The sequence below is a fragment of the Oncorhynchus clarkii genome, chromosome 20 (genome assembly GCF_045791955.1).
Source record: "Oncorhynchus clarkii lewisi isolate Uvic-CL-2024 chromosome 20, UVic_Ocla_1.0, whole genome shotgun sequence".
NCBI lineage: Eukaryota > Metazoa > Chordata > Actinopteri > Salmoniformes > Salmonidae > Oncorhynchus > Oncorhynchus clarkii.
Window position 1 is genome coordinate 70,022,293 of NC_092166.1, and position 58,442 is coordinate 70,080,734.

The window sequence follows — 58,442 nt, forward strand, 5'->3', positions numbered from 1 at the left end:
TTGAGTGTTGTTGGTTAGGATGACTGAGCTTCTTTAAGATTCATTGATATGTTCCAGGAATGTGTTTAAATGACATCAGTGTCTGTTAGGAGGAACTATGCCCTGGCTTATAGACTGAGGAAAGTACAAAATGCAAATCGACTCTTTTCAATACCATCAGCATAGCTCAACTGGAACTTAGGGAAATGTGAGTCTGTATAGCTTCTGTGAAACCGCTTATCTAGCAGTTCTAGGAAGATAAGTGACCATGCTATTCAGCACCAATAAAACATTTATATAAAAAAGCCAAAAGCAAATCAATCCAATTCATAGCACGGACCTGGTACCAGACGCATCATCTACTGTGGGGATCATCCAGGTACAGTAATTGACGTTCACCCATCAACAGCAAGGTAAAACACACTGAGGAGGAACTCACAACGCTCTTTCCATGCGGTTCTCTCCAAAGCTACTTCAGGTAAGGCCATGGATTATCTCTGTCTATTTTTGGCAAGGGAAGGCAGTACCAAATTATCTAAATGCTATGGGGATGAATGGAATTCAGGAAACATTTTAAATATAAAATTTCCATGAACACGGGACGGAAGTATGAGAGTAGCCTTTAAGCAATAGTAGCTAGTTAGAGCATGGTCTTATTAACGAGGCCAGTAGAGTGACATAGAAGTGATTTTGGGAGAATGCCTATGTGCTGTTTGTAGCCTAGAATGTACTATAGGCTGTCACTGACAGACTAAACAAATGTGATATTTAAAATGTTGTACACATACTCCTTCTAAAAGGTATTTAATACATTATTCCTGTTGCTGTCATTCTAGTGTGTGAAAGATGAGAGGACACTGTCACAAAATGACTATACCGGTAAATGCCACTAAACACCACAAAAATATATCATAAACCAGCTCAAATGACCAGAACGCCATGGATAAAGATATGAATATAGGGTCTGTTAACAACAACACAAACAACACTGACACTACTTTTGACCGTGTTGCTGAGGTCATTGGCTGGATAACCTTTGCCGTTGGGCTACCTGCCATTGGATTGGCCCTTTACACAATGAAGAACCTGGTCAAGGGTCCCAACCCTGTTCCTGTCCATGTCATCAGCCTTCTTGTTTCAGACATTTTCAGTTTCATTGGAAGACCACAGGCTGCTACTGGGAGTATCCTATCGGCTGACACTGCTACCCTGATCTTTTATTTTGGCATCATATCCAACATTACTTTTATGGTTTGCATTGCACAAGAGCGACACCTGCTGGTGACGTACCCCCAGTGCTACAGCTGCTGCAGCAAGCTTAAACAGTCCTTCATCATCTCCCTGGCTATGTGGGGAGCGCCCTCCGCTGTTCTGGCCCTCGCAGTGTTTAAATACTTGTTCTGGTTTGCAGTGGCCCTTCTCACTCCCTTCCCTTTTCTGTTGTTTTTCTTCCTCGACTCATGGAGAGCGTTGCTATGTTTCAGGTCAACTTCTACAGCGGAGAAGAAAAGGTCTGTGGGTGTATTGGCGGCAATCCTAACCAATTATACTGTGCTGTTTCTTCCCTTCATTCTGAACATTCTGCTCGAGTCGTTGAAGGAGGAAGTATGCTACTTAGGGCTGATTGCCAATCTGTTGCTGTATCTGAATCCTCTAGTGGACCCGTTCCTCTACATCTTCATGACTAAGGGCCCCAGAGAGGTAGTGGAGTCCTTACTTTGCTGTAAAAAGCTGAGCCGGCAGCCAGAGGAGACACAGACTGTGGTCACTCTGTCAGAGACGGTCACTGAGACACGCCTTTAGCACGGACTATAAATCAATTCAAATTCAGAATTCCTCAATTCTGTCAATAAGTCCTCTCCTGTTACAATGGTGCTGAGGAATAATTGTTAAATGGTTGTTTGACTTTGATAGATCAATTCCAATAAATTCATCCTCATCATTCAATAAACTGATGCTACAGAGAGCACTGTTCATGGACATATTTTTCATTTAAACTCCACAGAGCAATGTGTTCACTACGCCACTAGGGGTCATCACACCTCAGAGGTGTAACAGAAACAGGACTTCCAGAGGAAAAGGCCATCACGACAGCTATATCTGCAGTGTGACACTCACGTCACCACCGCAGAGTAGATCTCGGGGACTTGGTCCTTTGGTGCCTTGGCTGGTGAAAACATGTCAACACAGAGATCTGAATGAGAACAGTTGACACTGCCAGCAACCGCTCAAGGACCTGGTGGTCTGACAATCTAAGTTCTCATTCCAAATGGAAATTCTGGCTAACAGGATTGCGTATCTAGCGACAAAAAGGCACAGTGAGTAAATATTAAGGATTACATTCAGTAGTTAGCTCTATGGCTTTTGAGTTATGAAGGACAGCTCACTTTTCCAGAACTTCTACATCTGACAAAGTTCCATGAAAATCCCCATTGAGGTAGCACATCCTGAGCAGGTAGGTCAGTTTCACAGAACATTTATCATCTTGAGAGAAAATACAGTAAGCTTGAATCTAGTTTTTTTTTGGAGTCATGATTCTCTTTGCTAACATTAATCAGTCTGGAGCCTTCATATACTGTGGGAAAATATCCTGTTTGGGCAACAACTGCTACTTCAACAGGAAAACTCATGTTAATACAAGTTGAGTGTTGTTCAATAGCCATTGGTACGTGCCAAGTACAATCCCAAACAATGGAGGCCAATCAGATTTCCGTCACAGAGATGTTATTGCAGTCAAGTGCAACAGCAGCAGCCCAGATAGAGGAGGAGGGAGTCAGCCTACAAATAGGCTGACTCCCTCCTGGCTATTAGAAATGGAATTAAGCTATACTGACATCAGCACCACACTCAGTAGGGAGAACAGCTTTAGTTTATAACATATTAAAACAATCTACGTCATATATTTTTCTTTAATAACTTTAAAATGGGATACAAATCTTTTCAGTTACACAGAAGACTCTAAAAACAGTGGAAAACATCTAAAGTTAGATAGATATTCTAGGTTAAGAAGGAGTCCGCTGCTTTACAAAGAGAGAAACAGGTCAACTATAGAGAAACAGTGCAGAGCTCAACGAGCAGGTACAGTAAAAAACTTCAGGCACAGCTGCCACGGGGGTAGACATCAGCTGTGTGTGTTGTAAGAAAAGTGTGGAGGAGTTTGGCCCAGGTGGTAGCTTCTCGGTAATCGTAAAACACACTCAAAACATACACACAAAAAGGTTGTAAACAAAAGAGGATTAAAAATGCTATATAGAGTGATGACGAAAGTGTCAGAAAAGCAAAACATATAAAATATTTTTCAGAGTCCTGAGTATATAAAATAAAGGCCAAGAAAATGAAGAAATGACAAAACATGATCTGAATGTTGTTTTTCTGTGTAAAACAACAGTACTCTGAGCCTGTAGCCATTACCTCAAGTCTGCCAGTTAAGTCAGTGTAGGCGGGGCTTCAATGCAGCTGGTGGATGGCAAGTCTCATCAGGAGCACAGTAGGCAGGGGTGGTGGGTAGGGGTAGTGTCTATTGGCAGAGTGGTGTACAGTACAGTAAGCCTGTCCATGTGGGGGGGCCCTGCCGGAGCCTGTCACTGAAGGCGATGGTGAACCCTGAGACTAGTCCTATCGGCGTGGCTGATGTCGGGGAACTCTGGGCAGCCTGGAGGGAGAAGGAGAGGAGAGGGAGGGGGAAGGCATGGAGCTCATGGAGGCCAGAGAGGCGGAGGCGTCCTCTGCTTCCTCCAGCTCCCCCTGGAGCTCCTGGCTGACACTGGACTGCAGGGCGGCCGGGGTCAGCCACTCCTTGGGAAGGCAGCTCTGCAGGAAGGGCACACAGGAGCTGAAGTAGGCCAGCCGGTTCACCCAGCGCGGAATCTCCCTGCCACACAGGATCTGATGGACAGACAGGAAGAGTGCAGAGTGGAACAGTGAGACATGCAGCACTGATACTAGAGTGCTAGGCCTTACTGGAAATGGATCTGATGACACTGTAGCGGTAAGGCATTTGGCCCTGCTAAGCAGGATAGAGCTAATGGTCCTTGAGGTATTAGAATGAACTGCACTAGACTGTATTCAATTGGACCCTTATTCATCTGATGGACTGGGTGCTATTTCAATGTGAAAATAGTGTGTCTGTATCGTCTTGCTAAGTACGGACATCATTACAATGTAATGCCTTCATTAATGGACACTAGTCAGGACCATTCCTTTTATCACCCGAGTGAATGGAAGAGTTTACTTCTGTTCGAGACTCTGACAAAGACATCTGTGTTGAATTGTTATCTGTCCCCTATCACTTCTCTAACACCTATGACATACTTAGAATTTCTCACATCAGAATAAAAATATATTTCCTGTGAAAATAGTGCAACCATAAAACCAATCTTTTCAAACCACGTGGTCCAAAGCGAACACCAAACAACTGACCCAGTAAATGCAGAGAAACACAAATGGCCCTTTCTTTCAAAGCGGTATTAGCTGTAGATTTTATCTTTAGTCCTCCTGACGTCAAATTGAATTATTCCATTTTGGAAAAACCCAGTCTTGGATGGGAAAAGCCTCTGGCTGTGAAAAACTAGCCACGTGTGATAATAGCAGCAGCACTGAGGCAGAGAAGAGAAGGAGGAGAATCATTTCCACTGCCTCATTCTGGAGGCCTGATGGGATGGAGCTATAAAATAGCCTTAATGCCACAAACAAGCCTGCTATGATGGGCTTCAATTGTGCATGGGTTAACATCCTTGTGAGCAGTGACATTCATGTTCTCAACTGCACAATGTGATTGTGAGGTTGTTAGTCTTTGCCTACATTTCACATGAAAAGGCAAGACATTGCTCATGAGGCTTGATGTAGGCTACCAATGACAGACATACATATGTCTATATAGGCTTCCCATGAGAACTAGGCCACCAATCAGTGGACTGGTTCTCCACGGTTGAGTAATCCGTTTCAGTAGGAATGCTGTGTTCTCCCATTCAGTATCTTCATTTTTGCAAAATATCACCTAAAATAGACCACATAGAGAAAAGACAATTACAGGCTGCCGTTCTGGATGTAGGATTTCAGTACAGAAACCACACAGGTCTGAAATAAATAACTGTCACACCTAGAGATGGGGATCTGTGGTGGACTTTGCAGAGCTAATCCCATTCCAAGTTCTCTCTCACAGATTCCTTCACTGCGGAGCAAACGTGCACAATCCCAGGAGCAAATCAGGCTGGCAGAAAATGAAACTGTCAAACAGATACTTCCCACACAACAAGGAAGGGAGAGAAGCGCTGTATGCCTGAGGCAGACCGAGGAGGACATACCCATTCTATTCCTGAACAATTATATCATCCAATAGGGAGAGGACTCTACAACAAGAGTACATATCTAGGCTATGCATAGATATGTAAATTACTAGAAACAACGCTCTGACTCTACACAAAACTGAGTCTACACAATATAGCCATACATTGTCATACTAGACGTGTGTGGTTGTAGAAGTGTTAACAAGACAATGAGGTAAATGAGTGTTTCAACACTTCAGGAGGAGGGAGAAGAGGAGCTGGTTTCACTGTAAATATGTTCTTATCCAGAGTGTCATCAGGCCCACTTCATTTGCCTTTCAAATGCAGAGACATAATCAGTGTCAGAGACACCAAAGACTATCTGGAGTATTAGTCACCTCCCTCTTCACCGTCCCCAGGAAACACACTCACACATACTTCACAGCTCAAGATGGCCCCTAATAGACAGGAACCACCACAGAAGTGAATATCCACTGTATTAGTGCAGTGTTTCATTATAAAGATGAGAATCAACGAGACCAAGGGGTGTAAATGATGGGAGAAGGCAGAATGCTTGGTAAGAATGGACAATAAGCCTAACTTCCTCTCTCAGAACAATTTGGGTTGATTACACTGGGTTCTCAGAGGAAATCTTTTTCTTTCCCCCCCCCCACCTTTATTTAACCAGGTAGGCTAGTTGAGAACAAGTTCTCATTTGCAACTGCGACCTGGCCAAGATAAAGCATAGCAATTCGACATATACAACAGAGTTACACATGGAATAAACAAAACATAGTCAATAATACAGTAGAGAAAAAAGAAAAACATTTAACTATGCAAGGAATTCTATTCAAACAGTCACATTGTAAAATACCGCAGAGCAAATGTTATGGTCATCTTAATTTCTCTTCCAAGGAGGATGTTAATTTAGTAAGCATGAGACCAAAGCCCAGAGGGAAGAGCCCCCGTCTCCAGGGGTAACCTGAACCTATGCATTGTGTGAGCATGCATGTGTGTGAGAATGAGTGTGTCTGTAGGTGTTTGCTAGTAGGTGTGTGTTGTATTTGCATATGTAGGTGTATGAGTCAGGAGGAGTTTCTGTCAATGGTGTATGACAGGCCTGGCAGCTGGGGCAGTGTGTCTGGGCTTGTAGCAGAGCTCTCTAATCCCTGTCTGCAACACAGATGCTGGGTGTAATCATACTCATTATTCACCCGCTCCACCAATCTGCTCTAACACTGTACTTTTAAACTCATATTGCTTGGCTTCTACTCAATGCACTGAACTAACACAGGTTGAGATATTTGTCGTCTGTCCTGTGGGAGGTGGGGGATTCTCCTTCTCTTCTCTTTGTGAGACTGTGCTAGGCTGGACCTGGCACCTGGCAGGTTCAACGTCAGGGCAAAGTGGCACTACACCCAGGCACCCTGACCTAGAATGTTCTAGCTCAGCCTTGTGACGCACCCTGGACAACACAGGGATATAGGCCTTTGTCTTTCCTTATTAAGGAGAGCTTGGGCATAAATAATATATGTACGTGAGTGGGTGAGAAAGAGGGAGCGAGAGAGAGTGGGTGTGTTCAGAGCGTCCCTTACCTCCGACAGGGCTGAGGAGAAGTGGTTACAGTTCTTGTGCATGAGGTGGTAGGCGTTTCCCTTGTACTCTTTCCCCAGCTCCTCCATGATGCGCTCCACATCCTCCTCTGTGAAGTCTGTGCTGCCCAGAACAATGGCCTCTCTGATTCCAGGAACAGGATCAACACAGAGAGATAAGGTCACTTCTAAGCACATTTTTTCATCATAGAAGAAAATGTTTTACATTTTACCATGAGAAATTATAATTCCTACTTCCTACTTATTGTGAGTATTCAAGATTTTTTGCCGAGCTCAAGGGCAGTTTTGCGGATGTAAAACGTTGCCTAAGACTTCATAATCTACCCTTTGTCATCTTTTAGATTAAAAATGCTACTGTATGCATGGAATCTACACAACCATCTGCACAATGACTACACAGGCAGAGTTCACTTCAATTATAGATGAAGCTCTTCATCTTCACAGGAGTGACTCAGCCTAACCAAAATGAGCCGTGGGGGAGAAGTGGACCACAGTGTTAGCCACTATAGTATCTTTGGAGCATTCTGTACTAAGACAGGAGCAGCCTCATCACTCAACAACCACCATCATCTGAAGATCAGAATCAACTTCATTCACCAAGGACATTTACACACTCTGAATTGTACTTGGTGATATGGTGCTGCTCTTGAAGGACAACATTTAGAGACAGAATACAGACAGGAGTTCACATACATTATATACAAATAAGTAGTGCACATAGAGCTATATAGATAAAGGTAAGTTAAGGAAAAGAGACCTAGAAATCCATGCTGGAGGCATTATGTGAGAGGGCGTGACAATAGTAAGGCAACCCCTGGCAATTATTCTATAATAGATACTGCATTTGTTTAAACATTTTTTTTTTAAGAAGAACGCCAAAACAATTGCGTCATTCAACCAACATGACTGTGGTGTTTATAGCCTCTCCCAGTAGTATCCTCCTATTGCAGATACACAAACACACAAAGTTTACTTAGAACATGTTCTACTCATTGGTATCAGTAGCAGAGTGCCATGGGGTGCCATGGGGCTGCTTAACTGTCACATGTGCAACCAGAAAATTAAAAAATAATAATAAATAAAACTCTAGACCTTCACTCTACACACAGTGATGCATACAAAGCTCTCCAGCCCGCCGGGTTTCAATTACCCGGGTTTCAATTCCCCAACAGAGAGGAAGGAGTAGGCTGTCCTTGTCAATAGGAATGTGTTCTTAACTGATTCCATAGGTGTTATTTCATAGTTTTGATGTCTTCACTATTATTTTACAATGTAGAAAATAGTAAAAATTAAGAAAAATCCTGGAATGAGTAGGTGTGTCCAAATATGGCGCTGTACAATGTGACGGTCGGGAGTAGGCTTGGCTCTCGACCTTGGTCTCTCCCAAGCCCGTACGGGAGTTGTAGGGCTACAACTCCCGTATGTGCTCGAGAGAGACGAAGGACAAAGGTTGAGAGCCATGCGTCCTCCGAAACACAACCCAACCAAGCCGCACTGCTTCTTAACATAGCGAGCATCCAACCCGGAAGCCAGCCGCACCAATGTGTCGGAGGAAACACCGTGCACCTAACGACCTGGACAGCGTGCACTGCACCCGGCCTGCCACAGGAGTCGCTAGTGCGCGATGAGACAAGGATAACCTACCGGCCAAACCCTCCCTAACCCGGACGACGCTAGGCCAATTGTGCGTCGCCCCATGGACCTCCCGGTCGCAGCCGGCTGCGACAGAGCCTGGGCTTGAACCCAGAGTCTTTGGTGGCACAGAGACCATTGCGCCACCCGGGAGGCCCCCATATACTGACAAGTTTGATGTATAATTACTAAAGTTAGGTAGCTAGCTAACATACCGGTACATACTGCTTTAATGATATGCTATGTGGTTCGTAACGACAGCGTAGCTAACAAATTGTCAGTGAACATAACGTGTAAGGTAACTTATTTGAAAAGTCATTACTTTATTACATTGAGTAGCAAGCTATCCCTTGGTCGTTAGGGCAAATCTGGTCTGTGATAGGTGGGTTTCACACCTAGCTATTCTGTAGTAAAAGGTTGAATAGTCCATTGTTCAGCTATTAGCTCCCCTCCCCAACTTGCAACAAACTGCTGTTACTCCCATCTCGTGCCTAGCCCTCTTCCACGTCATTCTGTGGGCGTGCTGTGGGCGCTTGTGGGCGTGCTGGCAGGATATGGCAGCACCTTCGGTTGTGCATCAAGAATTCTGCAGAGCAAGTTTGTATGACGGTCTGGTTATTCACAGGCAAATTGTTATGTGCTACATTTGTGTATTTTTGTCGAGAGCAAAATCTTTGACAATAACTGTTCTGAAAGCAACTTTTTTCCAATTCAAAGGAAGTCATAGCGGACCTCTACAAAGGACTGTGAGATGATGGCATCTCAGGTAACCAACACTGGGAAGTCCGCCATCCAACTTTTACATATCTCCTACGATTCAGTGTCGGTACGTAACGTAACGTACATACAGTAGAATGATAAATTATGCAATTACTATTCAAGCTAACCAAAAGCATTTAGCTATGAACGCCTGTTCTCGCCGTTTTCAGATGAATTAATCTAACTTTCTTTCATTGCAACTCATAAGCAGGCCATGTCCTATTTGTTTCATAGTCGATATATAATCATATTTCATGACAGTGTAACGGGTAGCTTTTTTTACAGAAGGATGAAAGAACACAATATGTCTGTCAGGGAATGCTATTCTGACATGTCAGATGAAGAGTTCGATCAGAAAGTCAGGGCCATGAAGGCGAGGATGCCCCATGCGGGCTTTAAAATTGTCAAATTTGGGTCAAACATTTCAGGTAGCCTTCCACAAGCTTCCCACAATAAGTTAGGTGAATTTTGGCCCATTCATCCTGACAGAGCTGGTGTAACAGAGTCAGGTTTGTAGGCCTCCTTGCTCACACACGCTTTTTCAGTTCTGCCCACAAATTTGCTATGGGATTGATGTCAGGGCTTTGTGATGGCCACTCCAAAACCTTGACTTTGTTGTCCTAAAGCCATTTTGCCACAGATTTGGAAGTATACTTAGGGTCATTGTCCATTTGGAAGACCAATTTGCGACCAAGCTTTAACTTCCTGACTGATGTCTTGAGATGTTGCTTCAATATATCCAAATAATTTTCCGTCCTCATGATGCCATCTATTTTGTGAAGTGCACCAGTACCTCCTGCAGCAAAGCACCCCCACAACATTATTATGCCACCCCCGTGTTTCACAGTTGGGATGGTGTTCTTCGGCTTGCAAGCCTCCCCTTTTTCCTCCAAACATAACGATTGTCATTATGGCCAAAAAGTTTTATTTTTGTTTCATCAGATCAGAGAACATTTCTCCAAAAAGTACAATATTTGTCCCCATGTGCAGTTACAAACCGTAGTCTGGCTTTTTATGGTGGTTTTGGAGCAGTGGCTTCTGCCTTGCTGACGGCCTTTCAGGTTATGTTGATATAGGATATAGATGCTTTTGTATCCGTTTCCTCCAGCATCTTCACAAGGTCCTTTGCTGTTGTTCTGGGATTGATTTGCACTATTCGCACTAAAATACGTTCATCTCTAGGAGACAGAACACATCTCCTTCCTGAGCGGTATGACGGCTGCATGGTCCCATGGTGTTTATACTTGCGTACTATTGGTTGTACAGATGAACGTCGTACCTTCAGGCGTTTGGAAATTGCACCCAAGGATGAACCAGACTTGGAGGTCTACAACTTGGCTGATTTCTTTTGATTTTCCCATGGTGTCAAGCAAAGAGGCACTGAGTTTGAAGGTAGGCCTTGTAATAAGTCCACAGGTACACCTCCAAATGACTCAAATGATGTCAATTAGACTATTAGAAGCTTCTAAAGACATTACCTAATTTTCTGGAATTTAAAGGCATAGTCAACTTAGTGTATGTAAACTTCTGACCCACTGGAATTGTGACACAGTGAATTATAAGTGAAATTCTCTGTCTAATGAATGGTTGGAAAAATTACTTGTGTCATGCACAAAGTAGATGTCCTAACCAACTTGCCAAAACTATAGTTTGTTAACTGGAAATTTGTGGAGTGTTTGAAAAACGAGTTTTAATGACTCCAACCTAAGTGTATATGTAAACTTCCAACTTCAACTGTAAATAATGAAGCAGGTTAAGCACATCACTTTTTATTCCAATGCTCTTTTTCAAGATACATTGTCATCTTTGGCGGTATAGATTAATTTTCAAAGTAGTATATCATTTTGTATACATACTGCATATTTCCCATCACCTAGTAAACAACCACAATACCAGTCTGGTGTTAAGCTTTCTGTGCTGTATTGACGTATTCTGAAAATGACATCTGCTGCTTTAGATTGAATGGTCATATCTCAGTTATTGTGTTCATATCTACAAAAAAAAATAACCTATTTTCTTTACTTTCAGAGTGCGAGCTGATCAAGGGGTCGAAAATGTAGATATTGCCAGATGTTCACTGTCCGAGGAACAGGCCGTGGAAGCTTTATTGCTGCCAAAAGTGTCCGTAACCAGAGGTAGTTAAACTGTTTTGTGTTCTTTTTCTCTTCCTCTCTGCCTGTCTTGTTGTACATGGAAAATGTCTCACATGCATTCATAATTTTTTTTTTTTTTTTTAAAAGATGTCAGCTGCTAAATTACAGATTTACACCACATAAACACTCAGACATTTTTCATTGGACTATCTGTTGCTGCCAAGTCATGATTTCCCTGGGGGTTAGCCTTGCAATAACCAAGTGGTGAGACATAGCCCTCTATATTTAAACGTTTCAGGTTTACTCCGATAGAGGTTATGGAATGCATGTGATGCAGACACCTCAGAGCCACACACAACTTGCATTTCTATAACCTCGGACCCACCTCAGCGTTCACTATTCATGGAGGAAGACCACAGGGCCACAGAGATTTGAGTGGAACACTAATGGAGAGATGTTTGGAGTGCTGTGACATGTCAGTACTACAACTTACTGCAGTTTGGAGGAAGGATACCTTGACCTGTCGAATTCTATCCACCTGTTCTGTGTGGGATATGTGTTCCTACCTTTTCAGAGAGTTGGAATAATCACCCTTTAAGGTGAACCTGACACCTCAACAGCTGTGGCATATCGAAATGCTCCAAACACCTGTGCACATTTGTTTTTGCCTTAGCACTACACAGCTGATTCAAATGATCAAGTCATCATCAAACTTTAAGTGGTATTTATGTCTAATAATGACATCTCCTGTTTGTCCTCATGTGTCTGTTTTTCAGCATAACGTACTCTGTAACCACTTAGTGTGGACACCAGGTTAGACCACACACAATAACAGTCTCTCTCTCCCCTCCCCTTCACTTCATCCCCTTCTTCCTAAATCCTCTAGGTTATATCAGCTGTGTTGGTAAACCCCTCCCGCATCTGAACTGACTGACACAGAGGGCACAACACGATCATAGGTGGGAGGTCACTTGGTCAGGTCAACAAGGGAGTATTATTAAAGAGATGCTTTACATTGAAATACAGAGATGTAGTAGTCCCGGAGTTAATGATCCAAGGTCAGTTTTGCATTTCACCTCCTGATGATTATGATGAATGACCGTGTTAGAATAAAAAAAAAACAAGGCTTAATCATGCTCTCTCTCTCTACCCATTTGTCTCTCGTCTGCAGGCATGTTTGATATGAGAGAGGAAGCCAGTCGCGTCATTGCCACCTCACCCACTCAACTTGTTATGGCTGCAATCCCCCTATCGGGATAAGTGTCATCAACAACCGCTGAATAGCATAGCGCTACATAGAATAAATATTACTATAAATATTTATATTCATGAAATCACAAGTGCAATATAGAAAAACACAGCTTAGCCTTTTGTTAATCCACCTGTCGTGCCAGATTTTGAAATTATGCTTTTCAGCGAAAGCAATCCAAGCGTGTGTAATTTTATCGATAGCATAACATAACATTATGCATACTTAGCATCAGGAAGCTTGGTCACGAAAATCAGAAAAGCAATAAAAAAAAATTGTTTACCTTTGATGATCTTCGGATGTTTTCACTCACGAGACTCCCAGTTACACAACAAATGTTCCGTTTGTTCCATAAAGATGATTTTTATATCAAAAATACCTCCGTTTGTTTGTCGCGTTATGTTCAGAAATCCACAGGAAAGAGCGGTCACGACAACGCAGATGAAAATTCCAAATAGTTTCCATAATGTCCACAGAAACATGTCAAACGTTTTTTATAATCAATCCTCGGGTTGTTTTAAAAATATATAATCGATAATATATCAACCGCAAACTTCTTTCACAGTAGGAGGGAAAAGCAATACCTATCCAAATTCTGTTGCGCGAGCAAAACTCATGTGACCACTTGACGCGATGTTATCGTTCTGGCTCATTTTTCAAAATAAAAGCCTGAAACTATGTCTGAAGACTGTTCAGAAGACTGACACCTTGAGGAAGCGATAGGAAAAAGATTCTGGTTCATATCCCTTTAAATCCAGCAAAGGGAGGCTATGGAACATGGAGTTTTCAAAATAGAAGCCACTTCCTGTTTTCATTTTCCTCAGGGTTTCGCCTGCAATATCAGTTCTGTTATACTCAGACAATATTTTGACAGTTTTGGAAACTTGAGTGTTTTCTATCCAATACTAATAATAATATGCATATTTTATCAACTGAGACGGAGGAGCTGGCCGTTTACAATGGGCACCTTTTCATTCAAGCTACTCAATACTGCCCCTGCAGCCAAAATAAGTTAAGATAACCGGCCTTGGGCCCGAAGGTTAGGAGACACCACTAGAGACACTAATCTGAAAACAAAGCTCCCTAAATTTTTATCAGCACCTTGAATGCGCGACCCGGGATGGGAAAATTCTGGATCATTGCTACTCTAACTTCGGCGACGCATACAAAGCCAACCCTCGCCCTCCATAAAGGCAAATATGACCACGGCTCCATTTTGTTGCTCCCAGCCTATAGACAGAAACTAAAACAGGAAACGCTCGTGCTCAGGTCTGTTCAACGCTGGTCCAACCAATCTGATTCCACGCTTCGATCACGTGGACTGGGATATGTTCCGGATAGAGTCGAACAACAACATTGAAGTATACGCTGATTCGGTGAGCAAGTTAATTAGCAAGTGCATCGGTGATGTTGTACCAACAGCGACTATTAAAACCTTCCCCAACCGAAACCGTCGATAGAAACCGTGGATTGATGTCAGCAGTCGCGCAAAACTGAAAGCGCGAACCACTGCTTTTAATCAGGGCAAGGCGACCGGAAACATCACCGAATACAAACAGTGTAGTTATTCCCTCTGCAAGGTAATCAAACAAGCTAAGCATCAGTATAGACAAAGTAGAGTCGCAATTCAACGGCTCAGACACAAGAGAAAGTGGCAGGGTCTACAGTCAATAATGGATTACAAAAAGAAATCCAGCCCCGTCGCAGACCCCGATGTCTTGCTCCCAGACAAACTAAACAACTTCTTCGCTCGCTTTGAGGACAATACAGTGCCACCGACACAGCCCGCTACCAAAACCTGAGAGCTCTCCTTCACCGCAGCCAACGTGAGTAAAACATTTAAACGTGTTAACCCTCGCAAGGCCCGCCGGCCCAGACGGCATCCCTAGCCGCGTCCTCAGAGCATGCGCAGACCAGCTGGCTGGTGTGTTTACGGACATAATCAATCCCTATCCCAGTCTGCTGTTCCCACATGCTTCAAGAGGGCCACCATTGTTCCTGTTCCCAAGAAAGCTAAGGTAACTGAGCTAAATGACTATCGCCCCGTAGCACTCACTTCCGTCATCAAGAAGTGCTTTGAGAGACTAGTCAAGGATCATATCACCTCCACTCTACCTGACACCCTAGACTCACTCCAATTTGCTTACCGCCCCAATAGGTCCACAGACAACACTACAGTGGTAGGCTTGATTACCAACAACGACAAGACGGCCTACAGGGAGGAGGTGAGGGCCCTCGGAGTGTGGTGTCAGGAAAGCAACCTCACACTCAACATCAACAAAACAAAGGAGATGATCGTGGCCTTCAGGAAACAGCAGAGGGAGCACCCCCCTATCCACATCGATGGGACAGTAGTGGAGAATGTGGAAAAGTTTTAAGTTCCACGGCGAACAAATCACGGACAAACTGAAATGGTCCACCCACACAGACATAGTGGTGAAGAAGGCGCAACACCGCCTCTCCAACCTCAGGAGGCTGAAGAAATTTGGCTTGGCACCAAAAACACAAACTTTTACAGATGCACAATCGAGAGCATCCTGTCGGGCTGTATCACCGCCTGGTACGGCAACTGCTCCGCCCACAACCGCAAGGCTCTCCAGAGGGTAGTGAGGTCTGCACAACGCATCACCGGGGGCAAACTACCTGCCCTCCAAGACACCTACACCACCCGATGTCACAGGAAGGCCAAAAAGATAAAGGACAACAACCACCCGAGCCACTGCCCGTTCACCCCGCTATCATCCAGGAGGCGAGGTCAGTACAGGTGCATCAAAGCTGGGACCGAGAGACTGAAAAACAGCTTCTCAAGGCCATCAGACTGTTAAACAGTCATCACTAACATTGAGTGGCTGCTGCCAACATACTGACTCAAATCTCTAGCCACTTTAATAATTAGAAATTGGATGCAATAAATGTATCACCAGTCACTTTAAACTATGTCACTTTATATAATGTTTACATACCCTACACTACTAATCTTATTTGCATATACTGTACTCTATACCATCTACTGCATCTTGCCTATGCCGTTTGGCCATTGCTCATCCATATATTTATATGTACATATTCTTATTCATTCCTTTACACTTGTGTGTATCAGTTAGTTGTTGTGAAATTGTTAGATACTACAGCATGGTCGGAACTAGAAGCACAAGCATTTCGCTACACTCGCATTAACATCTGCTAACCATGTGTATGTGAACATTTGATTAATTGTGATGAACAGAGAATTAGGGTAGCACTGTAATTCATTAATCATATGCTGTCTGCCTCTGTTCTTACCTCTTTCCCTTTCTGTCTTCTACACCTCTCCCCACCTCATCTTTCTTTCTCGTTTTATAATGCACACCATAAGTGCATTGATGTACAGATTGAACTCGTATTTATAATATAATATTACAATTATAATGCATGTATTATGCATGTATAACACCTGGATAATGAACTTTCAATAAAGCGTTTCACATTCTCCACTGGTTGAAATTAAGTATCTCATTAAAATACTATCCTGTGTCCTCAGATTAATGCAGATGAAGGGAGTTAGATGCAGTTTTTTTCCAGAATGTATATATGAATTATTTATCAGCCTTTACTTAAATCATGTTTCTAGTCTATTGCATAATTACAATGTGTAATCATTGATGTCCCAGGAGCGGTAAACACTGTTGAAGGGTATAATTGTAATACATACATGCAGACACAGCATCATTCAAAGAATGGAGTTTGATACACCTGGTATTGGATATGACTGAAAAAGAATGTCTTTCAGAGATTCATAACTGAACTGCACCTTTATTTGCCAAGGAAAAGTACATGATCAGTGAATATATTCAATGTTCAGGCTACAATGTGGGGATCTCATGTGTGGTAATAACTACAGTACATGTATATGGTACTTGCATCCTTGACACAATAGAGTTCTTACATTATACTCTATCCATAGGCTTCATTAATGCATTTCAGACTTGAATTGATACAACAACTATGATAGCTGAGGTTCATAGGTTCTGTACCCCTGCACATTGGCTCAGTACCGGTACACCCTGTATATAGCCTCGTTATTGTTATTGTGTTACTTTAATTATTTTTTACTTTAGTTTATTTGGTAAATATTTTCTTAACACTTCTTGAACTGCACTGTTGATTAAGGGCTTGTAAGTAAGCATTTCATGGTAAGGTCTACACTTGTATCCGGCTCATGTGACAAATAAAGTTTGATTTGATCTAGAGCATAACTTATGCAAACAAGCTATAGAGCCCCACACACAGACTTAACCAGGCTCTCACACATACAGTACACACAGACTTAACCAGGCTCTCACACATACAGTACACACAGACTTAACCAGGCATGCACACACAATCAAAAGTAGCCAGACACCAACTTGGGGCTTGCATGAATGCATGCACATCTGCAATGACACGCTGTAGAAACACCCCAACTCCCCCACACACACACGTTCTTCTGTACTCTTATACAGTCAAGTGTATTCATAACATTCTATGTCAGTCCAGCTGGGATTTTCCTCTTCTTCCACCTCCATCACTGTCATTGTAACAGTGTGCTTCATTGAACATAGCTGTAAAGGCTCGACACTTCAACACGGCAGAGTGTCCTTTACAAGAAGGCAGTATATAATGATGACCATTTTAGGGAGCATTATCGTCACAAAATGATTGCAAGATAAAGACAAGAAATTGGCCATGCAGGTTGTCTCCACAACAATTGAAGAAAGAAAAACTGTCAGTAACCATTAGCTATTCATGTGACCTTCAGTGTCGCTTGAAGCAGAAATCCTATATGACTTCACGGTATTCTCGTGATCCCATGTTCCGCTTTATAAACAGAAAAAATTAACTTTACCAATATGAATAGAAATGACCAGTTCAGAATCCATCACAAGCAGTGAAGAAAGAACATATACGTCAGCAACAGTACTGGTTCCACTTCAAACAGGTTTAAGGATGTTCTCATGTTTTAGCTCAAGTATTTGGCAACTAACCATACCTTGTTTTTCGAAATACAGTGAGAAAACCCTAAGTGCCCTCCATTTAAGCCATGATACTCACTTGAATTTGAATGTCTCCCCGAGTTCTGTGGCATCCCCTGGCGTTATCTCGAATATCCCTGAAAATGGATATGGGTGTCCTCCATAGGCAAACTCTGAAAGGTCAAAGGTCAGGCCATTGATCAGATCACACAGAGGAAGTCAAACACTATACAAAGATTCATAGCACATAACAGTAGTACTAGTAGAGGTTGGTGGGAAATTAACAGGGCTGTGGGGTGGTGTTACTGTGTTGAGGTAAGTGTGGGGCTGTGTTGCTCTGTTTGAGATGAGTTGGAGCGGGTGGCGGTGACTGTGGGGCGGGTGGCGGTGGTGTTGCTGTGTTTGAGGTGAGTGTGGACCAGTGATCAAATCAAATCTAACTATTGGTCGCATACAAATATTTAGCAAATGTTATTGCGGTGTAGTGAAATGCTTGTGTTCCTAGCTCCATCAGTGCAGTAATATCTAACAATTCACAACAACATACACAGATCTAAAAGTAAAATAATGGAATTGCTGTGTTTGAGGTGAGTGTAGGGCGGGCGGGGTAGTATTGTAGTCTGTTTTGATTGTCTGAGGCAGTCTGAGGAAGCCAAGTCGCAGACGCGGTAGGTATTTATAGCTCTATCAGTCCGTCTAGCTCCCAGCTCCATGATGAATGCAGCGGATGGGGATCTCCAAAGACCCTGTTCCCACCCCTCTGATGTACTCATCCAGCCTGCTACTAACTCCTGATCTGAACGCTTGTGCTGAATTACAATAACTCATGCACTTTCTCCATAAATGACAGATACACACAGCACATCCATTTCACAGAATGTATAAACAGTGTCCGTTTTGGCAAACTCACACTCTCATAAAGACAGACACACAGTAAATAATTGCCAGCTTGCGCTGCTCATAAAGTAATGTAAAAGGCAATAATTATGTGCCTAATCCACACCATCTGTTGCTGGGATTGTCAGTCTCCCTGAATCAGCTCAATTAAGGGTAAACAAGCCAGGCATTAGAAATACCCAGGTCCATCCTACCATGCAACTGAAGGGGTTGCCATGAGGATATATTTCAACTCAGAGCTTTCTTTTAAAATGTATAGATGAAAGCAGCTTTTAATAGGCTGAGCTGTGAGGTTGAAACCACAGGCGAGACGCTGATTTAACAGATTGAACCACCAGTGTTTTCAACTAAAACAACAATTCCAGTTCTCCTTCTTGATCAATAAAGCAGTGGCTGCTGAACACATCCTGGCTGAAGGCCAATCCTCCAAGACACACAGGCTAGACAGAGCAACTTGGAGGCTGATTCTAGAATAAAGCGGTTTTAAAAAGATAGACTCAGAGATATGACAGACGCAGACAGTAAACCAGGTGGTCAATTTCCGCAAGAATTAAGAGTGAAACGTGAAGGGTGAGGCTCAACTTCTCTGTGATTTTGGTGTCCTGGCTACCACGCTGTAACACCGTGAAACGAACGTGGGCAAATGCGCAGATTCTGTGTGTGACAGCAGTCTTGAATCTTGCTAATCGCAATATCTGCAGTGCAGCTCATAGCAATGTAATTTAGCTGGGTCTATTTTTTTAATTAGAGGAAGAACCCATTTGATCCTGAATAACAAATAGCCAGAAACAATAAAATAGCAAAAGTGTGTGTCTGGTTTGTAGTGAAGCTGGTAATTAGCTAACAAAGATTCCTCTGGTTGGGTTGATGTGGCTTGTATTTTGGGGGGGGGGGATCTGAGACGTGTAGGCATTATGAGTAAAGACGAGTTAGCAGCTACAACAATTTGAAACTCTTCTTACAAGTTTATACTTCTATTCTTTTTTATTTCTACCACCATCTGTTACAGTCCTGATGTCAGGTACTAATAGTACCATAGTATCGGACTCAATGCCTTCTCTACTTGACGAGGCCTTGCAGACAGAGGAGTTCTACCCAGCAGCACCTGACAGCCCAGCAGTTCACTGGAGTGCCTGGTTGTGTGGTTGAGCTTTGGTCAGTCAGCCCCACCCAGGGCTGTTAAATAGCAGCGGGGAGGTTTCCTTACCTCTGCCGTAGATCTCGATCCCTGAGTGAAAGACGCCAATTCCCAGATTGGTGGTGAACTCGTTGATCCAGTACTGAAAGAAAAAACGAAAACACCTGTGATCATTACGACTGCCTCCAGACGAAAAGTATGAGTAATACACAGATACACAGGGGGACTCTTTCAAATGTTTACTACAGGTTAACAGATGGTGTGAATAAAACATGTAAAAGTCACACAAGCTTGACAGTCTGAACAGTGAGCAAAATACTAATCATCTGTTGCAAGATGATGTGCATTCTCACTCTATTCAGTAATGATACATGTATGCATTTGATAATGATCGGTTGCTAGACCCTGTATGATGTGGATGACATATTCATCATACCAATTCTATATTACATTCTCTAACATTGCTTGTTCAGATACTTCTTAATTTCTTTATTTTTCTGGATTATGTGTTTTTTTATTTTATTGCTAGGTATTACTGCACAGTTGGAGCTAGAAACAAGCATTTCACTGCACCTGCGATAACATCTGCATATTGTGTACGTGACCAATAAATTGATTTTATTTTGATTTTTTAATTGGCATCTGGCGCCACCGTTTTCTCATCAGCCAGGTCCCCAGTCCTACTACTGCTCCGAGTTGATGGAGAGAGCCATCAGTAAGAGAGCTAGTGTCATTATCTAAGGAGGTTGAAGGCTCTGTTCTACTGAATGAAACACCATTTTATTAGGCCTCACGGGGCTCTGATGTGCTAGCAAACAGGGGAGTCTAAGATGGAGCATGTTAATGATCATTAACTCTTACGGAGTTCCACATGCCCTCAGTGTGCTGAGAGACAACTGGAGGAGAAGCAGAAGATAGATGTTACCTCCCTCATAATTGGTTTTGAATAGGACATTTCTGGGCTATTTTAGTGTAATGTAAGGTTATACAGTACGCGTTAGGCTATAGCCCTAACTTTATGTTCTCAATCCACTTATTCTAAATGAAAGACAAGACAACAATAAATCACTGCCCAACAGCACACAATCGGAGAGCATAGTTTTCTATGAACTAAAATCCTCCTTCTCTGGTCGATGCCCCAGAGTCCCATGCAGTCAGTCTACATAGCTCAAACTGAGATGTGCCTGGGAAATGTCAAATATGAAAGGTTACATCTGGACCATCAGTCCTTCCACTGAACAAAGCAGTCTCTCAGATCTGACATACAGACAGGAGCGCTTCATAGACGACTGCCAAAATTGGAAAACCAAAGTGCTAGTGACCTAATAAAGCTTGTGCATACTAGGTTTGGTTTGCTCCTAGCAGACCTCTACTGGGCGAAGTGAACATCTGTTCCACGGATACTCCCTTAAAAAGAAAAAAAAAGAAGAAAAAAAAGAGAAAAAAGTTGCAATAGTACCGTTTGACCCTCTTAAGACGCTGTAACCAGGATCAAAAGTCTGAATTAATCCAAGATAAAATTTTAAAAAAAATTGAGTTATAGGACTATGCCGAGGTCTTAGTCGAGCAATTTTACATCTAACTAAGATGTTTGGTATAGTATTTCTCAAGTGAAAACATTTGTATGAAACCAGGTCTCTCGTTGAATGACAACAAACACTTCAATGAAGAATCCCTACTGTTGACCTGACGAAGGGGAGTTGACTTCAGCTACCGAACATCAGCTTGCATCAGGGGAAAAATGTGCGCATGAACAGGAGAAAGAAAACCTTTCCGAAGACCAAAACAACACAAAATGTTATCATAATATACATTATATTTTGAGTATACAAAACATGAAGAACCTGCTCTTTCAATGACGGACTGACCAGATGAAAGCTATGATCCCTTATTGATGTCACTTGTTACATCCACTTCAAATCAGTGAAGATGAAGGTGAGGATACAGGTTAAAGAAGGATTTCTAAGCCTTTAGACAATTGAGACATGGATTGTGTGCCATGGGCAAGACAAAATATTGAAGTGCCTTTGAACAGGGTATGGTAGTATGTGCCAGGTCAACAGTATCCTGTGTGTTTCAAGAATGGTCCACCACCCAAAGGACACCCAGCCAACTTAAACAACTGTGGGAGGCATTGGAGTCAACATGGGCCAGCATCCCTGCGGAACACTTTCGACACCTTGTAAAAGACATGTCCAGACAAATTGAGGCTGTTCTGAGGGCAAAGGGATGCAACTCAATATTAGGAAGGTGTTCCTAATGTTCTGTATACTCAGTGTATGCATGAACTGTTTCGGCTCGGAAGCATGCAGACGCCTTTATCCCCAGGTAACCATGGCAACCAATTGGGCTCACACACAGGCGTGCATAAATGCATAACACCCCCTTCCCAGAAGTCCAAAAGCCTGCTCAGTGCTCATGTCTGCATATGCGGAAGGACATAGATTAAGTAACAAAAGATCCCTGATTAAAACCTCCTGTGAGCGATGTGGACAGTAATTTGATCTACTTGTACAATCTGGTCTTGCCCGCCCCTGTAGATTAAATACGGACGGATCGTTAGAACTGCCACATCATTATATTGTTGGCAGGCCCGTCTGTGTCATTGCAGTGGATTCAGTCTGTCACTTTCAGGTCCAAGCCATTACTCACCTTCAAGTTATTCAAGGTGATGTTTGTTTGTCTATTTGACAGAAAACCCGTAGACTACTGTAATAAGTCTGTATTTTCCCCATTCTTACTCTTGCACACACTCCTGCTAACACACATTGTCATGTCCTTAACAGCATGCGTCATAACTCAGAGAGAAGAGAGAGCTTGACAGCTGCTAATTAAATGGCGGCCTCCTGCCTCCCACTTTCACTGCAGTCTCCCAGAAAAAAATATTCATACTGATAGGAAAAGTTTTTTATAGCATAATCACACCTCAAAAGAATAACAGGAGCCTCTTTCCTAACAAAGAGGGTCTTCAGACGACTAAGAATTTTCGTAAAAACACCCTCGGCTACACAAATTATTGCAATGTAAACTTGCAAACTTGTCATGCTAGACCACTCCCTCCAGAGGAAGCACACGACACTCGCCCGACAGTTGCCAAACTAAGCAGGGCAGTGTAAACAACATTTTCTCCTTGAGCCAACACTTTTCTAGTATGTTTTATTTTTACAGCAAAGCAATGTTTTGGAAACAGCTGAAATGTACAGACATTTTCCTTTATTGAAATTGTAGTAGCAGCCTTTTACATTCTGAAAATAAAGGTTTACCACACAAATGTAAAAAAAAATCTGGACACTGGATGCAGTCAGTCTAAATATTTTGTTTCAACTTGTTAAGACACTGCGGAACCGGAATTTTCCAGAGCAGATTATGGATAAATACTTTTTTCATCTTTCTATCTGTAAAACACTCAAGACGTGTATGTAAAATGCATTTTTGCCGCATTTTTACAAATAAAATGTTATCTGGAATTAAACGAATGTAAAACATATCAACAATTCCCTCTGGGCAAGTCTGGAAAATATATGTAATGATAACCACACAAAATTTGGTGAATAAAGATTATTCTGAATCGGAGAAAAACAAATGTTTACGCTTTGGAAGTGACTTTCGGGAAATAGCGGTTAAAGACAAGTACACGGAATTAAGACTACCAAACGTCTAATTAGTTGGAAGAGATGGTCATTGGGTCTAAGTTAAGTAGTCAAGTTTAACATTCTCTATGAAATGGGCTTTGAAATTATGTACAATGTAGTGAGCTTTGAAATTATTGATGCATGTCCATTTTATAGTGGCTAAAATCCATACAAAATGTTGATAACAGTAGTATGATAAACTAAAGAAAACATACATTTCCATCAAGTTTGACATGGTTTACTTTTTGAAAATACTCAACTCAAAAATGGACCAAAATACCAACAAATCTGAAAATGTACAGTACAGTTGAAGTCGGAAGATTACATACACCTTAGCCAAATACATTTAAACTCAGTTTCACAATTCTTGACATTTGTAAAAATTCCATCTTAGGTCAGTTAGGATCACCACGTTATTTTAAGAATGTGAAATGTCAGAACAATAGTATAGAGAATTATTTATTTCAGCTTTTATTTCTTTCATCACATTCCCAGAGGGTCAGAAGTTGACATGCACTCAATTAGTATTTGGTAGCATTGCCTTAATTGTTTAACATGGGTCAAACATTTCAGGTAGCCTTCCACAAGTTTCCCACAATAAGTTGGGTGAATTTTGGCCAATTCCTCCTGACAGAGCTGGTGTAACTGAGTCAGATTTGTAGGCCTCCTTGCTCACACACGCTTTTTCAGTTCTGCCCACAAATGTTCTATGGGATTGAGGTCAGGGCTTTGATGGCCACTCCAATACCTTGACTTTGTTGTCCTTAAGCCATTTTGCCACAACTTTGGAAGTATGCTTGGGGTCATTGTACATTTTTAAGACCCATTTGCGACCAAGTTCTAACTTCCTGACCGATGTCTTGAGATGTTGCTTTAATATATCCACATAATTTTCCTCCCTCATGAAGCCATCTATTTTGTGAAGTGCACCAGTACCCCCTGCAGCAAAGCACCCCCACAACATCATGCTGCCACCCCCATACTTCACGGTTGGGATGGTGTGCTTCTGCTTGCAAGCCTCCCCCTTTTTCCTCCAAACGATGGTCATTATGGCCAAATAGTTCTATTTTTGTTTCATCAGACCAGATGAAGGATGAACCAGACTTGGTGTTCGAAAACATTTTGGCTGATTTTTTTTGGCTGATTTCTTTTGATTTTCCCATGATGTCAAGCAAAGAGGCACTGAGTCTGAAGGTAGGCCTTGAAATACATCCACAGGTACACTCAAATGATGTAAATTAACGTATCAGAAGCTTCTAAAGCCATGACATAATTTTCTGTTTAAAGGCACAGTCAACTATGTAAACCTCGGACCCATTGAAATTGTGATACAGTTAATTATAAGTGAAATAATCTGTCTGTTTACAATTGTTGGAAAAATTACTTGTCATGCACACAGTAGATGTCCTAACCGACTTGCCAAAACTTTTGTTTGTTAACAAGAAATGTGTGAAGTGGTTGAAAAACTAGTTTTAATGACTCCAACCTAAGTGTATGTAAACTTCTGACTTCAAGTATAGGTGCAAAAACATAATTTCAGCCGTAACCACTAAAAAATCTGCTCGACCAGGTCTGTCCGAAAGGCAGTGTTAAGCTAGGCTAGCCAGGTGATTAAAACGATCACCCATCAGCACCATTACAACCTTGGCAGCAGCAAAGAGCCCAATTAGCTCAGGGAGATGTCTTAAACACAGCTAGGCTGAGTGAGCTGATCCAGCACAGATCAGCGACACCCAAGAGATTCCCTGCTACTGATAGAGAAGACACAGCTCATACTGTAGGCCTACATCTGGTAGTGAAGCAAAAGAGAAAACTCATCACTATTTGATTGTGAAATAGCAAGGAACCAGAGATATAAGAAATAGTTATAAATCGCCTAGCTAACAGACTGTAGTGGCAAGCCTATTTCTTGCATGTAGCTTTAAGACTGGACACATTGTAACATACATGTGAAAAGGGACTGTTAAAACATACTTAACATCAAGTACTTAAGAACAGTGCATGCAGAGGCTAGCAGTGAACAGTGGTCTATTAAAGGTTAGCTCTCTTCCCAACCAACCCTTGGGTTGCGTTCATTAGGGCACACCACAGCAAACATTTTGTTGGACAAGGTAGTACATTAACGTCATTTAGCAGACGCGCTCATCCAGAGTGAGTGCATACATTTTCATACTGGTCCCCCATGGGAATCAAACCCTACCAACTGAGCTACACATAGTAGCTCCCCATTTCAAAAAGTTATCTCCCTAAGGAACACAACCCTGGTCTCTGTGTGGCTGGCTCCTCTGCTGTGTCAGTGCGGAGTGACTCAAGGCCTCTGGCAGTCTACTTTGCTCCCACCACATCCAGACACATGCTCTGCTGCTCGTGTAGCCCGCCAAAGGCCCCTGGATCGGCTGGAGGCCTCCACAGACCTAATTTCCCTCTGTCTGCTATGAGCAGCAAGCACATAGTGTGTAGAAAGAGAGAGAGATCCCAATAAACAGGAGATATGTCTGGAAAATTACATAAAATTGTTTTTCTGAAGCCAGCTCACTGTTAACTTATCAGGCCTAACGAAGCTAAATAGTACCAAAAAATACAATTTCCAAAAGCACCAGATGGGGCTAATGATTTACACACACACACACACACACACACACACACACACACACACTGACCGATAAGCGGTGCTGTGTTAAAGCCACCGTGTCCCCATCTTGGCACTCCCCACCAGTGTGAAAAAATATTTAGGAAGTTATAGAAATGCAGTTGTCCTCCTGCTCAGTTGTGCACTGGGGCCTCCCACTCTTTCTATTCTGGTTTGAGCCAGGTTGCACTGTTCTATGAAGGGAGTAGTACACAGAGTTGTACGAGATCTTCAGTGTCTTGGCAATTTCTCGCATGGAATAGCCTTAATTCGTCAAAACAAGAATAGACTGACGAGTTTCAGAAGAAAAGTCTTTGTTTCTGGCCATTTTGAGCCTGTAATCGAACCCACAAATGTTGATGCTCCAGAAACTCAACTAGTCTAAAGGAGGACAGTTTTATTGCTTCTTTAATCAGCACACGTTTTCAGCTGTGCTAAGATAAATGCAAAAGGGTTTTCTAATGATCAATTAGCCTTTTAAAATTATATACTTGGATTAGCTAACAACGTGCCATTGGAACACAGGAGTGATGGTTGCTGATAATGGGCCTATGTAGATATTCCATTTTTTTTTAAATCAGCCGTTTCCAGCTACAATAGTCATTCACAACATTAACAATGTCTACACTGTATTTCTGATCAATTTGATGTTATTTTAAAAATGGACAAAAAAAAGTAATTTTATTTCAAGGAAATTTCTACGTGATCCCAAACTTTGAACGGTAGTGTATACTTAAAATATAAAATGCAACACGTGAAGTGTTGGTTGCAATTTTTATGAGCTGAAATAAAAGATCCCAGAAATTTGATACCCACAGTAATCTTATTTCTCTCAAATTCTTTGCACAAATTTGTTCATCCATCCACCGGACAGATGTGGCATATCAAGGAAGCTGATCCTCAGTTTCATCAGCTGTCCGGGTGGCTGGTTTCAAACAATCCCACAGGTGAAGAAGACAGATCTGGAGGTCCTGGGCTGGAGTGGTTACACATGGTTTGCGGTTGTAGGGCCAAATTGGAAATAATTCCAAATTCTCTAAAACGACGTTGGAGGCAGATTATGGTCGAGAAATGAACATTCAATTATCTGGCAACAGCTCTGGTGGACATTCCTGCAGTCAATATGCCAATTGCACACTCCCTCAGAATTTGAGACATCTGTGGCATTGTGTTGAGTTACAAAACTGTACATTTTAGAGAAGCCTTTTGTCCCTAGCACAAGGTGCACCTGTTTAATGATCATGCTGGTTATGGTTAATCAGCTTCTTGATATTCCACACCTGTCACGTGGATGGATTATCTTGGCGATGGAGACATGCTCACTAACAGGAATGTAAACTCATTTGAGCACAACATTTTAGAGAAATAAGCTTTTTGTGCATATGGAACATTTCTGGGATCTATTTCAGCTCATGAAAAATGGGACACTTTCCATGTTGCGTTTATATTTCTGTTCAGTATAATTGCATTCTAAACTGAAGATCATGATTAGCTGATTATTGGAGTCGGGTGAGTTAACTGGTGCTAGGGAAAAAGTTTGACACCAATCAGGCCCCTGAGGACTGGAGTAGCCCATCTCTGAGATTGGGCCAGTGTCTCTTGAATTATTGATGCAGCTGCCTGATCTGTGTCATTGAAGATAGGGAATCCTCAATTTACATCCCCAATCCTCCAAAACATCCGTTTGGGAAAACAGGCCGACAATATTGTCACCAGGGCCCATACATTTATGTTTCCCAATGATACATTCCTGTTTGTAGCACAGGATATTAAAATCTATTAGACTACCCACTGTCTCCTGTTGTTAATATACCATTTTCACGGCAGTGACGACTACAGACTGATGCTTCTGCTCTGAAGAGGGAAAAGTAGGCTACTTGAAAGAAAAGCTACCATTTTAGAGGGTGTTCTTTCCTACTTACACATATTCTCTCCATTCCCTCATAAGCACATGAAAAGCAATGATGCATAAACAGAAGCACTCTTGAAACTAACTGGCAGAGCTGTTTTTCCATGCATAAGTGTGCATTTGCATTGCAAAACCAATCAAGATTTGTTTCAAATTGAGAACAGTTAGATAATCTTTTCCATCCCGCTTGACATCTTTAGTCATGCAAATTGAGTACAGGCTCATTCGGAGTGCTAGTATTATTGCAGAACTTCCATCTGCATTGAAAAAATATCTGTATTTTCCCTGTGACATTAGCACCAAGGTTAACATACTATTATTGCATCTCCCAATTTCCACAGTTGCTAAAGTAGACAGAAATGAGTAGTGATGCAGATGCAGGTTGACTCAGTCACTTGTCTAATGTATGCTTGAAATGCTAGGGATAAGCTCTCTTTAGAATCAAAAGGAGAACTTGAATCTGCTCTTTCAGAAAATCTGCCACTAGGCATTTGGTTTGAATAAAGTGAATGACTAGAGACATCTCAGTGAGTCATACTAGAGCCCTGGACAGGAATGAACTTTAAGCCCGAGCCCTAACCATGACTGCGGTGTTCAGGCCCTACCCTAGTACCCAGGTCCGATTGAGACTTCAAAATTTAAGGTCTGGGCCTGTCCGAAATCATACATAATTTCCTCAGTAAATCCATTTGCTGCTCCTCTGTCACTCGCTCCCTGTGCACGGCAGGCTTTGCATGCGCTCTGCTCATGGGTCTGGGTCTGCGAGTATCCGTAGCAACGGCTCAGCTTGAAGTTAGAAGTTCACTTCTTTTCGTCACTGTAAACTCCGACAAAACTCAAGGAAGATGATTTTTTTCTGTGAAATAATCTCTCCCGTTTTATATTTAACAGGATTAACGCACTTCTGACTCGGTTATGATCTTAGTCAGATATGACTGTACTACGTAGAGCACAAGCAAATTGCTCAGCTTCAAAACGTTAGTGATCAATTTAGAGTAGTCGTTCCATGTCATTTCTGCAAGCCATGACACCCACCAGCTCAGATTGTTCTGAAACAATTTCTGTAGTTAGAAACAGATTAGATTAGCATTCCTGCAACATTATATCTTGAAATATAATTTGACCTGAAAAATTAAGCTAATTGACTGCACCCAAATTGGCTATTTTTATTTATAGGATTCATATAATATCCAATAAATACAGTACCCAACATCCAATTTGGACCGAACTTTTTCTAACAATGAGTAAGGCATGAGGAATCCAAGTAGTATGGAGCATTGTTTCTTCATCCTATGTATGGAATGTATTCTCAGTGAATTGTGTCCTGCCCCTATAGAAAAATGTGTCATTGATGTTCTATCCTATATCCTGATATTACCAGGTTCTGACCACTAGATAGTGCTGCTCCTGCAAGGCCATTTTTATTTTAAGAACTTGTGAATGATGTCCGATGTAAGGCAAGAAACAATGGCATGTTTTATAAAAAATAAAAAAATGTATCATAGTCGCCTCCTCATGTAGCCTAGCCCATATTTTTTGATAAGGTTTGGATCACAACTAAAGTGGCCAAATAGGGTCTTAAAATTAAGCACATTATTCCGCTTTACAAGGGGTGTAGAGCCTAACTGGTGTACATAAGCAGTGGGTGAGTTTTAAGTTTGGGAAAGAATTTACCATAAAAATGCACCACTATAATAAAAGCATTACATGCATAATCGCATTTGCGGTATCTTTTGACAAGTGTTTATCCGCTAATGGAACATTCACGCTTATAGCCTACTGCCGTGTGCGATTTGCTGGGTTTATAATGTTAAGAAATAGCCTAATAGTTTATCAGCATATTAAGCTAAACATTATAATATGTTGCATCAGCCTCATTGCGTAAAACATTTTTTTTTTATACTAGTGGTTGTATTAATTTGGGATCTATCGCATCCCACAACTGTCCCAGACTAGGTTTGGAATATTTATTTCTCGCATAGGTTGACTTTGTTTTACTATGGGTGATAGTAAATTACCATAGGCTAGTGCTTTTGCTGTTTGTTAGGCTTACTCATCTTGTTGGCAGACAAAGATGTGTGGACAGTTATTCCAATATCTTCAATATACACAGAGGATTTAGATAAGGACGCACGCTGTTGTGTCCCGTATGAGTCTGTATTCACTTATAGCCTATGAGAAAGACCCAATCACATGATGGAGAGCCATGTGAGTGAGGCGCTTCGGAGCACACATCACTCAGGAAGAAGGTAATGATAATTATTATATTCAGCCCAAAGGCACAACGGCCACTGGCCGCATAAGGCATGGATTTTTTTACGGGGCATTATGGTCACACAAAGGGGACGCCGGGAAATTCGAGGCATTATCAAGTGCTTGTCAAATGGTGAATGAGAGACTGATTTAGTGTGTACAGCCTGTGTAAAAAAAAAAAAAAAGAGCTCATGCAACTTTTTTCAAAACATCATTAGAGTCGAATCATGCAGCCTTGCAATGTATTAAAAATCAAAACAAAGCCTGTTTGTAGAACAAAAGTTACATTAATAACTCTACATTAATTAATATTTTTTTGTTAACCAACTCAACACAGAACAGCTGCATGTGCACTCAAATGGTTTGGAAAGAAATATCCTTTATTTTATTCAGCTTTGTTCAATTGTATTCTTCATACAAAAAAAATATAAAATATTGCCACGGAATTCGAAACAAATCTCTGCTAAATGAACAAGTGTAATGTAGCCCCAAGAGCGACGTATGTTTGTTGAATGCTGAATGCTGAAAGCTGAAAGCGAGACCTCGGTTTATTGTTTTTGTAAAGCTGACAGTGTTCCCTTGAAAATCTTTATTTAACTAGGCAAGTCAGTTAAGAACAAATTCTTAGTTACAATGACGGCCTACCCCGGCCAAAACCAGGACGACTCTAGGCCAAATGTGCGCCCCCCTATGGGACTCGCAATCATGGCCGAATGTGATGCAACCTGGACTCGAACAAGGTACTGCAGTGACGCCTCTTGCAATGAGATGCAGTGTCTTAGACCACTGCGCCACTTGGGAGCCCTCTATAAATATTGTTTTTATATACTTTTATTTTGGATCCTGCGGCTTTGTTTGGCTTAGTTGCTGTGAGTTCTGCCGTCTGCCCCGGGATCCTGACAGATTGCTCATAGGGGGACAGACACAGAAGGCCAGCTAGCCTAGCTGGCTCGGCGGTCTCAAAAGGAGGTCGCTATATGAACATTCCCAGGGCTGCAGGAGCCGTTTACTTTGCTTTGTTCCGGGACAATGTGGACCGCGCTGACTTTCAATTGCTTGTGGAGGACTACATGGGTGAAGTGGCTACTCTTAGCAAGCAGGTAGCAAACCTACACAAGCTACTGGGGAATCCATGACCGCCTACTTTTTATTTCACCCCAGTAGCCGGACGCCGCTCTTGTGGAAGTGACGCGGCCATGTCGGCTCTCCACAGCGAACTGGCCAGTGCTCAGCAGGGATCCTTCCCGAAGGGTTCTCCCCTTTCCCTGGAGAACGGAGCTGTTCTCGACCCAACCAGCCATGGAGATACGTCACTCACCGTGGAAGTCAAAGAAAGCGTCCTCTGGCAACTGGGGTCTCCTTGGAGATGTTAAGCCCGGACCTGACACAGACCAGAAACGGGTTTGCAGCCCTGGATACAGAGGTTCCGGTACTTTCTTCATTAGCGGCTTCCCATTCGAGATCAGATCCGGAGGTACCCGCGTATTCGTCTTCAGTTCTGCCTCCCTCTCCGATGGCTTCTACCTCAGATTCAGATCCCCAGAGCTCCCACCCTCATCAGACCATGAGGCTGCCTGAGAGACCAGCCCATTCAACATCACCAACTGTCATCGTCGTCAGCTCTATGGTGAGAAACATCTTGGTTCCCAATGCAAAAACCCTGTGCTACCCAGGTGCACGAGTACAGGACATCACAAGGCTGATTTTGACTGTTCTACGAAAGATGCTGGGAGCTGACGCTGTTGTAGTCCATGTGGGGTCAAAACGACATCAGGAGGGCTAGCTCGGAACCTCTGAAAACGGAATTTAAAGAACTGATTTTAACATTAAAAGATTCCAAAAAACAGCCAATCATTTCAGGTCCAGTACCATCGTTGGGTGTGAAAGATTCAACAGGCTACTGGGATTACACATCTGCCTAAAAGATTACTGTAGCTCTGTGGAATCACTTTTATAGGTAACTTTGACAACTCTCGAAAATACTCTACAGGAATGACGGAGTTCATCCAAATCATCAAGGCTCCTGGACTCTGTACACTCATTTCAAGGCTGCGTTGAAACAATGACTTATCAATGACCCAAGACCAGCTCAGTTAATCCCTACCATTGTGACAATGAGTCATCAAAATGCTGCATTAAATGTACATTATCATAAGGGCGTTGGCCGACAATGTAAGTAACTTAATTTGTCCCTTGAACGGCCCTGAATACCTTTGTTGATCCTACATCTATTGTATGCAGTAATCATGTGCCTATGAACTATGAGTTATACTGTTAGCATTGAGGTGGTGTGCCCTAGTAGGAAGACCACTGTGTGAAGCTCACCCTGCACTATCAGCTCCAATATAAATAACATGAGCAAGTCTACTTCTGATAAGCTTCCCAGTAAAGCATTAAAAACAATCAAGCAACCCAGAAGTGCTAAAAATAGCCGATATTAACATATGCAGCCTGAGAAACAAGGTCCATGAAGTCAATAACTTGCTTCTAACAGATGACATTCATATTCTGACCATCTAAAACTCACTTAGATAATACCTTTGATACAGTGTTAGCAATACATGTTTATAACATCTACCGAAAAGACAAAAATGCCAACGGGGGCAGTGTTGCGGTCTATATTCAGAACCACCTTCCTGTAAAGCTTAGACACAATCTCATGTTAAATACTGTTGATGTAATATGGCCACAGGTTCATCTGCCTCACCAACTTAAGCACATTCTTGTGGGAAGCTGCTATAGACCAAGTGCTAACAGTCAGTTTCTGGATAATGCGTGTGAAATACTTGATAATGTATGTGATCAACAGAGAAGTATATTTTCTGGGTGATTTAAATATTGACTGGCTCTCATCAAGCTGCCCACTCAATATTTTTTTTTTTTTTAAACTAACCAGTGCCTGCAACCTGGTTCAGGTTATCGGTCAACCTACCAGGGTAGTCACAAACAGCACAGGAATGAAATTATCAACATGTATTGATCACATCTTTAATAATGCTGCAAAATTTTTATTTAAAGCAGATTCCAAATCCATAGGCTGTAGTGACCACAATAAAGAAAACCAAAGTACCAAAAGCTGGGCCTAATATAGTGTATAAGATGTCACATACAAGAAGTTTTGTATTGATTCATATGATGTTAAGAATATTTGCTGGTCTGTGATATGTAATGAGGAGCAACTAGACGATGCACTTGACACATTTCTGAAATTGCTTATTCCAGTTACTAATAAGCACGCACCCATTAAGAAAATGACTGTAAAAACTGTTAAATCCCCTTGGATTGATGAGGAATTGAACAATTGTATGGTTGAGATCGATTAGGCAAAAGGTATGACAAATAAGTCTGGCAGCCCGACTGTTTGGCAAATATACTGCAATTTAAGAAATCATGTGACTAAACTAAATAAATTATACTATGAAAAAAAATAACTATTCTAAAAAGCTTTGGAGCACATTAAAATAAAATTGTGAAAAAAGGCTAACTCGGCTCCATCATTCAGTTAATCAGGTGGCTCTTCATCACAAAACCCAATGATATTGCCAACTATTTAATGACTTGTTCATTGGCAAGATAAGCAATTGTAGGTATGACATGCCAGCAACAAATGCTGACAACACAACAAAGTATATCAGACCAAATTATGGAAGACAAGAATTGTACTTTTGAATTCTATCAATGACAAGCCACTGGGGTCTGACAATCTGGGTGGAAAATTACTGAGGATAACGGCGGACGATATTTCCACATCTTCAATTTATGCCTACTAGAAAGTGTGTGCCCTCAGGCCTGGAGGGAAGCTAAAGTCATACCGCTACCTAAGGACACTGAAATGACTGCAACACTTAACAAAGAGCTGCAGTGAGTTTCGGCATGGGAAGCAAGGAATAAGTTAGTCATACATATTTCCATAACTAATAGCATTGTATTTGGGACAAAACATTTACTAAACCCTAAACCTCAACTACATCTTGTAATGAATAATGTGGAAATTTAGCAAGTTGAGGTGACTAAACTGCTTGGAGTAACCCTGGATTGTAAACTGTTACGATCAATACATATTGATACAACAGTAGCAAATATGGGGAGAAGTCTGTCCATAATAAAGAGCTGCTCTGCCTTCTTAACAACACCATCAACAAGGCAGGTCCTACAGGGCCTAGTTTTGTCACACCTAGACTACTGTTCAGTATTATTTTTCTTTTCACCATTATTTAACCAGGTAGGCCAGTTGAGAACAAGTTCTCATTGACAACTGCGACCTGGTCAAGATAAAGCAAAGCAGTGCGACAAACAACAGGGTTACACATGGGATAAACAAACAGTCAATAACACAATATAAAAATCTGTATACAGTGTGTGCAAATGAAGTAAAGAGGTAAGGCAATAAATAGAACAATAGTGTCGAAGTAATCATAATTTAGCAATTTACACTGGAATGATACATGTGCAGATGAGGATGTGCAAGTAGGAATACTGGTGTGCAAAAGATCAGAAAAACAAATATGGGGATGAGGTAGGTTGTTGGTTGGATGGGCTATTTACAGATGGGCTGTGTACAGCTGCAGCGATCGGTAAACTGCTCTGACAGCTGACGCTTAAAGTTAGTGAGGGAGATGTAAGTATCCAACTTCAGTGATTTTTGCAATTTGTTCCAGTCATTGCAGCAGAGAACTGGAAGGAAAAACGGCCAAAGGTGGAGTTGGCTTTGGGGATGACCAGTGAAATATACCTGCTGGAGCACGTGCTACGGGTGGGTGTTGCAATGATGACCAGTGAGCTGAGAAAAGGCAGAGGTATACCTAGCAAAGACTTAGATGACCTGGAGCCAGTGGGTTTGGCTATGAGTATGTAGCGAGGACCAGCCAACAAGAGCATACAGGTCGCAGTGGTGGGTAGTATATGGGGCTTTGGTGACAAAACAGATGGCACTGTGATAGACTACATCCAATTTGCGGAGTAGAGTGTTGGAAGTCAAAGTCAAGGATCGGTAGGATAATCAGTTTTACGAGGGTAAACTTGGCAGCATGAGTGAAGGAGGCTTTGTTGCGAAATAGGAAGCCGATTCTAGATTTAACTTTGGATTGGAGATGCTTAATGTGAGTCTGGAAGGAGAGTTTACAGTCTAACCAGACACCTATGTATTTGTAGTTGTCCACATATTCTAAGTCAGAACCGTCCAGAGTAGTTATGCTAGTCGGGCAGGCGGGTGCAGGCAGCGATCGGTTGAAGAACATGCATTTCGTTTTACTAGCATATAAGAGCAGTTGGAGGCCACGGAAGGAGTGTTATATGGCATTGAAGCTAGTTTGGAGGTTTGAGAACACAGTGTCCAAAGAAGGGTCAGATGTATACAGAAGGGTGTCATCTGCGTATTGGTGGAGCAAAGAAACACCCGCAGCAAGAGCAACATCATTGATGTATACAGAGAAGAGAGTGGGCCCGAGATTTGAACCCTGTGGGACCCCCATAGAGACTGCCAGAGGTCCGGACAACAGGCCCTCCGATTTGACACACTGAACTCAATCTGAGAAGTAGTTTGTGAACCAGGAGAGGCAGTCACTAGAGAAACCAAGGCTGTTGAGTCTGCCGATAAGAATACGGTGATTGACAGAGTCGAAAGCCTTGGCCAGGTCGATGAAGACAGCTGCACAGTACTTTAATTTATCGATGGTGGTTATGATATCGTTTAGCAGCTTGAGCGTGGCTGAGGAGCACCCGTAACCAGCTCGGAAACCAGATTGAATAGCGGAGAAGACTTTAGAAAGGCAGTGCAGAATGGATATACAGTTTAAGTTGGAAGTTGACATGAAGTTAGTGTTTTTTTCAACCACTCCAAAAATGTCTTGTTAATATGGCTGGGGGGCAGTATTGAGTAGCTTGGATGAATAAGGTGCCCAGAGTAAACTGCCTGCTCCTCAGTCCCAGTTCCTAATATATGCATATTATTAGTATATTTGGATAGAAAACACACTGAAGTTTCTAAAACTGTTTGAATGATGTCTGTGAGTATAACAGAACTCATATGGCAGGCAAAAACCTGAGAAAAAATCCACCCAGGAAGTGGGAAATCTGAGGTTGGTCGATTTACAACTCAGCCCCTATTCAGGTTGCACTTCCTAAGGCTTCCACTAGATGTCAACAGTCTCTAGAAACTTGTTTGAGGCTTCTACTATGAAGGGGGGCTGAATGAGAGGGGAATGAGTCAGAGGTCTGCCAGCAGCTGGTCACGCGCATTTCATATGAGAGGTATCTCCCGTTCCTTTGCTTTTCTGAAGACAAAGAAATTCTCCGGTTGGAATATTATTGAAGATTTATGTTAAAAACATCCTAAAGATTGATTCCATACATCGTTTGACAAGTTTCTACGGACTGTCACGGAACTATTTGAAGTTTCGTCTGCAACTAATGAACGCACTTCGTGAGTTTTGATTTGTTTACCAAACACGCTAACAAAAGTAGCTATTTGGACATAAATGGACATTATCGAGCAAATCAAACATTTATTGTAGAACTGAGATTCCTGGGAGTGCATTCTGATGAAGATCATCAAAGGTAAGTGAATATTTATAATGTTATTTCTGACTTCTGTTGACTCCAACATGGCAGATATATGTATGCGTTTGTCTGAGCGCCGTACTCAGATTATTGCATGGTTTGCTTTTTACGTAAAGCTTTTTGAAATCTGACACAGCGGTTGCATTAACAAACCCTAGTTTTGGCAAGTCGGTTAGGAAATCTACTTTGTGCATGACACAAGTAATTTTTCCAACAATTGTTTACAGACAGATTAGTTAACTTATAATTCATTGTATCACAATTCCAGTTGATCAGAAGTTTACATACACTAAGTTGACTGTGCCTTTAAATAACTTGGAAAATTCCAGAAACAGATTTCATGGCTTTAGAAGCTTCTGATAGGCTAATTCACATAATTTGAATCAATTGGAGGTGTACCTGTGGATGTATTTCAAGGCCTACCTTCAAACTCAGTGCCTCTTTGCTTGACATCATGGGAAAACGCAGCAGTCATACTGTTCAGGAAGGAGATGCGTTCTGTCTACTAGAGATTAATGTATTTTGGTGCAAAAAGTGCAAATTAATCCAAGAACAACAGCAAAGAACCTTGTGAAGATGCTATAGGAAACAGGTGCAAACATATCTATATCCACAGTAAAATGAGTCCTATATCGACATAACATGAAAGGCCGCTCAGCAAGGAAGAAGCCACTGTTCCAAAAACCGCCATAAAAAAGCCAGACTACGGTTTGCAACTGCACATGGGGACAAGGATCGCACTTCTTGTAGAAATGTCCTCTGGTCTGATTAAACAAAAATACAACTGTTTGGCCAAAATGACCATCGTTATATTTGGAGGAAAAAGGGGGATGCTTGTAAGCCGAAGAACACCATCCGAACTGTGAAGCACGAGGGTGGCAGCATCATGTTGTGGGGGTGCTTTGCTGCAGGAGAGACTGGTGCACTTCACAAAATAGATGGCTTCATGAGGGAGGAAAATTATGTGGATATATTGAAGCAACATCTCAAGACATCAGTCACGAAGTTAAAGCTTGGTTGCAAATGGATCTTCCAAATGGACATACTTCCAAGGTTGTGGCAAAATGGCTTAAGGACAACAAAGTCAAGGTATTTGAGTGGCCATCAAAGCCCTGACCTCAATCCCATAGAACATTTGTGGGCAGAACAGAAAAAAAAGCATGTGTGAGCAAGGAGGCCTACAAACCTGACTCAGTTACACCAGCTCTGTCAGGAGGAATGGGCCAAAATACACCCAATTTATTGTGGGAAGCTTGTGGAAGGCTACCCAAAACATTTGACCCAAGTTAAACCATTTAGAAGGCAATGCTACCAAATACTAATTGAGTGTATGTAAACTTCTGACCCACTGGGAATGTGATGAAAGAAATAAAAGCTGAAATAAATCACTCTACTATTATTCTGAATTTCACATTCCTAATTTTTTACAAGGATTAAATGTCAGGAATTGTGAAAAACTGAGTTTAAATGTATATGGCTAAGGTGTATGTAAACTTCAACCGTAGATCTGTAACAGTTTGGGTCTAGAGTGTCTCCTCCTTTGAAGAGGGGGATGACCACGGCCGAGTTCCAATCTTTAGGAATCTCAGACCATACGAAAGAGAGGTTGAACAGACTAGTAATAGGGGTTGCAAGAATGGCGGCAGATCATTTTTGGAAGAGAGGGTCCAGATTGTCTAGCCCAGCTGATTTGTAGGGATCCATCAGCTATATGGATTTGGGTGACAGAGAAGCAGGGGAGTGGGGTGGGGTGGGGGGGGGGGGGGGGGGGGGGGGGGGGCTTGGAGAAGTTGCTGAGGGGGGGTGCAGAGCTGTTGGCTGGGGTTGGGGTAGCCAGGTGGAAAGCATGGCCAGCCGTAGAGAAAGGCTTATTGAGATTCTCGATTATCATAGATTTATCAGTGGTGACAGTGTTTCCTAGTCTCAGTGCAGTGGGAAGCTGGGAGAAGGTGCTCTTATTCTTCAGGGATTATACAGTGTCCCAAAACCTTTTGGAATTTGTGCTACAGGATACAAATCTGTTTTAAAAAGCTAGTTTTTGCTTTCCGAACTGACTGCGTATATTGGTTCCCGACTTCCCTGAAAAGTTGCATATCGCGGGGACTATTCAATGCTAATGCAGTACGCCGTAGGATGATCTTGTGCTGATCAAGGGCAGTAAAGTCTGGAGTGAACCAAGGGCTATATCTGTTCTTAGTTCTACATTTTTTGAATGGGGCACCTTTATGAAGGTGTAGGCTATATATATTACATGGATTTAGACTTTTTCCAAAGGTCTTCATCAGTGGCTTGTAGGCTGTGTGTGGAAGCTAGGAGATGCTAAATGTGTTTGTTAATTAACGGTTCATTACAGGTTATTTAATTGACAATCACCGGCTGGCTTCATTTTGTGACCGCCACACCTGTAGTAAATTCAATTGATTGGACATGACTTGGAAAGGCACACACACCTGTCTACATAAGGTCTCACAGTTGACAGTGCATGTCAGAGCAAAAACCAAGCCGTGAGGTTGAAGGAATTGTTCGTAGAGCTCCTAGACAGGATTGTGTCGAGATCTAGGGAAGGGTACCAAAACATTTCTGTAGCATTGAAGGTCCCCAAGAAGTGGCCTCCATCATTCTTAAATGGAAGAAATTTGGAACCACCAGGACTCTTCCAGAGCTGGCCGCCTGGCCAAACTGAGCAATCGGGGGAGAAGGGCCTTGGTCAGGGAGGTGCCCAAGAACCCAATGGTCATTAACAGAACTCCTCTGTGGAGATGGGAGAATCTTCCAGAAGGACAACCATGTCTGCAGCACTCCACGAACCAGGCCTTTATGGTAGAAGGGCCAGACGGAAGACACTCCTCAGTAAATGGCACATGACAGCCCGCTTGGAGTTTGCCAAAAGGCACCTAAGGGACTCTCAGTCTATGAGAAAAAAGATTCTCTAGTCTGATGAAACCAAGATTTAAATATTTGGCCCGAATGCCAAGAGTCACGCCTGAAGGAAACCTGGCACCGTCCCTATGGTGAGGCATGTTTGGCGGAAGTATCATGCGGTGGGGTTATTTTTCAACGGCAGAGACTGGGAGACTATTCAGGATCGAGAGAAAGATGAACAGAGCAAAGTACAGAGAGCTCCTTGATGAAAACCTGCTCCAGAAGTCTCTGAATGTCCTTGAGTGGGCTAGCCAGTGTCCGGACTTGAACCCAATCGAACATCTCTGAAAATAGCTGTGCAGTGACGCTCCCCAACCAACCTGACAGAGCTTGAGAGGATCTGCAGAGAAAAATGGGGGAAACTCACCAAATACAGGTGTTGCCAAGCTTGTAGCGTCATACCCAAGAAGAGATGTCTAAGGCATGTTGCGCGGGACTGGTGGCTCTACAGTGAAATAAAACAATAATAACTAACCGAAACAGCAGTAGACAAGGCATATTGACATTAGAGAGAGGCATAAAGCAATTGGTATTGGTAGGGAGAGCTAAAACAACAACGGGTAAATGGCAATGAATGGGCAGAGGGGGTCAATTAGGTAGACACAGGGCCTGAGTTCGAGGCTGTGGCCGACAAATAAACAAAGAGGTACAGTAACTCAATTGGGTCTGGGTAACCTGATTTTGACTCAATTTGTGTTCTTTCAGGAAAGGCCAATAGCTGTTAGAGTCAATTTGGGTTGTGGGTAGAGGTGGAGAACTGAATTGATCTTTCAGTCATCTCATTTTTGCTATGAGATTTCTGAGAAATCCCAAGGGCAACACAAGAGTCTCTCCTTCCCTGTATTTCAGGGGGAAAGGCTGATGACCACGGCAGCTTTCCAATCTTTAGGGATCTCGGACAATGCAAAAGAGGTTGAACAGACTGGTAATAGGGGTTGCAACAATGGCGGTGGATAATTTTAGAAAGAGAGAGAGGGTTCAGGTTGTCTAGCCCAGCTGACGTGTACAGTTCCAGGTTTTGCAGCTCTTTCAGAACATCTATCTGGATTTGGGTAAAGGAGAAGCTGGGGAGGCTTGGGCAAGTAGCTGCTGGTGGTGTGGAGTTGTTGGCCGGGGTTGAGGTAGCCAGGAGGAAAGCATGGCCAGCTTGGCAGTTCTATCTTGACGGAAAATGTTGTAGTTGGGGATGGAAATCTCTGAATTTTTGGTGGCCTTCCTAAGCCAGGATTCAGACACGGCAAGGACATCAGGGTTGGCGGAGTGTGCTAAAGCAGTGAGTAAAACAAACTTAGGCAGAGGCTTCTGATGTTAACATGCATAGAACCAAGGCTTTTTCAGTTACAGAAGTCAACAAATGCACACGCAGGGCCTGGATTAACCTCCACATCACCCGAGGAACAGAGGAGGAGTAGGATGAGGGTATGGCTAAAGGCTATCAAAACTGGTAATCTAGTGCGTTGGGGACAGAGAATAAAAGGAGCAGATTTCTAGGCGTGGTAAAATAGATTCAGGGCATAATGTACAGACAGGGGTATGGTGGGGTGCGGGTACAGTGGAGGTAAACCCAGGCATTGAGTGATAGAGGTTGCATCTCTGGACACGCTAGTTATGCTGGGTGAGGTCACCGCATGTGTGGGAGGTGGGACAAAAGAGGTATCTTCTGAGGCATGTTGAGTGGGACTAGGGGCTCCGCAGTAAACTAAAACAATGATAACTTCCTAAACAACCGTAGACAAGGCATATTGACATTTGAGAGAGACAAAGCAATCACAGGTGTTGATTGGGAGAGCTAGCTAAGACAACGGGTAAGACAACAACTAATCAGCAAAGACAACAACAGGTAAAATGACGATGGATGGGCAGAGAATGTCGGTTAACTACACACAGGGACTGAGTTCGAGGCTGGGGCCGACAGATAAACAAAAACTAAAAAACTAAATGGAGAACCGTGATTAATTAACAGTCCAGCAGGCATCAGCTATGTAGCCAAGTGATCATAGGGTCCAGTGAACAGCAATAGATAAAACAGGGAAGTCGTTACTATGCTAGCAAGCGGGAGACACAGCGTTTAAAGTTAGCAGGCCAGGGCAAGTAAAAGTGTCTGCTCCGACATCCGGCAAAGGCCGGTTGAGGGCACAGCGGATGGAGTTACGGCGGCAGACCAGTCGTGATGGTACGGCGGGGCGCCGTGTTGACAAAGGGTCCAGGCCAGTTGGAGAACGAGGTATTGTAGTTATTTCGCTTGCTAGCCGGGAGATGCGCCTGGCTCGCGGCTAACTGGTGCTACCTTCGGGACAGGGGTGTTAGCCGCTATAGCCACGAGGTAGCAGCTAGCTAGCTAGCAGCGATGATCCGATGCAAAGTTCCCGATTTCGCAACTAAACCTCTTTCAGTCGCACTGCCAAACATACCCTCGTAAAACTGACTATCTTACCGATCCTTGACTTCGGCGATGTCATTTATAAAATAGCCTCCAACACTCTACTCAGCAAATTGGATGTAGTCTATCACAGTGCCATCCATTTTGTCACTAAAGCCCCATATACTAACCACCACTGCGACCTGTATGCTCTCTTTGGCTGGCCCTCACTACATATTCGTCGCCAAACCCACCGACTCCAGGTCATCGATAAGTCTTTGCTAGGTATAGGTATAGCTAGGTATATGCCTCATCTCAGCTCACTGGTCACCATAGCAACACCCACCTGTAGCACGTGCTCCAGCAGGTATATTTCTCTGGACATCCCCAAAGCCAACACCTGCTTTGGCCGCCTTTCCTTCCAGTTCTCTGCTGCCAATGACTGGAACGAATTGCAAAAGTCACTGAAGCTGGAGACTTACATCTCCCTCACTAACTATAAGCATCAGCTGTCAGAGCAGCTTACCGATCACTGCACTTGTACACAGACCATCTGTAAATAGCCCACCCAACTACCTCCTCCCCATAGTTATTTGTTGCTGTTTTGCACCCTAGTATCTCTACTTGCACATCATCATCTCCACATCTGTCACCCCAGTTGTAATGCTAAATTGTAATTATTTCGCCACTATGGCCTATTTTATTGCCTTTCTACATTTGCACACACTGTATATAAATTGTTCTATTGTGTTATTGACTGTACATTTGTTTATCCCATGTGTAACTGTTGTTTTTGTCGCACTGCTTTGATTTATCTTGGCTATGTCGCAGTTGTAAATGAGAACTTGTTCTCAACTGGCCTACATGGTTAAATAAAGGTGAAATACATTTTTTTCCCCAAAAAAATTCAAGCCCTTTACCAACAATGCAGTTAAGAGCAAAAAAATAAAAAAATGATAATAATTAAAGAGCAGCAATAAAATAACAGTAGCGAGGCTATATACAGGGGGTACCGGTACAGAGTCAATGTACGAGGGCACAGTCATCTCATTACAGGAATACTTTGGGGGGAAAAAACAGATGGCTATAAATGTATCACTCAGACTTCCAAGTTCAGACCATAGCATTGGAAATAGACTAAAATAGCACAGACGCTTTCATATGCAGCAACACCTAGAAGGGAACAACGCAAAACAGAAGCGGTTGCTACAGCTGAGGACATACACACTACACTAACACCTTCTCCTCCTCAGCTTTGAATCCCTCTGACCCCAATTACTTTAAAGCTTATTAAAGGCATCCTTCAAAGTGCAGAGAGAGGTTGGCCTCCCAGCTCTGTGATTATGAGCAGGCCTGTCTGGCACTGTTCTAATGTGATTCTAAGTGGAGCTGGAGAGCTCTGTCTATCCAGGGGAAAGGTCCTCAGACTCCCAACGCTGAATAAACTAGTCTGGCTGAAGCTGCTATCATTAAGGAGGCAGGGAGATTTCCTAGCAAAAACAAATCGCAAGCCTATTTTACTTTTTGCATTCAATACATGATGGCTGGATAATGGGGGGAAAAAAAAAGATCCCAAGTCAACCCATATCCACCTCAGGATAGCAGCCAGACCTGTGATTATCTGGTAGTACATGTTATATGAACACGTTTCCAGAATTCTTTGAGACACTGCAATGCAAAAAATGGACGGTGTGAATGCGCTCTCCTCGGCTAGTCCTAATCCTAATACCAGCTCATCTTGACAAGGCAAATGGTATCACCACGAACAGGTGGTGCACAGTATAATTTCCTAATTAACCAATGTTGAAAAAACACTCAGCTCTCCAAGGGAAATCCAGTTATGCAGGAGATATGATATGCACTGGAGTTTCATCACTCTTTATTTGATCAACCACTGTACACTAATAGGGGGAGTCAATGAATGAATCATCGAGCGAGCCTATCTTAAAACAGCATCAGTGTCTTAACCATCAGTCTGAGTCACAACAACCAGTATTGTGTTCATGAAATGATCCGTGTGAAAACTGTAGGAGGGGAAGGAAGAAAAACACCAGACTAAAGCTGCGAGAGAGCTACTTAATGCTCAGTAGCAATGCAATTTCTCTTGATTATGAAAATGTGTCATCCATAGTCCACGGATAATGTAAAGTATGCTTACAGTGCATGCATAAATTAAAAAGCATCAATGAGACAAAGGAAAGACTGATTCCCCTCAATGAAGGCTCATTTCTGCAGCAGCCATTGAAGGAATAACAGAGTCTGATTCCATTAGGACTAGGATGTAGGAGCTCATCCCCCTCAGGACACATGAAAAGCCCCTTTTTCCCCTGTGCTGCTGCTTTCCTCCTGATGGGAGCCTGCAGGAGCAATGAAACTCCTGTCAGATAGATCTAAAGCAGAGAAAGGAGAGCGCAACAACCCAAATCTGCAAATAGCAACAGCTGACATGCTGCTCCTAGTCAAACAAGCCCTGGGCTTTCCCCAGATCTGATTGAGATATACCTCCCTGGCTTGGTTTCTCTGTGAAAGGGAAAAGCAATATGGATAGAGTGGGGTGAGATGAATCACAAGGGAGGAGAGGCATCAGGCATCCAGACACTGGCTTGATGTGAGAATGTATGTTGAGGTTTCTCCTGTTCGTTTCCTAAATGTACATGTACCCCCCATTGTTATTTGATTGAAGGACAGAGGGGTTTGTTACTTTGAGAGTGCACTTTTTTCCCCATAGGATGTTGGGTTATGGTGGCTATAAATCTCCCCTGGGAAGATTCTGCATGTAGACCGAAGAATCTGCTGGAATGGGTCACTGTTTATATGGACGTATCAGGATTGGGAGAAGGCTGAGTTTCCTTTTGCGACGGTGGAGACTTCCCAAACGCCGGAACCTTCTAATTGTAACACGTATAGACCCAGAAGTAAATCTTGTAGCTGAACAAATTAAGCAAGATTTTACTTCTGAGATTAAGGTGGCTATCATCTGCTGGAGATGGCTTTATTACAGCCTACTTTAAGAGAACTCAGTTTCAACACTGAATCACGTTAGGGATTCTCCTGAACTTTATGTTGGCTCGCTTAAAAATTTCTGTCATTGCCCTTTCTCTTCTCCTTCCAGGTCACAAAATAAACCAACAGGCTATATGGCAAAAGCCTATATAGAATCAGGCCTAAATGAGCTCATGATAATCACAACCTACCTCACCAACAAAAAACAAAAAAATCAATCCAAATTACCTTTGTGATTTTCTCGACTTGCTCCTATTGTAATTCTGCCTCATAGCGAAAGGAGCCTCACGATGGTAGAACATTTTGAATCCGGTGAGTTCCAAGAATCTCATAATGAGGTAGGCTACTACTGAGTACTAACAAGGCTGGCTCAGCTGGAGACATGCTTTTACTGAGCAAGTGAAATCAATACCATTAGATGTCTTCAGGCTACCTACCCCCACTAAGGTTACCACATTTGCTGTGTCCAAGGTTCAGTCAGGCCAATGTCAATGAGCTAATAAAGGGTGTGGAATGTGGATACAGCAGGATGGGTATACAAGATGCTCAAGTAGGCTACAGATCTTTAATTGGCAAATAGTTAATGAAAAGGAGGATTAATAAACTGAAAACCAATCAGAAGTATGGACAGTAGAATTGTGGTCCAACATAATGATCATCCCCTCAGTTGGATAGGCGACCGTGTTTGTGTTTGTGTGTGTGTGTCATACATGGCTGGACAGCAGGATACACACACACACACGAGGAGGAGGTATGACAGTGTCCATTCATGGACATTGGCCAGTCATGTGAAAGAAGAGATGCTGTCACTGTCCAGAGATGGCTAATGGCCAACCATGCGGGAGAGAGAGGACCTCTTACCATGCCTTCTGTGGCTAGCATGACAGATTGTAGGCCTCACCCCTAGCAGTGCTGACAATGTGCACTCACAAAGACAGGCATTCCATCAGCAGCCTCTAAGAGCAAGATCCAATAAAATAGAGCGAATAACTTATGGAGCTTGTACCTTGTGGCAAACACAAGCAAAGCCAAATATGAAAAGGCTCAGTCTTTTTTTACATGTCCAATTCGAATAGAAAATATTTGGGGTTCTATTCAATCCGTAACACAGAAATTCAGCTTTACAGCATGATTGAAATGTAGAGGCCAAGTTCCCACGTTAGGGGAGACTGTATTCACAGTAAATTCTGCAGATGCCACCTAAATCGGAAATTACATTAAAATTCAGTGATAAAAATTGAATAGAGCCCTTTAGGCTGTTTCAAGGTGGAAACTAATCTTTAAACTATAGCCATAAAGCCCATAGCTGTTAGCCTATATCACTCACTTGCACTATCATACAAAAGGGAATCGACACTAAAAGATCCTCTAAATAGATCAGAGGACATTTAATGCAAATACTGTACAACTATAAAACTGTAGGATAAGCTGAACCAGCCTATGCATACAAGACTAACTTGGCCGCTTAGACAGTCCTGTACCAAACTCATTCAGTGTCAGTTTACATCTCATCAACAACAGGACAGGTGGTGTCAAGCAGCAGCCATCTAAAACACTGCATTCAGTCAGCCTATTTTAAAAGCATGGTAAATCCATTCACTCCAGTCAATGTGCAGACATCAAGACTGGGAGACAAGGTTAACAAGAAATGTCACACAGCAACATAAATCCACCATTGAAACAAGACACAAACACCAGCAAACATAAATTATTAAAGTTCCAAAACACCCAACACCTACATTTTTTCCACTTGGTTGTCATCCACAGCTATGATACTCAAGCCAGAATGCAATTTACCAATCTAACAAGCACCATGCTTGGATAAGCTTGACAGGCAAACTGAGTGTCCAGTACTTTGGGTCAGCTGAAAGGTTAAACAGGACTGGAGAAGTCTGAAATACAACCTTTCCAGCAAACCAGAGCTATGGAACCTAGAACACGGGAGCTATTGAGTTAGACTGGGAGGAAAGAGGAGGTGACACTCCAAAAGCATTGGTCATTGACCGATTGTGACAAGGAGCTTTTTTTATTTATTAATTACTTTATTGTTCTGAGGACCTTTGCACTCTTCCAATAGTAGTCTGCTCCTTAAAACAGGAGATACTATCATAACCAAGTCCCGATTCAATTGCTTTAGGATGAACATTGTGAGGTGTAAAGATCATTCACATCAACCATCTGACAGACCGAGAATTACTGGGCAAATATTTTACTAATAATAATTTGGTATCCTTTAGACACAGTATTGAACTGTATTAACATATTCCTGTCATTAAATCAAACAGACAACTACAGCAATTAGAATGTTGTGGCTTAATACATTTAAACACCGGACCACATTAGGTTAGACCTAAAAGTTAAATACTTTTTTGTTGCTACACTGTGGGTAATGTTTTACCCATAGTCTGCTTAACGGGGCCTAGGCTAATCAGGGTCAGTCAGCAGCAGATTTGGAGAGAAACACACATCTCGCACAGCTCCTAATATGGAAATTCAACTTAAATAGTTCATTCACAGGATAACAAGACAACTTCATGATACATTATTCAATGCATGTAATTTATATACATGTGCTTTCAATCAGACAGGTAATTATTTATATAATGTAGTAAAGTACACAAATATAATTTTTTATATAACATTTTGGTCACTCTTAGTAACGTCAGTAAACGAATTTGGAAGATGTGAGTCCAAAATCTGGTTTCCCACCAACGGCAGATTTTGATTTAGACAAAACAGATGCCCCGGGGACAAACATCCTGATCCTGGCTAGCAGCCTAACTAAACCGTTAGTTTGAGGGTTAACATTTCCATAGCCATACAGCAGCCATAGTTCAGGGCTCTTCCAATGCTCCATACATCCTCAGTTTCAGACACGAATCTTGTTAGCTAGCTGGAGAGCTAGCTGGAGAGCTAGCTCACTTTATAGCTAACTAACTCGTTAGCTCGCCAATTAAATTACGTTACCGAGTTAGTAATAGATGCGAGTTAGTGTATTCTGGTAAGTGTGTTCTTAAAATGTACCGTATGCGATTAATGAAAATGCTACATTTACCAACACACAACTTACCATATCATAGACGTTCAAAATTATCGGCTCGTTTGCCATCACTGGCATCAGGAATTTCTTCGGATCCTGGTGCACTTTCGCCAGTTTGCTTCGATCCACACACCCTCTTCTAGTTAACAAGTAATCTTTTTTCTGTAGTTAGCTTGCTAACTACTTGACTTAGTTAATCGTACTAACAGGCAAATTAAACATTCAGTTCACCACAAGAGCCCCGCATCCGAAAGCTTTGTCCAATTTTCTCCATAAGCAAACAGCTGTGCACGGCAGTCGACTAGCTGGCAGGCTAGCTACTGGAGACAGTTCGCAATGAAAGGGAGTCGTTAGCGAAAGTGAATATTTTCTGCGTGAAATTGCCATTCAGACACCAAAATGACATTTCTTCTAATAAACCCAAATCATGTGAACTACTTTCCAAGTTGAATTTTTTTCCCCCACAAAAATATCCAACTGAAAATCGACTGTATTCTCAGGTAACGGGTGGCCACTGCTGTGCTGTTTCGAACGATACATCGACAGTCGTTTAGTCAACCTTAAAATCGCTGATGAGATTGACAGGATCGGCTATCCATTACTCAACCTAACATTTATAAATACAACATTTTATGAAGCCTCAGAGAAATTTTATCAAATTGCTATTGCTTTAAATGAGCCAGCTAATCTAGCAAAATCGTCATGAAAATTGAAGGTTAGACATAACTACCCAGCCTTGGTTTATATTCTCCTTGGTTTATTATCAATTATTTTAAAGAGTACTCATATACCAAGAAATAAAGATACAAAAGGTTCAACATTACTTTTAGGATTGGTTCTTAAACATCAGTCTTTAGGCAAACTCCAAGCGAGCTGTCATGTGCCTTTTACTGGAGAGTGGCTTCCTTCTGGCCACTCTACCATAAAGGCCTGATTGGTGGAGTGCTGTAGAGATGGTTATCCTTCTGGAAGGTTCTCCCATCTCTACAGAGGAACTCTAGAGCTCAGTCAGAGTAACCATCAGGTTCTTGGTCACCTTCCTGACCAAGGCCCTTCTCCCCCGATTGCTCAATTTGGCCTGGCGACCAGCTCTAGGAAAAGTCTTGGTGTTTCAAAACTTCCTCCATTTAAGAATGATGGAGGCCACTGAGTTCGTTTATTTTTGTTAACCTTTATTTAACTTTGCAAGTCAGTTAAGAACAAATTCTTATTTACAATGACGGCCTACCAAAAGGCCTTCTTGGGGACCTTCAATGCTGCCGAAATGTTTTGAGACCCTTCCCCAGATCTGTGCCGACACAATCCTGTCTCTGAGCTCTACGGACAATTCCTTCAACCACCTGGCTTGGTTTTTACTCTGACATGCACTGTCAACTGTGGGACCTTGTAAGACAAGTGTGTGCCTTTCCAAATCATGTCCAATAAATTTAATTTACCACTACTGGACTCCAATCAAGTTGTAGAAACATCTCAGGATGATCAATGGAAACAGGATGCACCTGAGCTCAATTTCGAGTCTTTATAGCAAGGGGTCTGAATACTTATGTAAATAAGGTATTTCTGTTATTTGTTTTTTTTATAAATGTGCTAAAATTTCTAAAACCTTGTTTTCTCTTTGTTGTTATGGGGTAATGTGTAGATTTCTGAGGATTTTTATTTATTTAAACCATTTTAGAAAAAGGCTGTAACGTAACAAAATGTGGAAAAGGGGGTTTGAATACTTTCCAGTAATGCATTCTAGTTGCCAGCTGATTCCTGAAAATAGTCACATAGACAGTAACTATAGAATAGCATAGAGTGAGAATAAGGTAAAAGCCATACATGCATGTATATTGAACAAAAATATAAATGCAACATCCAACAATTAACGATTTTACTGAGTTACAGTTCATATAAGGAAATCAGTCAATTTAAATAAATTCCTTGGGCCCTAATCTATGGATTTCACATGACTGAGCAGTGGCGCTGCCATGGTTGGGCCTGGGAGGGCATAGTCCCACCCATTTGGGAGCCAGGCCCAGCCAATCAGAATACGTTTTTCCCCACAAAAGGGCTTTATTACAGACAGAAATATTCCTCAGTTCCCTTTTTTCCCCTCCCCTATTTCGATCTTGTCTCATCGCTGCAACTCCCCAACGGGGTCGGGAGGCGAAGGTCCTCCGAAACATGACCCACCAAACCTCACTTCTTAACACCCGCCCGCTTAACCGAGAAGCCAACCACACCAATGTGTCGAAGGAAACACCGTTCAACTGACTACAGGCGCCGGCCCGCCATAAGGAGTCACTAGAGCGCCATGAGCCAAGTCAAGCCCCCCGGCCAAACCCTCCAGTAACCCAGACGAAGCTGGGCCAATTGTGCGCCGCCCTATGGGACCCCCGACCACAGTCGGTTGTGATACAGCCTGGGATCGAATCCAGGTGTCTGCCGTGAAGCCTCTAGCACTGCAATGCAATGCCTTAGACCGCTTCGCCACTAGGGATGCCCAATATTCCTCAGTTTCATCAGCTGTCCGGGTGGTTGGTCTCAGACGATCCCGTAGGTGAAGAAGCCGGATCTGTAGGTTATGGGCTGGCGTGGTTACACATGGTCTATGGCTGTGATGCCGGTTGGACATACTGCCAAATTATCTAATACAACGTTGGAGGCGGCTTATGGTAGAGAAATGAACATTCAATTATCTGACAAAAGCTCTGGTGGACATTCCTGCAGTCAGCATGGCAATTGCACGCTCCCTCAAAACTTGAGACATCTGTGGCATTGTGTTGTGTGACAAAACTGCAAATTTGAAAGTGTATTTTTATTGTCCCCAGCACAAGGTGCTCCTGTGTAATGATCATGCTGTTTAACCTCTACGGAATCGGTGTCCCTATACCGGGACGGTTAAACTAACATGCGCTAATGTGACTAGCATGACGTTGAAAGTAACAAGAACATTTCCCAGGACATAGACATGTATTATATGGGCAGAAAGCTTAAATTCTTGTTAATCTACCTGCACTGTCCAATTTACAGTAGCTTTTACAATAAAAAAAATACCATGCTATTGTTTGAAGAGTGCAAAACAACAAAAAACTTATCGTGGCAACTGGTTTGATACATTCACTTCTGATGGTAAATAATATACTTACATGTAGTAATTGTCATCCTGAGGGTCCCAGAGATAAAATGTAGCATAGTTTTGTTTGATAAAATCTATTTTTATATTCAAATGTAGGAATTGGGTTCTACAGTTTGAGCCCCTTCTGTCTATGGCTCCACACCCACCCCACCATCTATTTATTTAGTTTTTATTTTACCTTTATTTAACTAGGCAAGTCAGTTAAAGAACAAATTCTTATTTTCAATGACGGCCTATCTAGACGTGTATAAGACAGTGTATAAGCTAGCGATCCATTGTGAGACATTCCTGGGAGTGTGTAAACTTAAATTTTGTATAACCATATCATTTTTGTATGTTCTCTATAGCTATGTACTTGAAAATGTATCAATTGACCAATTCAGCACATTTGCAACTCTTCACTGGATCAAGCTGAAGCTTTGCACACACACTGCTGCCATCTAGGGGCCAAAATCTAAATTGCCCCTAACCTCCAATATTATATTATAGCCTTATCTTGCATTTCAAACATGATGGAACAACATCAAAAAATTGAAAAGGCATGTTTTTTGTTTGTATTATGTTTTACCAGATCAAATGTGTTATATTCTCCAACATTAATTTCACACCCCTATTGATCACCCGGCTACGCATGCCTCTCCCTAATATCAATATGCCTTGTCCATTACTGTCCTGGCTAGTGATTATTGTCTTATTTCACTGTAGAGCCTCTAGCCCTGCTCAATATGCCTTAACCTACCATTTAGTTCCACCTCCCACATATGCAGTGACATCACCTGGTTTAAACGTCTCTAGAGACAATATCTTTCTCATCACTCATCATCATCACTCAATCCCTAGGTTTACCTCCAATGTACTCACATCCTACCATACCTCTGTCTGTACATTATGCCTTGAATCTATTCTCTCACGCCCAGAAACCTGCTCCTTTTACTCTCTGCTCTGAACGCACTAAACGACCAGTCCTGATAGCCGTACCCTCATCCTACTCCTCCTCTGTTCCTCTGGTGATGTTGAGGTTAATCCAGGCCCTGCAGTGCCTAGCTCCACTCCTACTCCCCAGGTGCTCTCATTTGTTAACTTCTGTAACCGTAAAAGCCTTGGTTACATGGATGTTAACATTAGAAGCCTCCTCCCTAAGTTTGTTTTATTCATTGCTTTAGCACACTCTGCCAACCCGGATGTCCTAGCCGTGCCTGAATCCTGGCTTCGAAAGTCCACCAAAAACCCTGACATTTCCATCCCTAACTACAACATTTTCCGACAAGATACAACTGCCAAAAGGGGCAGTGTTGAAATCTACTGCAGAGATAGCCTGCAGAGTTCTGTCTACCATCCAGGTCTGTACCCAAACAATTCAAACTTCTACTCTTAAAAATCCATCCATTACTGTTGCCGCTTGCTATAGACCACCCTCTGCCTCCAGCTGTGCCCTGGACACCATATGTGAATTGACTGCCCCCCCCCCATCCATCTTCAGAGCTCGTGCTGCTAGGTGACCTAAACTGTGACATGCTTAACACCCCGGCCATCCTACAATCTAAGCTTGATGCCCTCAATCTCATACAAATTATCAATGAACCCACCAGGTACAACCCCAAATCCGTAAACTCGGGTACGTTCATAGATATCATCCTAACCAACTTGCCCTCCAAATACCCCTCTGCTGTTGTCAACCAAGATCTCAGTGATCACTGCCTCATTGCCTGCATCCGTAATGGGTCTGCAATCAAACGACCACCCCTCATCACTGTCAAACGCTCCCTAAAAAACTTCAGCGAGCAGGCCTTTCTAATCGACCTCTCGACCCAAACTTCTACAGACCTGTATCTATTCTACCCTACCTTTCTAAGGTCTTTGAAAGCCAAGTTAACAAACAGATTACCGACCATTTCGAATCTCACTGTACCTTCTCCGCTATGCAATCTGGTTTCAGAGCTGGTCATGAGTGCACCTCAGCCACTCTCAAGTTCCTAAACTATATCATAACCGCCATCGATAAGAGACATTACTGTACAGCCGTATTCATCAACCTGGCTAAGGCTTTTGACTCTGTCAATCACAACATTCTTATTGGCAGACTACACAGCCTTGGTTTCTCAAATGACTCCCTCACCTGGTTCACCAACTACTTCTCTGATAGAGTTCAGTGTGTCAAATCGGAGGGCCTGGTGTCCGGACCTCTGGTAGTCTCTATGGTGGTGCCAAAGGGTTCATTTCTTGGGCCGACTCTCTTCTCTGTATACATCAATGATGTCGCTCTTGCAGTTGGTGATTCTTTGATCCACCTCTACGCAGACGGCACCATTCTGTATACCAATGGCACTTCTTTGGACACTGTGTTAACTAACTTCCAGATGAGCTTCAATGCCATACAACTCTCCTTCCGTGGCCTCCAACTGCTCTTAAATGCAAGTAAAACTAAATGCATGCTCGTCAACCGATCGCTGCCCGCACCTGCCCGCCCATCCAGCAGCACTACTCTGGACGGTTCTGACTTAGAATATATGGACAACTACAAATACCTAGGTGTCTGGTTAGACTGTAAACTCTCCTTCCAGACTCACATTAAGCATGAAGAGCATGCATTTAGTTTTAATAATCATGGCCTCTAAACCTTCAAGCTGCATACTGGACCCTATTCCAACTAAACTACTGAAAGAGCTGCTTCCTTCCTCCTATGTTGAACATAATAAACGGCTCTCTATCCACCGGATGTGTACCAAACTCACTAAAAGTGGCAGTAATAAAGCCTCTCTTGAAAAAGCCAAACCTTGATCCATAAAATATAAAAAACTAATCGGCCTATATTGAATCTTCCATTCCTCTCAAAAACTTTAGAAAAGGCTGTTGCGCAGCAACTCACTGTCTTCCTGAAGACAAACAATGTATACGAAATGCTTCAGTCTGGTTTTAGACCCCACCATAGCACTGAGGCTGCACTTGTGAAGTTGGTAAATTACCTTTAAATGGCATCAGACCGAGGCTTTGCATCTGTCCTCGTGCTCCTAGACCTTAGTGCTGCTTTTGATACCATCGATCACCACATTATTTTGAAGAGATTGGAAACCCAAATTGGTCTACACAGACAAATTCTGGCCTGGTTTAGAGCTTAACTGTCGGAAAGATATCAGTTTGTCTCTGTGAATGATTTGTCCTCTGACAAATCAACTGTACATTTCGGTGTTCCTCAAGGTTCCGTTTTAGGACCACTATTGTTTTCACTATATATTTGACCTCTTGGGGATGTCATTTGAAAACATAATGTTAACTTTCACTGCTATGCGGATGACACACAGCTGTACATTTCAATGATACATGGTGAAGCCCCAAAATTGCCCTCACTAGAAGCTTGTGTTTCAGACATAAGGAAGTGGATAGCTGCAAACTTTCTACTTTTTAACTCGGACAAAACAGAGATGCTTGTTCTAGGTCCCGAGAAACAAAGAGATCTTCTGTTGAACCTGACAATTAATCTTAATGGTTGTACAGTCGTCTCAAATAAAACTGTGAAGGACCTCGGCGTTACTCTGGACCCTGATCTCTCTTTTGACGAACATATCAAGACTGTTTCAAGGACAGCTTTTTTCCATCTATGTAACATTTCAAAAATCAGAAACTTTCTGTCCAAAAATGATGCAGAAAAAGTCATCCATGCTTTTGTTACTTCTAGGATAGACTACTGCAATGCTCTACTTTCCGGCTACCCGGATAAAGCACTAAATAAACTTCAGTTAGTGCTAAATACGGCTGCTAGAATCCTGAAAATTTGATCATACTACTCCAGTGCTAGCCTCCCTACACTGGCTTCCTGTCAAGGCAAGGGCTGATTTCAAGGTTTTACTGCTAACCTACAAAGCATTACATGGGCTTGCTCCTACCTATCTCTCTGATTTGGTCCTGCCGTACATACCTACACGTACGCTACGGTCACAAGACGCAGGCCTCTTAATTGTCCCTATAATTTCTAAGCAAACAGCTGGAGGCAGGGCTTTCTCCAATAGAGCTGAAGACTCATCTCTTCAGTGAGTTATATGATTGAGTGTAGTCTGGCCCAGGAGTGTGAAGGTGAATGGAAAGGCTCTGGAGCAACGAACCGCCCTTGCTGTCTCTGCCTGGCCGGTTCCCCTCTTTCCACTGGGATTCTCTGCCTCTAACCCTATTACAGGGGCTGAGTCACTGGCTTACTGGTGCTCTTTCATGCCGTCCCTAGGAGGGGTGCGTCACTTGAGTGGGTTGAGTCACTGATGTGATCTTCCTGTCTGGGTTGGCGCCCCCCCTTGGGTTGTGCCGTGGCGGAGATCTTTGTGGGCTATCCTCGGCCTTGTCTCAGGATGGTAAGTTGGTGGTTGAAGATATCCCTCTAGTGGTGTGGGGGCTGTGCTTTGGCAAAGTGGGTGGGGTTATATCCTTCCTGTTTGGCCCTGTCCGGGGGTATCATCGGACGGGGCCACAGTGTCTCCTGACCCCTCCAGTATTTATACTGCAGTAGTTTATGTGTCGGGGGGGGCTAGGTTCAGTCTGTTATATCTGGAGTACTTCTCCTGTCTTATCCAGTGTCCTGTGTGAATTTAGGTATGCTCTCTCTAATTCTCTCTTTCTTTCTCTCTCTCGGAGGACCTGAGCCCTAGGACCATGCCTCAGGACTACCTGGCATGATGACTCCTTGCTTTCCCCAGTCCACCTGGCAGTGCTGCTGCTCCAGTTTCAACTGTTCTGCCTGTGATTATTATTATTTGACCATGCTGGTCATTGATGAACATTTGAACATCTTGGCCATGTTCTGTTATAATCTCCACCCGTTACAGCCTGGTTCCTTTCTAGGTTTCTTCCTAGGTTTTGGCCTTTCTAGGGAGTTTTTCCTAGCCACCGTGCTTCTACAACTGCATTACTTGCTGTTTGGGGTTTTAGGCTGGATTTGTGTACAGCACTTTGAGATATCAGCTGATGTACGAAGGGCTATATAAATAAATTTGATTTGATTTGATGAAAGAAATAAAAGCTGAAATAAGTCATACTCTCTACTATTATTCTGACATTTCACATTCTTAAAATAAGTGGTGATCCTAACTGACCTAAGACAGGGAATTTTTCACTAGGATTAAAATGTCAGGAATTGTGAAAAACTGAGTTTAAATTTATTTGGCTAAGGTGTATGTAAACTTCCGACTTCAACTGCAGGTCTGGACTGCACACACAACATGAAGGTCACAGAAGCGGAGAAGAGAAAAGAGATAAAGCTGGTTGAAGGCAGAATTCCATTTCATTTGAATCTTTGGTAGAGAGCAGGGGATCATAAACTCTTTCACCTCGAGATCCAAAAGAGAAATGGTTTGTTCTCCCTGGACCCAAATTGTTCTCCAAATTGTTCTCCAATAATGTGATTATGGATGTATTCTCATTACTCACGCCCCACCTCTCACAAGCCCAGGGCCCAGTTCAAGAAACCCTGGTATAGAGAAATGTATTTTCCCAAGACCTGCTAAAAATCAGTGACAGTCTATGGACATGGTTGATGGACATGACTGATGAGTTCAAAATGTGGTTGACAGCTGCCGACTTGTGGCCTTCACCTGTTACTACAAGAAAGGATGAACATGGACCAATGACTGTACTTTAGGCAGTTAGGCATGGACCTAAGAAAGGCTCACAAACAAGTCCATTCAACAATGTCACCTAAATAACATTTCTGAGGTGTATACTACAAGGCAGGTTCAATGACTTGTCAAAATATTCAGAAAAAACATGTTTTTTTTAATTATTTTTAAATAAGCTTGATCTACAGTGCCTTGCGAAAGTATTCGGCCCCCTTGAACTTTGCGACCTTTTGCCACATTTCAGGCTTCAAACATAAAGATATAAAACTGTATTTTTTTGTGAAGAATCAACAACAAGTGGGACACAATCATGAAGTGGAACGACATTTATTGGATATTTCAAACTTTTTTAACAAATCAAAAACAGAAAAATTGGGCGTGCAAAATTATTCAGCCCCTTTACTTTCAGTGCAGCAAACTCTCTCCAGAAGTTCAGTGAGGATCTCTGAATGATCCAATGTTGACCTAATGATGATAAATACAATCCACCTGTGTGTAATCAAGTCTCCGTATAAATGCACCTGCACTGTGATAGTCTCAGAGGTCCGTTAAAAGCGCAGAGAGCATCATGAAGAACAAGGAACACACCAGGCAGGTCCGAGATACTGTTGTGAAGAAGTTTAAAGCCGAATTTGGATACAAAAATATTTCCCAAGCTTTAAACATCCCAAGGAGCACTGTGCAAGCGATAATATTGAAATGGAAGGAGTATCAGACCACTGCAAATCTACCAAGACCTGGCCGTCCCTCTAAACTTTCAGCTCATACAAGGAGAAGACTGATCAGAGATGCAGCCAAGAGGCCCATGATCACTCTGGAGGAACTGCAGAGATCTACAGCTGAGGTGGGAGACTCTGTCCATAGGACAACAATCAGTCGTATATTGCACAAATCTGGCCTTTATGGAAGAGTGGCAAGAAGAAAGCCATTTCTTAAAGATATCCATAAAAAGTGTTGTTTAAAGTTTGCCACAAGCCACCTGGGATACACACCAAACATGTAAAGAAGGTGCTCTGGTCAGATGAAACCAAAATTAAACTTTTTGGCAACAATGCAAAACGTTATGTTTGGCGTAAAAGCAACACAGCTCATCACCCTGAACACACCATCCCCATTGTCAAACATGGTGGTGGCAGCATCATGGTTTGGGCCTGCTTTTCTTCAGCAGGGACAGGGAAGATGGTTAAAATTGATGGGAAGATGGATGGAGCCAAATACAGGACCATTCTGGAAGAACCTGATGGAGTCTGCAAAAGACCTGAGACTGGGACGGAGATTTGTCTTCCAACAAGACAATGATCCAAAACATAAAGCAAAATCTACAATGGAATGGTTCAAAAATAAACATATCCAGGTGTTAGAATGGCCAAGTCAAAGTCCAGACCTGAATCCAATCGAGAATCTGTGGAAAGAACTGAAAACTGCTGTTCACAAATGCTCTCCATCCAACCTCACTGAGCTCGAGCTGTTTTGCAAGGAGGAATGGGAAAAATTTCAGTCTCTCGATGTGCAAAACTGATAGAGACATACCCCAAGCGACTTACAGCTGTAATCGCAGCAAAAGGTGGCGCTACAAAGTATTAACTTAAGGGGGCTGAATAATTTTGCACGCCCAATTTTTCAGTTTTTGATTTGTTAAAAAAGTTTGAAATATCCAATAAATGTCGTTCCACTTCATGATTGTGTCCCACTTGTTGTTGATTCTTCACAAAAACATACAGTTTTATATCTTTATGTTTGAAGCCTGAAATGTGGCAAAAGGTCGCAAAGTTCAAGGGGGCCGAATACTTTCGCAAGGCACTGT

The 58,442-nt window shown here is 42.5% G+C and overlaps 2 protein-coding genes across 2 annotated transcripts; one reads left to right on the forward strand and one right to left on the reverse strand.

The window, feature by feature from the left end:
- The first annotated feature begins 918 nt into the window (after nucleotides 1-918).
- On the forward strand, nucleotides 919-1,782 carry LOC139377158 (proteinase-activated receptor 2-like). The gene has a single exon (XM_071120169.1). The coding sequence runs from the start codon at nucleotides 919-921 to the stop codon at nucleotides 1,780-1,782; it is 864 nt and encodes a 287-aa protein (XP_070976270.1).
- On the reverse strand, nucleotides 1,413-48,468 carry LOC139376839 (desumoylating isopeptidase 2). Its single transcript, XM_071119787.1, has 5 exons — nucleotides 47,951-48,468; nucleotides 19,685-19,757; nucleotides 17,660-17,753; nucleotides 6,839-6,980; nucleotides 1,413-3,864 (listed from the first exon to the last, which is right to left on the reverse strand). Exons 1-5 carry the CDS (start codon nucleotides 47,996-47,998, stop codon nucleotides 3,595-3,597), a joined length of 627 nt encoding a protein of 208 aa, XP_070975888.1. The 5' UTR covers nucleotides 47,999-48,468; the 3' UTR covers nucleotides 1,413-3,594.
- Nucleotides 48,469-58,442: the final 9,974 nt, after the last annotated feature.

What these genes read in the sequence shown, in the direction of transcription:
- LOC139377158 (XM_071120169.1), top strand. Translation starts at nt 919, where the DNA reads ATGGATAAAGATATGAATATAGGGTCTGTTAACAACAACACAAACAAC.
- LOC139376839 (XM_071119787.1), bottom strand. Translation starts at nt 47,998, where the DNA reads ATGCCAGTGATGGCAAACGAGCCGATAATTTTGAACGTCTATGATATG. An exon ending in TTTTGAACGTCTATGATATG is followed by an intron (nt 19,758 to 47,950) that starts GTAAGTTGTGTG and finishes TTTTTCTTTCAG; the next exon opens with TACTGGATCAACGAGTTCAC. An exon ending in TCTCCTCAGCCCTGTCGGAG is followed by an intron (nt 3,865 to 6,838) that starts GTAAGGGACGCT and finishes TCTGTCCATCAG; the next exon opens with ATCCTGTGTGGCAGGGAGAT.